This window comes from Pan paniscus, chromosome 6 (genome assembly GCF_029289425.2).
Source record: "Pan paniscus chromosome 6, NHGRI_mPanPan1-v2.0_pri, whole genome shotgun sequence".
Lineage (NCBI taxonomy): Eukaryota > Metazoa > Chordata > Mammalia > Primates > Hominidae > Pan > Pan paniscus.
In genome coordinates, this window is record NC_073255.2 from 97,814,662 (window position 1) to 97,886,750 (window position 72,089).

Below are 72,089 nucleotides of genomic sequence, written 5' to 3' on the forward strand. Positions count from 1 at the left end.
TTAATATTCAATGTGATTAATCTTCTAGGAACTTCAGATCCCAGATTTGGTTGTCTGGTTTCCAAAGGAAATTTGCATGTCTAGCTGTGTGTGTAAGCTATTGGCATTTTTCTTTAACTCAGAATTATCATCTTCAGGTAGAGAAGTATAGCATCCCTGTTTGTGAAATAAGGGGTAGGACTCATCTGCTCTTCATACCCCTCCAGCATCTACCCCCAGTTTTCTGGGTAACTCCTTGTTTTTAAGGATTTCATTGGGGGAACGTCATCTCTGTGGAACTGGAAATCAAGGGAATACCCAAATGGCACAAAATAGGTCCATCAAAATCTCGGTCATAAAAATTTAAATCTTGAGTGAGTGGCACAAGATCAGAAAATGATAAAACTGAATATTAAGATTAATCTTCCTGGAAGGGCCTATCTATAAGTCAGACTGCACTCTTCCTGTCTTTCCATCAGCTTTTTCTTCAGTCGGGTCAGTTTCTGTTTCAACTGAAGAACCCCAACCAAAACACCTACGAAGAAACTGTTCGGAAGAGTTACAGATGCTTTGATTGCAGGCCGGGCACTGTGGCTCACGCCTGTAATCCCAGCACTTTAGGAGGTCGAGGTGGGTGGATCACTTCAGGCCAGGAGTTTGAGACCAGCCTGGTCAACATGGCAAAACTGTATCTCTACCAAAAATACAAAAATTAGCTGGGCATGGTGGCAAATGCTTGTAATCCCAGCTACTTGGGAGGCTGAGGCATGAGAATCACTTAAACCTAGGAGGTGGAGGTTGCAGTGAGCTGATTATGCAATCGCACTTCAGCCTGGGCGACAGAGCGAGAGTCTGCCTCTAAATAAATAAATAAATATAAAACCAACAGGGTGACTATAGTCAAAATTATTTATTTGTACAATTAAAAACAACTAAAAGAGTCTAATTGTGATTGTAAGATGAAAGATAAATGCTTGAGGGGATTGATATCCCATATTCCATGGTGTGAGTATTATGCTTATATCAAAGTTTCTCATGTACCCCATAAATATATACAACTACTGTGTATCCACAAAAATTTGAAAAACAATAAAATAAAGCACTTGGTTGTTCCATGGCTGTAAAAAAAGTATAAAAATTCTCTGCCCTAAAAAGAATAAAATCTGATTGGAAAGATATGGCATATTCATGTACAAAAACAAAAACAATGCAATTCATAATTTTTTTTTGAGACAGAGTCTCGCTATGGGTCCAGGCTGGAGTGCAGTGGCATGATCTCGGCTCACTGCAACCTCCACCTCCCAGGTTTAAGCGATTCTCCTGCCTCAGCCTCCAGAGTAGGTAGGTCTAAAGGTGCAGCCAACATGCCCAATTAATTTTTGTATTTTTAGTAGAGATGGGGTTTCACTATGTTGGCTAGGCTGGTCTCGAACTCCTCACCTCAAGTGATCCACCACCGGCCTCAGCCTCCCAAAGTGCTGGGATTACAGATGTGAGCCAGCACGCCCAGCCTACAATTCATAATTGAAGATAGTTTACACTAAATATCAAATATTTGGATTTTTAAATACAGAAGATTTTTCCGTTGTTCAGAAGACAAGTCACTTGCTGCAAAGATCATAAGGCAGGTTTCATTTTCTAGATGGACTTCAGCTGGACACTTAATTTTTAATAGGGAAATGGTATGGGGAAAGTTCTAGCAGCTTAAATGCATTAATCTTGGCCTGGATTGTATTTAGAGAACTCGTTTAGAAAAAAAGAGGGAAAGATAGTAAAATGCAATTATACTAGAAAAGTCATGTGTTGATCGGGTATATACCTGGATGTGTAGTGACTGTGGCTTAGCGACCTGGCTTACTTTCATGAGTCAACCATTTATTCCACATACTAGGTGGGGACGCTTGGAAGAGGGAACAATTGTAATAGCCAATTATTTGATGTCCTACTGTCTAACATGGGGGTTTAATGTGAAGCTGCCTGGCATCTGGAACCTAGTTAAGCCAATTAAATAAATACGATAAAGGAAAGGTGCACTGTCACACCATAATAATTTACAAATCTTAAGACTGCTTTCTACCTCCTAAATGTAACTGGGACTGCTCAGCGTTGGTGAGGGTTTTTTTGAAATGCTTTCTCTCAGTCACGACTAGAATCAGAACCTCATAGACATCAAGATAGATAGAATAATAGATTAATAGATAGACATCTTACTTGAACTTCAGAGACCACCCTTTAGGAGTTAATAAATTTAAGCTCTCGAGTGTTTAATTTTGGACAATAATAAAAATATGAAATTCTCCTTGGCTCTACATAATTAACATTATTCAAATTTGCCTTAGACTGAGTACTAGAAGTTTCAGATAGCGGTCACTAGTTATGTTCTGTGTCAGCCTATGAACAATTTATAGTTGATTTCTGGGTGGTTGTTTTTTGTTTTTTTTAATTACGCAAGCTGTTCTAATAGTAAAAATAGCTTATGGTAACTCAGGGGTTAACAATCAGTCTATAACTAGTCACAGGCACTATATTAGCACTGTACCTTTTGATCTTTTTGATAACATTTCATGATATTTGTTACTATCCCTATTTTTCAAACGAGGAGTCTTTTCAGATGTTATTTTTTGGTTGATAAGAGGGGTTAAATTCAAATTTGTCTAAGTCTAAAGTTATTTTTCACCACACATCATTTCTAAACCAGACTTACTATCCCTTCATTCTATCCACCCTCTCTTTCCCTCACCCTTTCCTGTTAATTTGAAGAATCTGGTGCTTAAGAGCACAGACTCTGGAATCAGACTGACCCCAGGCTCAAGTCCTGGCTCCAACATTTACCACAGTTGGAACCATGAGAAAATTAACTCAGTTTCTCTAGGGTTCAGTTTTCTCATCTTCAAGACGGGTGGAACTAGTAATTATGCCCATCCTGTGTTGTAAGGAGTAAATTCTGAAGGATTTGACACAGTCCCTAGAACATGATTATTTAATGAATGTCATTAAATAATCTTGATCTTCATGTTTTCATTAGCAATTAGATTGTTCTTTTTGTCATAAACCCTGAAGTCATTCATTCTCAACTTTTTCCTTTTTCTTACCCACTACATCTAATTACTTACAAATTCTTATTTCTGAAATGATTCTTGCCCATATTTTACACCTTACAGTTTCTCAATCACAGATAGAAATCTGGTTCTCACACCTCTGTCCTAGTTATTTCCCAAATCATGCCATTGATTTTCCTAGCTCCTGTATGGAGATTTCCAAAGCAAAATTCATACATTCTAAGGAATGCTCACGATAAGCCAGTAGAGCATGAGAGACAAATATTAAAACTTCTACACACAATAGTAGAAATTAAAATAGATGAAATAAAACACCTAATTTTTACTTTTGCATGTGTTTTAAAATGTACCAAATGTTATTACTGTAGTTATGGGGGTTCTGGAGATATTGGTTAAAGGATACAAAATTTCAGTTAGATAAGAGAAATATGTTCCAGAGATCTATTGTACAACATGGTGACCATAGTTAATAACAATTTTTTTTATTCTTAAAACTTGCTAAGAGAGTAGATTTTAGGTGTTCTCATCACAAAAAAAATGTTAAATATGTATGGTAATTCATATGTTAATTAGCTTGCTTTAGCCATTCCACATGTATACATATTTCAAAACATCACATTGTATGAATATATACAAATTTATTTGTCAATTATAAAATAATGTTATTATTGTAGTATATGTATATGCTTGATGAGTAAATATGCATATATTCCAAATGCCTCAATAACTACTGTTTTATAATGGATGACCAAAAAGACCCTATTGATATTAATACAATCTCTGTACAGTAGCACACTTAATTATGCAAATTTTGTATTACAATGCCATACAAAAAAGTTTTAAAGTATCTTCTTGTCTACCATTGCTTTCAAAGTGCTGCATATTCTGGATGCAGTTTAATTTCTATTTTTATATTTGACTCATTTTAATATATCCTATTATGAATTTGCATAACATATCTTACTTTAATATGTTATGCAAATTCCTATTTCTACACCTATTCCCAGCAATTACTAATTAACATTCTTTTTTCTTTTTCTTTTACCTTTTCTTTATGTTTTTCTTCTTATATTCTTTCTAAATAGATTTTTATTACTAAAAATGAACCAGGCACTGTGCTAGATTTTGGAACCCAAACATGAAAGCAGAAGCCTTTTTTTAATAATATAATATCCTAGTACAATACTTCACTCATAGTCATGTAATACTTTCCTGTCCCATAAGTTTCTGTCAAAAATCTTCCTATTTCCCTTTATTCCGTTCATACACTATGATGACCTTGGATGATTCCCATGGACCTCCAAGGATTTTGTTTGTATCTGTAATTTGGAATCTATATTCTGCCTGTTCCACAGTTATATGTCTTTTTATCTTCCCTTTACTATATCCCATCTTCATTCATCCATTCATTTATTTATTCAAAAGATAATCATTGAGCTCTTACTCTGTACTGTGTACAATCATGAATTACTTAATAATCAGAGCAGACTCAAGTTTGGAATGCCTGCAAACCTAGGGCAGGGAAAACACACTCAGAAGAGAGAAAAAAAATCTTTTTTGCAAAAAGTTGACATTTGATGTTTTTCAAAAAAGCAGGAGTCAGAATGTAAAAAGTCACAACCTAATTGAATTTTCTTACATCCATTTTACAGCTTGGAGATATTTTTATTTTGAATCACATAAGGGAAGAGGACTATAGCTCTTTCACTACTTTGAGTCTCCAATACCTTGATATGTCCTTGACCTTCATTACTTGAGACCAGTGATTGAATCACTGTACGTAGTAGATGCTTGGCAAGTATCATTGTTGTGCAACATTCGGTAGACAGACATGTGCAAGTTGCTGTCCCAAAAAAGCTGGCTTGGAATAAGGTTGCCATACTAGAAAATAAAAATATGGAATGTCTACTTGAATTTGAATTTTAAATAACAAATATTCCACAGTGTATACTTATACTAAAAATGTATTTGCAGCTACTTGGATGGCTGAGGTTGGACAATCCATTGAGGCTGGGAGTTTGAGGTTGTGTGACCTATGGTCATGCACATCAGCCTAGATGACTGAGCAAGATCCAGTCTCAGAAAAATATATATATATATTTGTTGTTTATCTGAAATTTGAATTTAACTGAGTGTCCTATATTTTATCTAGCAATCCCATCTGCATAGAATCTTGATTAAATACCATCAACATTAAATAAAGCTTTTTTTAAAGAGCAAATTTACCATCTAGGCAATAGAAATGGTTCTTTTTGAGAATTTCAGGTTTTGTGTTCTCTCTCAACAACCATGTAGATATGTACTTAAAGCATTCTGAAGCGGAGAAGTGGTACCGTGGAATTGCCATGCAGCTATGTCCCATGGATTGTCCTGTGAGGAAACCTAGACCACATGTGCAACAGGTGAATCAATTACATTTTATTCATGAAGAAAAGTTAAACGCTATTGATTATCCAACATAAAAGTAACAATTTTACTATAGACACCTTAACAATTACATAGTTCCTGAATTCTGTTTCTTGGTAGCTCAAATTCTTTCATAAGTTCCACAATTTTTTGCCGTTGTTTTTTGTCGTTTGCCCCATTTCACTTTCTAATCTCTACTTTATACTGCTCCTCAGCCTATCTATGGATCCCATTGTTTATACCACCTATTAAATATTATAATCATCTCTCATATTTTAATAGTGCTTTATGGTAACAATACTTTTTATGTATTCTATTATTTGAGTTATATAAAAGTTAGTTACTAAAGTTACAGACTACGAAATAACGATAATAATTCATAATTGCAGAGTTTAGCCCCTGGCACTTTGCACTTACATATTAATGCAATCTTCCCAACACCCTGGAAGTCAGCTACTACTAGCTAACCTCTTTTCACATATGAGGTCATTAAGCAAGAGAAGGCTAAGTCTGGGGTTTGAACCTAAGCTGTCTGGCTTCAGCCTAATTCTGCAACACTGTGCTAATGCCTAGCAACATATGCTTAAAGAGGATGGGGGCTTAAGCTAATCTAAAAGCTGATCAGAGCAGAGTCCCAGACTCTAACTCAAATCTTCACCAAACTCAGAATCAACACCAAACTACTTGATTTTTCTGCTTGCTTTAGCTGTTTTCTGCTTTATATCCCACAAAATGTATTCCAAGGAAGAAAGAAAAAGTATTCTCACTAGAATATTCCACATTGAGAACTAAAATTAGGTAGAATAGACACTAGTATAGTTGTACACTCCTTTGTTTATCTCAATTTTCTTCTTAGACCAACATCTCTTCCAGAAATAGCATTTGCAGCTTTGGTGAATGAACAATGAGAATGCTATTGTATAATCAAGAATCACAAAAGAAAAACAGGTCAAGCTCCCAATCTAGAAAGTTATTTCAATTCTAAATACTCCTGAAAGAACCAATCCTACGTCTCAAAGAGTCACGTGTTACAAGACATAACGTAAGTCTAGGAGGTTTGCTTTTTCCATTCTACGCAAGAATTCCTAAAAAGCTATCATGGATCATGAGCAACATAACGATCCTTAGTATTTTTTTATGTTTCCAATTTAAAGTGCAATATTTAATGACACTAATATCTTTCTTGGCCCATGACCCTCAGGTGTGCTGAGGTAGGAAACAGTAGGTGATAATACAGTAACTGCATCTACTCTCTTACAAAAAAGGCAGAAATAAAAGAAACTTATATTCTAAATTTTGAATATCAATTATTCTTGTTTTTAAGATTAATAAAATTTTAAACACAAATTTTCTTATCAAAAACTTCATTGGGGAAGAAACCAAGTTAGCTTGAATGTTTAAGCTTCCATGGCTCATAAAGGTACAGAACATTCATCTTTTCCTTTTTCACGATAAACATTATGTAAGTTTTACCAAACCATGATGAGTATAAGAACAGGGAATATAATGCTGAAGTATCCAGAGCCTACAGCTGCTTTCAAATTCATCCAAGGCTCTTATTTGAACTATGTTTTGATGTTGAGCCAAGGAAGGGTTCAGTCAAGCAATTTGGTTATGAGGGCCAGTAATTTGAACCATAAATTACTGAATATGAAATAGACTACATGTGTAAAATGTCACAAGTCCTCCATTAAGTAAGACTTTGAAATCAATAACAACCTAAAGGAAGAGTTTTAATGAAACTGGGCCCTGAAATACCAGAATATACCATACCCAAAACAGTAAAATGAATGTTACACTCTGTGCTTCCTTCTGTGACCCTGTAATATCACAATATGACTTTTATGATGATTGTTCACTACCAAAATGTGGTGATTGTTAATATTTTCTCTTTTATTTTGGAAATGTCTATTTATTTGAGTATGTAAAAGTGCTGCTGAGTGATCCTAGAAGAAGTTAATTATCTTTTCTTCTTTCTGTGATTGAGTACATTTATCAGGTGAAATTAGAAAGTTTAAAATCTAAAAGGAAGAGGTTTTAATTTAAACCTGTCACTTCTAAACTTCTACACAGTGCGGGTTAACAATGATCTTAATGCACTTTCATCTGTAAACTCCTTGGTGTGTGAAGTGAGTAGATGTTCTCAATTACATTCCTAATGAAAAAGTATCTTCTCTAAAAAATACCTCCATTGTGTAAATGAATCTAAGAAGATTACAATTACAAACTATAATTGCCTTTACATTTTCAAGTTTTACTGTATTGCTACAAAGTGTGAACAAAAAGGTAGTTGTGTACATTCAATGCCACATGCTTTTGGCTATTATTTATAAGTGCTGAATTAACTAAATCTTATTTCCAAAGACTGGACAATTATTTCAAAAATTATTTCAAACACAATCAATTTAGCCTTGTGGTAGCTGGCCTCCAAGCTAACCTGCAATAATCTCTGCTTCCTGGAGTGCACACCCTTGTGTAGTCCCCTCACCTACTGCATGAGGGTTGGTCGATGTCACCACTAGAATACATCACAATTGCCAATATGCTATTTCAGAGGCTTCTTCCTTGCTCTCAGTCATTCATTTCAAGGAAAGCCTGCTTCTACATCACAGGATGCTCAGGCAGTGCAGGAGAGAGGCCCACAAGACAAGAGCCAAGGCATTCTGTCAAGAGCCATTGGAGTGTGCCATTTTGGAAGTGTAACTTCCTGCCAGTCAATCCTTCAAATGTCTGCAGCCCCAGCAAGTACCTTACTATAGCACATGAGAGACTCTGAGCCAGACCACAGCTGAGCCGCAGCCAGATTCCTGGCTTTAAGAAACAGTGAGAGATAATCTATGTTTCTTTAAACTGCTAAAGTTCAGAGTAATTTGCTTCACAGCAATGCATAACTAATACAGTCCTATTCTCATGTGAGGCACATAGAGAATCTGCATAAGAATTTTCCTTTGGCCTTTATAAAGGCTTAACACATAGCATTTCAGAAACTCCTTCAACCAGTGGGTGAACTAAAAGCAATAGAAAGAGAATTACATCATCACACATTCATCTACTAGTAGGTCCTTTTAGTCGTTTTGTGCAACTAGAAAATTTAAATATGTTAAGAACACATAAAATAGAAGAGTAAATAGTATTTATTATTATTATTGCTATTATTATTTATCAGAAAAGTAACTTGACTTTGGGTTTTACAAAGACAACAGAACTTAAAATTTTTTTTAAGTCAACCTCCATGAATAACATAATTTTACCTGCAAAATTTCAAAATGACTCTTGTTTTCCTCCCTGAATTGACAGCCTTTTTATAATTCATTAATTTTACAATTGATATGGTTAGGCTTTGTGTACCCATCCAGATCTCATCTTGAATTGTAATCCCCATAAATCCCATAATCCCCATGTGTCAAGGGAGAGGCCTTGTTGAGGCAATTGAATCATCAGGATGGCTTCCCCCCTGCGTTCTCATGATAGTGAGTGAGTTCTCATGAGATCTGATTAGCGTCTGGCAGTTCTCCTGCTTGGACACACTCTCTCTCTCCTGCCACCTTGTGAAGCAGGTGCCTGCTTCTGCTTCCACCATGATTTTAAGTTTTCTGAGGCCTCTTCAGCCATGCAGAACTGTGAGTCAATTAAATCTCTTTTCTTTATAAATTACCATTCTCACGTATTTCTTTATAGCAGCGTGAGAACAGACTAATACAACAATCTTGAGTAATCTAAAGTATCATTAAGAATTTAATCTTCCCTTAGTTGTTTTTTTTTTCTTAGCCCTATTTGTAGATGTTTCTGCAAGTCTCTGGAGTATAAGACAGTCAAATCACATGTTTCTCCTTCATTAGAAAACTGGTGCTAGTTAAATATATGAGATAATCTTTTATCAATTGTTTCCTTCAATATCGAATCTTTTTGTTTTTTTTTTTTTCTTTTTTTTTAAGACAGGTTCTGGCTCTGTTACCCAGGAGTGTGGTGGCACGATCTTGGCTCACTGGAACCTCCACCTCCTGGACTCAAGTGATCCTCCCACCTCAGCCTCTTGAGTAGCTGGGATTACAGGCGTGAGCCACCATACCCAGCCCTAACAGTGAATCTTCACCTTGAAAACTCAATGACAAATCTCCAAAGAGGAAATACGTTCTTTAATAATCTTCATCTCAGAAATGTACACAATCCAATGTCTTGGAAATTGATACAAAGAAAATGAATTTCTGTTCTTATTGTATTTGGTTCAAAATTAGAGTTGTTTTTTATAATTATTATCTCCTCTTTTTCATTTCTTTCTGTAGTTTTATTCTCTGTATATGTCTAGTATTCTTGCATTGCAATTAGAATCATGTTTTATTTATTGTCTTAGATGAATAAAATGAATTTAATGCTAAATTTGGAATAGGACACACATTTTCAGAAATAGTGTAGCACTAAATTTAAAGTTAAATCTAGGACTTATTTATATTCTTCATGTAAATAGCAAAATAGTTGCCACAGGTCAAGAAGAAATCAAATGACAAATTGATTTTGATTAATTATCAAGAAAATAGAGAATATGATATTACTTTAATTTCTGATACAAGACCTAACTCATGAGCCTGAGCGTAGCGTGGTCTGGGACCTCTGCTGCATACTTTTTGGTGGCAATTATATATTTGCTTCTCTCTCTCTCATTGACACACTCTCCTGTCACCTTGCTCTCCTATCAACATGTCATTTTTTAGAAGGGGCAGCAGGAGATAGGAAGGACATAGATCTCAACCTGAGATCTATGGTGTCTAAATATTAACAGTTATTGTCTATTGTACATCTACAATTGTATTGGACCACCTTCAAGATTTTGACATACCTGTATTTCTTCTCTGTTACTATTTACTTAATATTTTTCTCCAAATTCATTCACTTTAATAGTTACATTTCTGAAAACACATTAAAATTAAAACATAACTAATGAAAGGAAAATTATTTTGCATTTCACCTAAAATCAAGTAAATGCTCCTAGTGGTATAGGTCTCACAGCATGGGAAATACTGCTCTATACTATCCTATTTATCAATGAATAGGAATACTACATGATGTTTCTCTTACCCATTGAGCAGTTAAAATATTTTTTAGCACTTCCTCATTTGCACCTTTTCTTACCACCAGAGATCACAAATTTCCTGCAAGTGCAGATTATGATAACAACCATAAGAGCCATCATTTTTAAGTCCTGAAAGCATGAAGCAGGAATCGTGTTCCTAGTATGTACTGAATTAGATATTTGGTTCTCACCTGCAAATTTTATATGGATCCTCAACCTACTTCACTTGCCTTATCTCCCTTATATGTGTTTCCTTATCAATATTTCACTCCTTTCCCTTTTTTTTTTTTTTGCATCACTCATTTTTTCATACCCTTACTTTTGCTACTTTCTCTGTTTAGAATAAACTTTCCCTTTCTCCACTGGATAATGCCGTGCTCATGTTTCAGATGAGTGAAGGCATCTACAACTCTCCCTGGCAGATTTAGCCATGTGCTCTCCTGTGTCTCTCGCATATTCATATTTCATAGTTCATATTTTTATTATATCCCTTACCACCTTCATAATGGAGTCTCTTCTCATAGCCTGAGTTCCTTGAGGGCAGGGATCTCCAGTGTCTAGTAACATTTCTAGCACACTATAAGTGCTTAATGCAATTTTAATACAATTTGAGTTGGTTTAAAGTGAATTCAATTGAAATTAAGTAAAATCTAATTGAAAATTCAGAGCAGACATCTTCCAATTGTTGCATATTACATGTTCTCAAGAACACTAAAATGAAGTTTAAAGAGAAACCAGAGTCCGGTAAAATAATTAATTTTACTGCTATAATAGCAACAGAGACAATGTTTTTCTCTTACCAAAGCCCTGAGTACACAGTTAGACTGCATTTCTCAGTGTCCTTGAAGCCAGGTAAAGCCATGGGACGAAGTTCTGGTCAGTAAAATCTGAGCAAAATTGGTGATCAGCATAGGTATCTAAAAATACTTCTATGGGATCCTCCATGCTTGCAGTTTCTTTTCTCTTGAATTCTGTCAAGGTGTGGAGGATCCGACGGAGTATTAAAAGGTCCTAGGGTAAAAGAACCTTGGGTTCTTCGATAAATAGGTGAGCAGAGCTTCTTGACCCACCAACATTTGACCCTTGATCTGAACAAAAATAAATGTCTTATGTGATTTCAGTCACTGAGATTTTTAGTTTTATTGTTTGTATGTGTATGTCTGTTTGCTAGAGAAAAGTTATTCTACCTTAATACACATTGGAAGTTATTTTCTTAAACCTTAGGTTTTAATTGTTCTGCTTCATCTTTCCAGTGTATATGTCATGAGCAGTGATGGAGGAACAGTTTTTAAGGGTAGTAGGAAAGAAAGTAATTAAATACTTCTTTTAGGTATATATGTCTTTAACATAATGCAATGCTTATAAGATACTAGAAATATTAGGAAGTAGATATCCAATGTTTTATCACTGTTATTCCAAATTTTATTATTAAACATCTTTTCTTGAAAATTCTAATCATTCACTTGGAATTATCTGTATAGAAGATGTATTGCCACTGTACATATCTGAGACCTGCTTCCAACATATTAAATTTAATTTGAAATTTAAATGCATATTATAACCTAAATTCTACTTTCTAGTTAAATCTAAGAGTCTATGGCCTTAGGAATATATTAGTATATAATTAAGTTGTAAAACCTCAGCCTAAAATTCTTTTAATGTATACTTTGAACCAAGATATTCAAGTAAATGTTTGTGAATTATATTATCAATTAGTTTTAGAAGGCCTGATCTAGTAGTTCTTTAAACATTTATATTAATTGCAATTCACTCTAATAATTTTACCGTGAATAGCAAAAGGCTCATCTTCAGAATTAAATAATTCAGAAATTAATCTGGTCTCAGCTTTTTTTCACCACACTTTCTTTGTTTTCTTAGTTTATCTCCAGTAACATCAATCATTCTGCTGGACTTGACAGAGGATGTCATGAGGGTCAGCATATAGCTAAGTACCTGCCTCGAAAGCAAATATCGAACATTCATATGCTCGCAGGTTTCCTTCCACAACCCCTAAAAAGGGAAGCTATCTTGATAATTCAAATAAGAACCATTCCTGCCTGATGCTTCTTCCTCTTGCAAGAATTAGCTCCAGAGAATCTTCTAGCAAAAGATCTGAAGGGGAATGCTGAATATACATCTTTGAATTGGTTTTAGAAACTACAAAGTTCTGGTACTTTAGTCTCTGTCACTCTTCTGTCATGTTGGCCTCGGGGGCATTTAAATGAAGCAAGCCTAGGATATTCCAAAATTTAGAATGGACAGTAATAGGTTTCTCTCAAGTAGCTAAGAAGTTGCAGTGGGCAGCAATGAAACAGGGTCACACATTTCAGAAGAAATCACCAGTTTCATTTCATTAACTAAGAGAAAATGTTAAGTTATAAAAGCATTAAGGTGTTATAGTTCTGCTTTAACTAAACTTGGGACTAATTTTTTAAATGAATAGACTTTATTTTTTAGCGCAGTTTTAGGTTTACAGAAAAATTTAGCAGAAACTGCAGTTTCCATATACCGCAACCCCTTAAAACACAAGTACATACACAGTTTTCTCCATCATTAACCTCTTGCATTAGTGTGATATATTTATCAACAATTGAGGATCCAATATTTATCCATTTGTAAAAACTTAAGCCCATAGTTTATATAGTGGTTCACTTTTTTGTGTTGTAAATTCTATAGGTTTAAGAAATACATAATGATAAATATTCTCCACTGCAATACCATACAGAATAGTTACACTATTCTAAAAATTCTATGTTCCACTTATTCATCCCTGTATCTTCTCCTCCAAGCCTTAAGCAACTACTGATCTTTTTACTATCTTCATAATTTTGCCTTTTCTAAAATCTCATATAGTTGGAATCATACAGTAAATACCTTTTTCAGATTGACCTTTCTTATGTATCAATGTGCATTTAAGTTTCCTCCATATCTTTTTGTCTCTTGATAGCTTATTTCCTTTTATTGCCAAATAATATTCCATTGTCTGGATATACCATAGTTTATTTATTTATTCACCTACTGAGGAACATTTTGCTTGCTTTCAAGTTTTTGCAGTTATGAATAAAGCTGCTATAAACATCTGTGCTCAGGCCTTGGTGTGGGCATGCTTTCCATTCCTTTAGGTAATTACCACAGAATGTGATTGCTGGATCATATGTTAAGTGCATGTTTAGTTTTGTAAGAAACTGCCAAACTGTCTTCCCACACGGCAGTAGCATTTTTCATTCCCACGAGCAAAGAATGACAGTTCCTGTTGTTCCACATCCTTGTCAGCATTTGGCTTTGTCAGTGTTCTGGATTTGGGCCATTCTAGTAGGTGTATAGCAGTACCTCATTGTTTTAATTTGCACTTCCTGATGACATATGATGTTAACCATGGGTTTCCATATGTTTATATGCCATCTGCATATCCTATGTGATGAGATATGTTTTGATCTTTTGGTTATATTTTTATTGGGTGGTTTATTTTCTTATTATTGAGTTTTAACTGTTCTTTGTGTACTTTGGATGCCAGTTCTTCATCAGATAGGCATTTTGCAAAGATTTTCTCTTAGTGTTTGGCTTAAAGGACTAATTTTTAAACAGTTTTTAAACTTTTTATGCTGTAATTTTTTTTAAAATATAAAATATATATTTTAAGAGAATATTTTTAAGTATTGAGTTTATAAAATTAAAGATAATGACTCATCAAATTTATCTGATAAATTAGATAATTATTTAAAACACAGGGCCTGGCATATAGCAAGTTTTACATAAAAGTCAAGTACTTTTTTATTGATTCCATGCAACTATTGTAATGTTTATATTGTGTCAAAATCCTTTTCATAATATAATTTTCATTATAATTAACACAAATAATAAAATTTGATAAACTCCTGTGACATAAAATATGTTTGTTTTGATGAGATTATTATGAAAAAGCACCAAGAAAATGTCTATCTATGACATTTTTGTTCAAACTTTACAAAGAAGCTCATCTTGTAATGCTAATATACCAAACATAATGTTTCACTTCAATTTAATTGGTAGTTAAGTCTTCTGCAGTTTCATAAAGATTGAGCAGTGATCATACTGTATCGGCAAGACACAGTATAAACATCAAATCAATATATGGCTTAGAAAAAGCCAATTTCACATTTTTCATCCATAAATTGTCCACGAAGGATTCTATTTACCTTTTTATAAAAGCACTTTTACTTTAGAAAAAAAAACTCAATTATTTGTCATCTAAATGTTTATCTTTTAGTTCCCAATGACCTCAATTTCTTTCCAACTGTTCCTATTAATACAGATGTTGAATAGAAAACATCAAGAAATAAAATTCTTTTCACTGGAGAAAATTATAGTAGCACAGTTTAGGAAAAAGATCAGTTTCTTCCAAATACTATCAGTACTCCCTCTGCAGAAAACCTGACATCTCCTCTTTGCTTGAAATACTGCAATAATAGATTTCCCTAATTTACAATGTATTCCTTTCCAACTTTAAATACATCCAATTCTTTAATAGTCTTTCTTTTTTGTTGTTGTTTTTTTTTTTTTGAGACGAAGTCTCGCTCTTGTCCCCCAGTCTGGAGTGCGATGACGTGATCTCGGCTCATTGCAACCTCCGTCTCCTGAGTTCAAGTGATTCTCCTGCCTTAGCCTCCCGAGTAGCTGGGATTACAAGTGCCTGACACCACGCTCAGCTAATTTTTTGTATTTTTAGTAGAGACGAGGTTTCACCATGTTGGCCAGGATGGTCTCGAACTCCTGACCTCAGGTGATCCGCACGCCTCGGCCTCCTAAAGTGCTGGGATTACAGGTGTGAGCCACTGCGCCTGGCCTATTTAATAGTCTTTCTACATATTTTGAGACAATTATTCTTTCCTCTCATTTTCTCTGGTTTATAGAGTCAACATAATTGATCAAGCCATTTAACACATTATATGCCAGGCACTGTTGTAGGGGCTGAAAATATTACAGTGAGTACAAAAGAAAAAAATCCCATAATAGAGCTTCTAAGAGATGTTCAAAAAAATTTTTTAATATGTAAAAATATGTTACATTGTTATAAGTACAGACATGAATAACAGGCATGGTAAAAATGATAAGAAATGGGAGGTGGGGAAGAGGAGATGCAATTTTAAACAGGTAGGTCAAGAATTCCTCAGATAGGGTTCACCTTTGAATAAAGATCTGAAGGTTGTTGTGAACTATTTGGATGAGAAAAGAGCTACCGCAAAGGATCAAAACCAGAGCTGTAACTGCCCAGTGCTGTCTTTGCTGCCTAATCAGAGCCGATTTATTAAGACAGGGGAATTGCAATACAGAGTTTAATTCACACAGAGCCCGCTGTACGGGAGACTAGAGTTTTATTATTACTCAAATCAGTCTCCCTGGTAATTTGGTGGGTAGGGGGTTTGAAAGTGGGGAGTGCCAATTGGTCTGGTGGGAGATGAAATCATAAGGAGTTGAAGCTGTCCTCTTGTGCTGAGTAGGTTCCTAGGTGGGGGCCACAGGACCAGCTGAGCCAGTTTATTCATCTGAGCGGTGCTAGCTGATTCGTCAGGTGCGAGGTCTGCAAAATATCTCAAGCACTGATCTTAAGTTTTATAATAGTGGTGCTGTGTCCAGAATTGGTGGGTTCTTGGTCTCACTGACTTCAAGAATGAAGCCGCGGACCCTCGCAGTGAGTGTTACAGCTCCTAAGGTGGCGTCTGGAGTTTGTTCCTTCTGATGTTCAGATGTGTTTGTTGTTTTTTCCTTCTGATGGGTTCGTGGTCTCGCTGGCTCAGGAGTGAAGCTGCAGACCTTCGCGGTGAGTGTTACAGCTCTTAAGGTAGCGCGTCTGGAGTTTGTTTCTTCTGATGTTCGGATGTGTTCGGAGTTTCTTCCTTCTGGTGGGTTCGTGGTCTCGCTGGCTCAGGAGTGAAGCTGCAGACCTTCGCGGTGAGTGTTACAGCTCTTAAGGCAGAGCATCTGGAGTTGTTTGTTCTTCCCGGTGGGCTCGTGGTCTCGCTGGGCTCAGGAGTGAAGCTGCAGATCTTCACGGGGAGTGTTACAGCTCATAAAAGCAACGTGGACCCAAAGAGTGAGCAGTAGCAAGATTTATTGCAAAGAACAAAGCTTCCACAGTGTGAAAGGGGACCCAAGCGGGTTGCCACTGCTGGCTCCAGCAGCCTGCTTTTATTCTCTTATCTGGCCCCACCCACATCCTGCTGATTGGTAGAGCCGAGTGGCTTGTGGCAGCCTGCTTTTATTCTCTTATCTGGCCCCACCCACATCCTGCTGATTGCTAGAGCCAAGTGGCCTGTTTTGACAGGGCACTGATTGGTGCGTTTACAATCCCTGAGCTAGATACAAAGGTTCTCCAAGTCCCCATCAGATTAGTTAGATACAGAGTTTCAACACACAGGTTCTCCAAGGCCCCACCAGAGCAGCTAGATACAGAGTGTCGATTGCTGCATTCACAAACCTTGAGCTAAACACAGGGCGCTGATTGGTGTGTTTACAAACCTTGAGCTAGATACAGAGTGCCGATTGGTGTATTTACAATCTCTGAGCTAGACATAAAGGTTCTCCAAGGCCCCACCAGAGCAGCTAGATACAGAGTGTCGATTGGTGCACTCACAAACCTTGAGCTAAACACAGGGTGCTGATTGGTGTGTTTACAAACCTTGAGCTAGATACAGAGTGCCGATTGGTGTATTTACAATCCCTGAGCTAGACATAAAGGTTCTCCAAGGCCCCACCAGAGCAGCTAGATACAGAGTGTCGATTGGTGCACTCACAAACCTTGAGCTAAACACAGGGTGCTGATTGGTGTGTTTACAATCCCTGAGCTAGATATAAAGACTCTCCACCTCCCCACCAGACTCAGCCCAGCTGGCTTCACCCAGTGGATCCTGCACTGGGGCTGCAGGTGGAGCTGCCTGCCAGTCCCGTGCCATGCGCTTGCACTCCTCAGCCCTTGGGCGGTTGATGGGACTGGGCGCCATGGAGCAGGGGGCGGCATTCGTTGGGGAGGCTCGGGCTGCACAGGAACCCACAGAGGCGGGGGAAGGCTCAGGCATGGTGGGCTGCAGTCCTGAGGCCTGCCCCACGGGAAGGCAGCTAAGGCCCGGTGAGAAATCGAGCGCAGAGCCGGTGGGCCGGCACTGCTGGAGGACCCAGTACACCCTCCGCAGCCGCTGGCCCGGGTGCTAAGCCCCTCACTGCCCAGGGCCAGCAGGGCCGGCCGGCAGCTCCGAGTGCGGGGCCCGCCAAGCCCAAGCCCAGGCCCACCCGGAACTCCAGCTGGCCCGCAAGCGCTGCACGCAGCCCCGGTTCCTGCTCGCGCCTCTCCCTCCACACCTCCCTGCAAGCTGAGGGAGCCGGCTCTGGCCTTGGCCAGCCCAGAAAGGGGCTCCCACAGTGCAGTGGCGAGCCAAAGGACTCCTCAAGTGCCGCCAAAGTGGGAACCCAGGCAGAGGAGGCACCGAGAACAAGCAAGGGCTCTGAGGGCTGCCAGCACGCTGTCACCTCTCAGTGTTATCCCCAGGAGCAATTTGGGGAGGTTCAGAATCTTGCAGCCTCCAGCTGCCTGGCTCCTAAACCATGATTTCTAATCTTGTGGCTAATTCGTTAGTCCTGCAAAGTCCAGGCAGGAAGGGGGTTTGTTTTAGGAAAGGGCTCTTAGTGTCTTAGTTTCAAAGTTAAACTATCAACTAAGTTCCTCTGAAAGTGAATTCCGCCTATACCCAGGAATGAACAAGGACAGCTTGGAGGTTAGAAGCAAGATGGAGTCGTTTAGGTCAGAACTCTTTCACTGTAATAATTTTCCCAGTTATACTTTTTCCAAAGGCAGTTTCAGAACAAGCTTGATATGCTTGAGGAATTGAATGAAGTCAGGTTTAGCTGGAGTATGGAAGTGAGGGGAAAGTCAGAACAGGATGAGATGACTTAGGCAATGCACATCAACTTATGTCAGGCGCCAGAGAAAATAAGGTGTATTCATTTCCTATTGATGCTGTAACAAATTATCACCAACTTAGTGGTTTAAACAATTTTAATATTTTATAGTTCTGGAGATCAGAAATCTAAAAATGTATCTACTAAGGCTAAAATCAAGATATTAATAGGGCTGAAGAAGGAAGAAACAAAAATATTTGCTGATGCTTTTCCTAAAACAAATTTCTTGGTATTTTATAATATTTCTCATCCTCAGGTCTTATACAGGAATTGCTTTGATTTGTATCATTAGTTTGATAATTTTAAATTGATCACCATGGTAGAATTCAGGATAAAACACTAATCACAATTTTCTCTGTAAAGGAATATTTCATTAAAATAAACTGAAATTTTCTTGGCAAATATGTGATATAAAAGATAAGCCTGACTAGAAGAAATTAAACCTGAGAGACAGTGATTTTTTTTTTTTGGAAAAGCTAGTTTTTCAAACTTACTTTTCCCTCTATATTGTGGAATATATAACCTATCCTACTCTGAAATATATGATTTATAGAATTGTTATGAAAGATAAATGAAAACTAATAAAATGATGATAAAAGTTATTTTCTTATCTGTGAGATGGGAACAGTTAGATTCTTTTAGGTGTGTTTTGTAGATTTGGTTACACCCAATTAATTCATCTAAATAAAGATAGATTGGCATTTGAATATTAAACATTGCTAAAAAAAAAAAGGAACAGCAGGCAATCTAGTTAGCTAACCTTGTGGCTGAGGAATAGGCAAAAAAGTTTTGGTGGTCTTGTTTGTTAAAATGAAATCTTTTTGCAACCCTTGTTTTTCACTTCTGTTACATTTTGTTGTCCCCTATGCTACTTCATTGTATGTGTTCTCTCCCTCCTTTAATATAGGGGTTTTTTTTATAGCTTCTTTTTTTCTGTAAAGGAGAAAAAAGTAAATATTTTAAGCATTGCAAACCATATGATCTCTGTTGCAACTACTTAACCCTGCTTTGTAGCAGGAAACAGCCTTAGATCATATATAAACAAATGGGTATGACTGTGCTCCAACACAGCTTTATTTACAAAATCAGGGAGGGGGATGTGCCATTTGCTTCATATGTCACAGTTTGCTGTCTCTTTCCTTAGAATATCACTTTTAGCTCCAGTACTTATCTTACTAATATATTTTTTACGATGGAACATTAGTCATGTAATTAGAGAAACTTCAGGTTAATCTCAGGGTTCAATAATTTTCTAAAAGTATGACTTTACCGAACCTTCAATGAGCTTCTATATATATTATGTAAATCTCCCAAAAGTGAACATGGTATGCAGGATTTCCAAATGTATTGGGGTATGAAAATATTCTTAAGAGCATCCAAAGACTATTATATCACAGAAAACATTTTGGAAAATTTAGAAATACCAAGCAAATATCCATGTTGTATAATTTACAAAAAATTCAGGCATTGGCTATAAAAAGATTACAAATATAGTAGACCAATTTTGGAAAACAGTATTCATAGAAGGTGGAGCCCACTTGATGAGACTGAAGGGTATAGTGAAAAAAACTAAAAACTAAATAAAGAAGATGCTATGAGAAAGAAAAACAGGGAAGTATAAGTGTAGACTGGGGAAATAAGAAGGCCTTTTGATAGAGAACGAAACAGATACATCAGATACATTAAGAATCTAGGAGGGATGTGTGTACTTTTTGTGGGATAGAGTTGTAAAATACTGGAATTATATGCCAAGGGTAGTTGTGAAAAGACTTATGCCATACTAAGAAGTTTGGGCATTATCTTGAATGAAAATAAGAACCAGTAAATGTTTTTTTGATCAGAAAAGCAACATCTCCAGTTCTTTGTTTTAAAAAGACATCTTGGACATCAATTTAAAGAATGTGCTAGAAGGTGTCCAGAATAAATACTGAGATGCCAATTAAAAGAGTCCAGTTATCTAGCCAAGGGCATCGAGGCCTTTATCTACCAAAGTACTGGCAGTGGAACTTAGAGGAGGTGAAAGGTCAAAGAGATATGAAATATGTGGAATGAGGTGAATCTGGCAACTACTTGACTATGAGGGAATGAAGAGAGAGGAAATGAAATTTAAGATAACTCTGAGTTTTCTCATACAAACTCCTGAATGACCAATGATGCCATTAACAAACATTAATAATAAAACTAATACAAATAATATAGGAAGTACAGGTTTGAAGGTAATACATTGTAAATCCTAAAAAATGTTGGAATGTATTTGGAATATAAACTACTAGTTATTTTCCCTTTTCATTTTGTAAAGTTTGTGGAAAATTACTATTTAGAATGTTGGAAATGTTCTGTTTTGTAGAATAGGAATTGTTGAATTAAGGTGAGCCTAATGAAAATATTTATCAACAGACACATATATAAAATAAAGTGTGGCAGATCAAAGTCTGCTTTGTTAAAGATATTTCTGATAATTTTTCATGATCAAGTATTATTCTTAAATCTAAGAATTTAGGGCTTGGAAGAAAGCCCACTGTACTCTCACTGGATCCAATGTGAATCAAGTATAGCCTTCCCACCTACCCCATACTTGGTCCAAAACATTAGATGCATCCAGCATTTATTTCATAGAAACCATGATAAAACATTATTACTTGTCAAACCCTCATATGCGGAGAGACAGCAAAAAGTTCACACAGACTGTAATATAAATTTTGAAAATCAACTATGTCTTTTTAATTTTTACCCTCAAAATGCCCTTTCTTATTACCCTGTATCAGTGGTTTATGCCTTTGTATGTATTAAAACCACATGAGGCATTTGGTAAAACATGTAATTCTTGGTTCCACTTTCTGATTCTATAAATTTTATAGGAATCCTAGGATACTGTATTTTTATTAAGTGCCTCAAAGATTTCTGAGGTATATATTCCCTGTACAAGGGAGCAACATCCGTATACAAAGAACCACGCCAGAGTGCTTTATGCCTTCTGCTTCAGTTTTCTTGTTTTGAAGTTGTAATTTAGCAAGTGTTTCCATTTATTTTTGGTATGTTTTCAATCTTGCAAATATTTCCTTGTACTCCTTCTATAACGTGTCTTTCTGTTACTGCCTGGTCCTTAATGTACATACTGAGGAAGGGATATCTGGGGCCCAAAGGCAACTAATGTAATATCATATTTGCTGTCAGAAATATTTCCCCAAGGTAGCAAAATCACTCTCACATCTTGTGAAGAGTACATCAAACTGAATGAAATAGGTGTGAAGAATCAGAGAGACTGCAGTCATTATTTTGAGCTTATGTAGCTTTTAAATCTTAGTATTTCCCTGAATTTTTTTTAGTAAAATAAAAAATGTGAGCGTATTTTTTTACATCCAGCAATGACATATTTAGGAGACAAGTAACAGTAATGTCCATCCACTTAAGTCTTTCTGAATGAGTAGAGATGCATTGTGAAAAAAGTAATTTGCAGAAGCATTGACAAAATCCCTTCTGATTACCTTAATTGATTCTTTCTGAAAATCTCCATACTTTCCTCATTCTTTCCAAGAAACTCATGCTACGAAAATGTAAAGGGAGTGAACTCAACACCTAATCACTCAAGACTTCAAACTTAAACACATTCTCTAGGTCTATGATTCTCTGCACATTCTCTGAACAGATGCTGGTTTGCTCTAACTCATCAGACCAGCAGTAAGAAAGCTTCAGCTGACAAACACCAAAACCTTCTCTTGTCATTAGCAGTGGCTGCTGGAATAATAAAACATCTGGCATCTTCCTTTACTGATTAAAGGGGTCATTTCAAAGACCTGTCATCCAGCCCTTAGGCATAAAGACTTGAGCCTCCACATTTCTCCCCTTTAATTCATGTTTTGCAGATGCAGGGACACTCTACATACGAATTTATTAAAATAGGATAAGGCTAAATGATTACACATATATTATGAGGGAGTGCTATGGAGGACCCTTAATCACAAGATCTTTATTTCTCTTGTAAAAAAAAAATCACGAATAGATTTAACAATTTGAAAAGATAATGAAACTCAATGTAAATAATACCATATGATTCATTCAGGAAAAAAGTCTAAACCTTAAGTCCAATGTAATAGAATATGAGTTGTCTGTTACTACCCAGGAAATGAATCAGACATTGACTGATAATATGATGTAAAATTTTCAATAAAGCATTGCTGCTAGGAAATAGTTTGGACTTTGGAAAAAAATTTAAAAATATATTTTGCCACCCGCATACAAACATATGCATCTGCACATGAAAAATCTATGTGGAGTTCTGATCATCACTCCTTGCAGAAGAGAAAATGGAATTGTTAAAAAAAAAAAAAAAGAAGGAAAGAAAAGAAGAAAGAAAAAAAGCAGAAATGAAGGATGGTGGAGAAAAAAGATTAACAGAAGGACAGTTTTATTAATAGACTAGAAAGCTAAATGTTTTCGTACATGCAAAGGCAGTGACTGAGAGCTAAAGTTATTTAGAATAACCATGAAGAAATAGCCAGGATAAATCCTTTCTCTTTGATGCTAAAATTTGGGGAAATAAACTATTTCATGCTTATATTTACTATATATAATAGAAACATTATAAATTCATAGATAAAATACATATAATAGATTATTATCAAAAGTCTTGAGAGGCCAGGCATGGTGGCTCACACCTGTAATCACAGCACTTTGGGAGAACGAGGCATGTGGATCACGAGGTCAGGAGATTGAGACCATCCTGGCTAACATGGTGAAACCCCGTCTCTACTAAAAATATAAAAAATTAGCCAGGCATGGTGGCAGACGCCTGTAGTCCCAGCTACTCAGGAGGCTGAGGCAAGAGAACGGCATGGACCCAGGAGGCGGAGTTTGCAGTAAGCCGAGATGGAGCCACTGCACTCCAGCCTGGGCTACAGAGAGAGACTCCGTCTCAAAAAAAAAAAAAAAAGGTTTGAGACATGTCCCAACTTTTGGATGAATCCTCAGAAATTCCTGATAGAGGAGCATGCTGAATCGAAACAGTGTGACAATTATTATGTACCCAATATCTGACTTCGAAACAGGTGACAAGTCTTCAATAACAGAACTCAATTAAAAAGTGGATAAACCTCTCCTTACACATCAGAGCTTCCCAAAATTTATTCTATAGAAACTAGTTTTATTGGGTGTTAATATCTATTATTGGGACATAAAAGGGTCCTTTGGATAAATAAATTCAAGAAATTTTAGAAAATTCTCTATTGGAGAGCTTCTTGGCACTCTTAATATTCTAAAATGTATTTTAAACGTCCTGTAGAGTCTCTTTTATACTGTCATTTTCAAACTTATTGATCACAAAAAAAACACTTTTTCTCATATATCCTTCAGAACTAGTTATCCTTAGCACAAATTTTGGGAAATATCACCATCAGACATTGTAAGCAGAAGTTATCTATTCCAGAAATATTTGAAAATTCAGAAAGGTTGCTAACATCAACAATGATTTTCTTGCTTTCTTCATAACTAAATATTTACCATATGTTTTAAGAGAAAAAATAGTTCCACCACTTCCATTATAGATACATGATAATAATGTGTTGATAATTATGACAATTTCTAGAAATTTAGATAAATTTCCTATGAAATAAATTATACTTTGGGGAGATACTTTCTACTTGCTGACTAACGAAGGGAAAATGAGCTTCCTACTATTTTACCTAAATATGACTGGTAATGGAAAAAATTGTAACCAGCTGTTACTCATTCTCATTTTTAAAATTCCAAAACCTGTTTCAAAAAAGTCTCAAAAAAGGTATAAACACATAAACCATACCCTAAAAATAATGCAACATCCCTAAGTGATTCAGAGGATTGGAGAACGTTAGAGTTCAAGAGTGTGTTCATTATCTGCATTCTTCTTCACTATTTTTTCCCATCATCTTACACATTCAAAAAACAAACAAAACAAAAATTCATATGCAGATTCATTATTTTTGAACTTTCTGTTAATGAGATTTTCAAACTCAGAGAATGGAATGATGTACCCATCACCAACTTCTACAGTTACCAACATTAGCCAATCTTGTCAGCAGTATCTTTGGAACTACTGGAGTTTTAATTGGAAACAGCACATCTGAAAAATATTATTGATAACTCCTTAGCAACCATACTAGTTACACACTAAGATGATTAAAGGCTTAAAATCCTAGGAGTTTACTGATAAAAACTCAACAAATTATAAACCCTTAAAGTTTTAAAAGTCACAACAGTATGATGCTTTCCCCAACATAATAAAAAATGACTTCTACTCGTGTGCTGGCAGACATAGAAACCAATTACTTAGCATAATTCCTCTGTGCCTGTTTGAAAATTATGAGGATTGAATCTTTTAAAAAGCCTTTCTTTTTTTAGAATAACATTATCATTAAAGCACTTAAATAGACTTGTGTACCATATATCATATCTGTAAGCAATCTTGTACCATATTGATTTTTACATAGACCCTAAAACTCTTAGTTTACTATGAAAAATCATCTTTAAGTTTTTTATTTACCACAACTCTTTAGGCTGACAAAATATTTTGAAGTACATCCCTACGATATATAATCACAAGGAAGAATGACATTTGAACACTTTGTACAAAAAAATCTGAAAATTTTAATAAGTGTTATTTTTTACTCTGCAAAAAAATGCTAATAAAATTCATTCCTATGGCACCCAAAACATCTAATTAGCTTTGACTAGAGACACATATTACTATGATATCATCTTGAAAAAATTAATTTCATTTTATTAATTTTTAAATGTTTATTTCCATAAAACCTGAGTTAGGAACTATCTTTATGATTCTTCAACTAGAAGATAGTGACTTCCATTATCCTATATGTGTGCTTATGTATTTCAGCATATACTATGTAGACCAATAGTATTTCCTTAGGAGATTTAGGATTTTATGCTCTATGTTCATCCAAAAAAATTTCTGGAAACAACTGACTAAATATCTTAGAAATTTAGTAACGAGTGTGAAATAATATTAATAGCTTATATTTTTGAGAATCTACTTGATTCAACAACTGCATTCAGTTGGGCATTATTAATGTACTCCCCACTATCCTCAGGAAATTGAAAATATAAAGTGATTTGCACAAAGTCATAAGTAGCAAGAAACAGACTCCATATACTCTGAGGTTGGAATTCAAACTCTTACTTATTATACTGCCTCTGCTGTTCCTAGTTCTGACATAAATCAGGATAGCATATCTGCTGCAACAATACCCATATTTCAGTTTAACACAATTAAAGTTTATTATCCACTGTTATGGTTGCCTGGGTCAGGGGAGAGCTCGTTCCATGAAGTTATTCAGGCACAAAGAATTCTTCCATGTAATGTCACCACCAACATCAACATGAAAGTTGATGTTTGTCATGAAAGGAGAACAGAGACTCTTTATGAGACATTTTTGTTGCCAGGTCTAGAACTCATACATGATTTCATGCCTACCAGCATTTGCCAGATCTTAGTGACATGTTTCCTAACTTGAAAGATTTGGGAATGTAATTTAGCTGTATATAGAGGAGAAAAATAAAATGTGTTTCTTAACCTTATCAGCTATTCTCTGTCACAAATTCGTAAGAAGTTTACAGATAAGTCAAATTTATCTATGTTCATTAATGAGTTTACTTAATACCACCTAATAAAATAAGCATAATCTAATTTATCTCAAATTATTTTCACTATATTTTATATTATTAAGTTCATTTTTAATTAATTGTACTTTTTAATAAATTTGTATACAACTCCAGTCCAAATTTGTATGAAGTTCTGAATGTATATAATTAGGTTCAAATATATTAGATGTCAGTAAAGTCATTTCTAAAAATAGAAAAAGTAACAATAAAAGCACAAGAAAGGTCTCATTATATTAGAATAGAAAGTAATGGTGCCAAATGAATAGACATAACAATGACGGAGTAAATGTATGTTACATTAACTATTAAAATAAATGAGAATCAACAGCATATTTGTATTCAGAAAATGTCTTGCTATTCAGAATCTCTTCAGAACAGTAAAATAGCTCTTCCAGTATTCCCGAAATTGGTGAAATTTCTTTTCAAAGTTTTGTCCAAATTGATCCACAAATTTTACTTTTCTAGTTAAAAGAGACTAGTTTTGGGAAAGATATAGAGAAACTGAAGGAAAAAGCAACAGAATTTTATTCCAAATGCTTATCAAAATTTGGAATTCTTTTCTGAGGAAAAAAGAATTAAAAGTTATAAAAATATAGTTATATAACTAGATGTTCTCATACTTCCTAAGAATAAAAAAGAAAAATTTAAAAATAGAGCATACTATACCCTTAAAATTTTGTTAATATTTTAATATTGAAAGAAAGTCATCACTCAGCAAAAAATAAGCTTAACCTATAGCAAAATGTTTAAAGCGTAACAGTCAAAGGGCATGAACAGGCAATTACAAAAGAGTGAGTGCAAGTGAGTGAATCCATTCAGCCATTCATACAATAAAATGGTTTGAGAAAAATGAGCAACTAGTATACACCTAACATTATAGTTGCCACTGGAGATTCAAAGAGAGACTAAAAGACATAGTACCTGCTCTAAAAGAAGGTGTACTGCCCTGAAGGACGTGGGCAGTTAAATAAATAATTACCACAATGTACTATAACTGCTGTTTCAGAAGAAACATATTTGAACTCTTTACACATAAAGGATTGCTCATAGCAGTTCAAGAAGGCCACCTGAGATGAAAAGTCTATTACTTAGCTCAGGATTTAAATCTGGAGCCAATTCATTGAAATGAATTTTTTAAATAGGACTAATTACAAAGAAAAAACAGTGCATTTTTGTGACATTTTAACTCAAATAAGCTTTAAAATCACTTTAAAAACTATAATTCTTACAAATCTAATATCTCAGTATTTTAATTATTTCTATATCTGAAGTTTCTAAATGCATTGGAAATTAAGAAGATAGATGCTTGATTACTGTGCTAGTTGTGAATAGAACAGGTAAATTAATATTTCGGCACCAAATAATGATCTGAACCATAATTATGGGACATGTGATTTCAATCTGAACTACTTTTCACTGTGAGAAGACCAGTTAACAATGATATATTAAATGTAGTTAACTTTGAATCACTGAACCCAGTGTGATGAAACCTGCTGAATGACACAAACTCTTTTCCTCATTTTATGTTTAAGAAATACATGGTTTCTATTTCAAATCTTACACTAAATTATTTTGATCATTTTATAGCTTTTCTAGGATACTATACTATTTTTAGTATGTGTGATGGTTAATGTGGAGTATAAACTTGATTGGATTGAAGAATGCAAAGTATTGTTCCTGGGTGTGTCTCTGAGAGTGTTGCCTATAAGATTAACATTTGAGTCAGTGGACTGGAAGAGGCTGGCCCACCCTCAATCCAGGTGGGCACCATCTAATCAGTTGCCAGTGTGGCTAGGATAAAAGCAGGCAGAAGAATGTGGAAAGACTACACCGGCCCGAGTCTTCTGGCCTCCATCTTTCTCCCATGCTAGATGCTTCCTGCCTTTGAACATCACACTCCAGGTTCTTCAGCTTTTGGACTCTTGAACTTACACCAGTGATTTGCCAGGGGCTGTCAGGCCTTGGGCCACAGATTGAAGGCTGAACTATCGGCTTTTGTGGTTTTGGGACTCAGACTGGCTTCATGGCTCCTCAGCTTGCACACGGCCTATTGTGGGACTTCACTTTGTGATCGTGTGAGTCAGTTCTCCTAGTAAACTCCCCTTCAGATATTCACCTACCCTATTAGCTCCGTACCTTTAGAGAACCCTAATACCATATGCTTTTTAATACCAGGTCATACTTTAACTTTTTTGGCTGTGGTACGTATGCATTTTCTCCTAGAAAACAGAACAGTGAGAAGTATGGAAGCCGAATATTGCAGTTACATGTCACTTAATGACAAGGATACATTCAGAAAAATGCATTGTTAGGCAATTTTGTGGTTCTACAAATATCATAGAGTTTACTTCCACAAATCTAGATGGTATAGGCTACTATACACCTAGACCACAGGGTATAGCCTATTGTTCTTAGGCTGCAAACCTGTTCAGTATGCTACTGTACTAAATGCTGTGGGCAGTTGTAATCTAACAACAAGTATTTGTGTATCCAAACATAGAAAAGGTACAGTAAAAGTATGACATAAAAGATTAAAAATGGTACATTTGTATAGGGCACTTACCATGAATGGCGCTTGCAGGACTGGAAATTGCCCTGGGTGAGTCAGTGAGTGAGTAGTGAGGGAATGTGAAGTACTTAAGACCTTACAGTACAATACTGTAGACTATAAACACTACTGGTCTAAATTTAGATTTTAAAAATTGCTCTACAATGTTACAACAGCTACAATGCCACTAGGCTATAGCAATTTTTCAGCTCCATTATGATCTTATGAGACCAGCATCATAAATTCAGTCTGTTATTGACCAAAATGTCATTATGCAGTGCATGACTGTATATTCTGTATACAGTAATTCAACTACTCTACCTGTAAATATGAAAAGCTGCAATAAATAACAAGGATAGAACATTATAAACTTGGATCTAAACCGTATTTATTTCAATCCCCCCCAAAAAAAATCACCTATTTTTCAAATAAGTAATCTTGTCTTGTAAATATCCTAACAGTTCACTTTAAACTAGCTTTTAGATATTTAAAATATAACTGTGTGACTTTATCTACTTTTTAAAAATTGGCTTTTATTTTTGAGGTATCCCAAGGCAATTAAGAAAATAATATGTTGGAAATAGCAGGACAGTACACTGACATAATTGCTGTAGATACAGCAATTTTGAGGGCAAATGCCTTCATAACAATACAGATACCATATCTTTTTTTTTTTTTACAGATACCCTTTTAATCTTCAACCTCTCACCTCTGGAAAAACCAAATATTGTGTATTATTTGAAAATTAAGATAGCACATTGAAATAAAACCTGAGATTACAACACTGACATTCTTGTATAGAATAAAAAGCATTGGATAATGATATTATCTGAATTTTCAAATTCAGTAGTATGTTTGCAGGGTAGAAGATGTACTGTATCTGCTCATTGTGGTTATGACAGAGATGTATTTTGTAGGGGAAAAAAGCTATTAACTTACCTGAAATTTGTGCAAAACATCCTGTTATATTCATAACACAAACTGAATAGACTGGTGACTTGTGTTTTCATTTTTGAGGTTTGCATTTTATTTCTCTGCTTTGTCACACGAAAGTCATATCCCACATTAATAAGCATAGTTCTTTGTGTATGCCTTTAAAAATTTACTGAAAATGCAAAATACAAAAGTACTATTAAAACTGGGTAAAATACTGAAGAGAACCAAACTTACATCAGGGTAATATACTAAGTAATTTGTTGTTATAATGATAGCGGCTGAACTTTAGTGATAAGCATTTCGTCATATATTTTATTTGATTTAATCCAATGACAACCCTCCAAAGTAGGTAATATTATATATTAATGCCATCTCCACTTAACAGATACAGCGATTAAGGCTCACATAGTTTAACTCTAGTTTAAAAGTGGCACATTTTTCTTTTATTTTTACTTTACTTATTTATTTATTTTTGAGACAGAGTCTTGCTCTGTCGCCAGGCTGGAGTCCAGTGGCGCAATCTCGGCACACTGCAACCTCTGCCTCCCGGGTTCAAGCGATTTCCCTGCCTCAGCCTCCTGAGTATCTGGGACTACAGGCGCCAGCCACCACGCCCAGCTAAATTTTTGTATTTTAGTAGAGACGGGGTTTCACCATGCTGGGCAGGATGGTCTCCATCTCCTGACCTGGTGATCCGCCCTCCTCAGCCTCCCAAAGTGCCGGTTTTACAGGCGTGAGCCACGGCACCCGTCCACAGTTGCACAATTTTTAAAGTTGTAAAAGATTATGTCTATAATTTAGAATTTTTGAGAATATTCTAACTGAGGCAGAAAACATTGATTCCGTAAAAAATCTTAAAATTTTTGAATTGCAGAAGATATACATATAAATTTAAAAAGATAGATTGGTAAAATATTTGCATAGTACATGACTCATAGAAGATTCATGTCTAAAATAGATAGATAGGTAAACAGATATGAAGTTTATAAATTGAACAAAAAATTGTAAAATGACAAAAGTTATGAATAGGCAATTTAAAACAAGCAAATTCAAATATCCAATGAACATGTCTTTAAAAGACAACCTGACTAATATTTAGGTAAATACAAAGTGAAAAATAAAACTACTGAGCTATTATTTCTCATCTTTTAAAATAGTGGTACCCCAAAATATGAGGAAAATGTAATCTCAAATATTGTGAATACAAAGATAAATTGTTACAAACTTTTGAGATTTAAACCGGTAACATCTATTAAAATTAAGATTGTACAGATCCCTTGGCCCTGAAATCTCAATAGAAGATAAGGATATATGTATAGGGACTTTTGTTGCCCACAAAAGTTGAGACAAAAATAATGTTCTCATTCATGTAAAATTTTATGTTTGTCTATATATACCTATATGCTAATATAGTTTGGATATTTGTTCCTTCCAAATCTCATGTTGAAATTTCATCCCCAGTATTGGAGGTGGGGCCTAGTGAGAGGTGTTTGGGTTACAGGAACAGAACCTTCATGAATGGCTTGGTACTGTCCTGGTAGCAATGAGTGAGTTCTCGCCCTGTTAGTTCCCCCAGAAATTTATTATTGAAAAGAGCCTTACACCTCCTCCTGTTTCTTGCCTCTTTTCTCTTGCTGTATGATCTGCACACTCATGCTCCCTGTTTGGGTTCCACTATAAGTGTATGCAGCCTGAGTACCTTGAAGAAGATGCTAGTGCCATGCTTCTTGTACAGCCTGCAGAACAATGAGTTTTAAAAATGTCTTTTCTTTATAAAAGGTATTTATTTATAGCAATACAAACAGATGAAGACATACGCATAATGAAATGTTTGCAAGGCTGGTCACCATAATATTGGGAGCATGGATGTAATTTTCTGAATTGTTTGATAATTTATAATTACATTACCTTAGTTACATAGAAATAAAAATTGTTTTTATCCTAGAAAACAAATCCAATTACTTCCTGACTCACTTTTTAGGCATCTATAATAGATAATCTACATATCTGAAAGGAGGAATCAATAACTCAGGATCCAGGAGTGGGTTTTATTTTCTAGAAATCCTAAACTGAGGTAGAATTCTAATCCCTAAATGGCCTCTTGATTAAGATATCAAATTTAAATACCTTGGTCTGGAGTATTTAATTACACTTTAATTTACATATATAGCAGAAACAGATAGTTCTAATTTCACATTATCTTTTCAGTCCTTGTCATCAAATCATTTTATTGCTTTCATAAAACATCTTATTAGAATTTGTTATTTAAAATTAATCACACTGGATCAATCCTATCCAATTAGGATCTGGTGCTCAATGGGCACGTATGGTAAGCAAGCCTTACAGAATTGTTTGACGAGACCTATTTGTATCTGGAATTATGATACTCCAGGATTTATACGTTGAAAATTAAATGTCATGAGGCTTGGGGGAGGAAAAAAACTAAGTTCCTTTGACTCCTCTGCCAAGACGAAAGTTCTCCTGTAGATGAGCTTTGCAGCATCCGGCATCTGTTTCATTAAGTACTGCTAAATGATCAGATGTTCTCATCACTCATTCTTTATGTTCCTGTCAGCTCAAGTAATCACACTCAGTATTAATTTACTGAGAGTAATTTTTCAAAACTTTTTTGGCTGAATGTCTATATCTATACTGTATTTTAATGAGAAAACAGCATTACTCTCTGTTTAAAAGGGAGCTCCTAATAAAAGAAATGTATTTCTACCTGTTCTTAGGAAATTAATTACTTCTTAATATGAACTTTGATGCATAAAAACTAGAAAACTCGATCATGTTGTATCTTTCCCCAAAAATAAAATCATGATTTTTGCATATACAATTCTTCCAGATATTTAAACTCTTTTGATAGTCAACAGTTTCTATCAAAACATTTCAAAAGCACACATTTTTAAAAGTTATCCACAGGTCTGCATTGGCTACTTTATGTTTCTTTCTTCATTAGTCTTTGGGTTCTTTATTAATTCCAAGCCTGACAGCATCAGCACAGATATCCTCCTGTCAGTAGGTGTGGAGGTAGATGGTGCATGTACTTACTGCCCAAGATTGAACACTTGTTTCCTGAGGCAAGTAGGCAGAGTCATGTATTAAAGCTTTAGATCTATCATCTTTATTCTTTTTCCAGTAACACCAAGAACAATACAAAGGCATTTTAATATTGTAAAAGCATGAGCAGATCTTTAACCACCCTTTACCCCAAAAGGCTGCCCAAAAGGATAATTTTATTTTGAACAATAAGGGCCCTGGACCAGCCACACATTGTTCAGGAGATGCTTAGATAGCTAGTTGAGACAGGTTATAGTCTAACTACAATACAGTTAGGTATATGCAAGGTGATAGAGGTTGGAGATAAAGTGTAATACTCTGAACCAGAAACCCCCATTAGACCAGAATTGATCTCTGAAAATTCTCTAGTCTGTAAATATGGAACTAGGAAGTTCAGTTTACGAGTTTAATAACAATATTCTCACCCACTTCTAAATTACAGATATAATGTTTTACCTTTAATAAGATTCTAAAATATTATTTTTGTACATTTATATATTAAATCCATCTGTAATTTGTTTTTGCGTGTTATGTAAATATTCAACTCTTTTTTTTCCAGATGCCTGTTAGTCAATTGTGCCAGCATTAGTTTATTAAATAAAATATTCTTTCCCATACAATTTAAATATACTGATTATCTGTAAATATTGTGAGCTTTTTCTACTCCACTGAATAATTGGTATATTACATTACATAATTACAGTAACTTTGAAATAAGTTTTAATATCTAGTAAGACTAAATCCCCCACATTAAAAAAAAATAGTGAATAGCATTGTTGTGAGACTGAAAGCAAAAGAAGTTTCCAGTCTTGTTAAAGGCCAGGAGAATGTAAAACCCTTCTCAGCTAGTCCTGTCTAGCTTACGTTTCAAAAGGCAATAGGAGGCCAGGCGAGGTGGCTCAAGCCTGTAATCCCAGCACTTTGGGAGGCCAAGGCGGGCGGATCACGAGGTCAGGAGATGGAGACCATCCTGGCTAACACGGTGAAGCCCCGTCTCTACTAAAAATACAGAAAAATTAGCCGGGCGTGGTGGCAGGCGCCTGTAGTCCCAGCTACTCGGGAGGCTGAGGCAGGAGAATGGCGTGAACGGGAGGTGGAGAGCAAGACTCCATCTCAAAAAAAAAAAGGCAATAGGAGTAAAACATGTTAAAATTGCTGGTGAGGCATGTTCTGCAGCTCAGAAGCCTGTGAAATAATTTTTTAAATACAGAAAAGGGGTTATAAGGAAAACAGGTTTTTGATGCTGATGAGACTGGAATCTTTAATAAGAATGTTAACAAATGAGCCTGTATAACACAAATGGCCTCCAATGCTTCTGACTTGAAATCATTGTAATATCATGCAGTTAGTCATTTGTAAGAAATATTTACATTAAACAGTGTGGCTTTAAACAGAACACATAGAAAATAAGATTATATATTGATCAATTGGTGAAAATATTGTGACCCAAAACTTACAAGAACCTAACATTGTATTTCCCCTAGGAAAAATGGTTTCCTATTTGTTAATTCAGTGTTCACGGTAACTTTACAGAATATAACTATTGTAAATAACAAAGATAACTGTAATTTATCTTTATCTCTTAGTTTACTGGTTTTCTCTTTCTTGTTCTGTAGATTCACTAGATATGTATAGGCATAGAATTTTATTTATTCAATTTGAGACTCATCGTATTCCTGAATCTAAGGATTCTCATCTTTCATTAATTCTGGCAAATACTCAGGCAAGATCTTTCCATGTATTCCCTTTCTTTTACTTAATATTCTCCACATCTAAGATTCCGATTAGCTGTATCTTGGATCTTCTAATTCTATCTTCCTTATCTTGTAATTTTTTCAGATTTTTCTTTTTCTCCTCCTTCTATGCAGTCTTTTAATTCACCCTTCCCTCTTTGGCTGTGTCTAATCTGTTGTTTTTCAAAGTTACTGGGTTTTAAGTTTGATTAATATATTTGTAGTATATTTTTTGTTTGTTTTGGAAAAAAGATTTCACTATGTGGCTCAGGATGGTCTTGAGCACCTAGGCTCAAACAATCCTCCTGCCTCCACTTCTGGAGTAGCTGGGATTACAGGTTTGTGTCACTGTGCCTGGCTCTATTTGTAATGCCTTAAAGTTCTACGCTTCTATTTGTTTTTTGTCTTCTTTTTCATATTTTATTTCATGTTTTGCATATTTAATAATTTTAACAACACTTGTAGTGTATATCTGCTCTGTTTAGTATGGTAGCCACTGGTCACATTCAAGCTTGTCAGCCCTTAAAATGTGACTAGTCTGAATTGAAATGTACTGAAAATGTCAAAGACTTAGTATGAGAAAGAAGAATAAGCTATCTACTTAACATTTTTATGGATTATATGTTAAAATAACATTCTTCATATTTGAGATAAATTGTATTACTAAATTAATCTTTTTTTATTTTACTCTCTTAATACAGCTACTAACTAGATGTAAAGTTAAATATGTGTTTTACATCATATTTTTACTGGGCAGTAGGTCTCTAGACTGAAACTCTTAATTGCTTGAAATCTTAGGGTTCTTATCCTGCTCTTTATTGTTTTTGCTAACACTTGCTTATGGTGGCTTACATCCTGAGATGTTTTGTAATTTTCTGTTTTGTGTTCTTAGCTTGTTTTCCTGTAGATGCACCCAAATGTGTTACATGTGACCACTTAATATTAATTTCTCAGCTTGTGGTACCTCAGCCAATGTAAATAATGTAAATTTTTATCTTTTTTTAAATTATTATACTTTAAGTTTTAGGGTACATGTGCACAACATGCAGGTTAGTTACATATGTAGACATGTGCCGTGTTGGTGTACTGCACCTATTTAACTCATCATTTAACATTAGGTATATCTCCTAATGCTATCCCTTCCCTCTCCCCCTACCACACAACAGGGCCCAGTGTGTGATGTTCCCCTTCCTGTGTCCATGTGTTCTCATTGTTCAATTCCCACCTATGAGTGAGAACATGCACTGTTTCATTTTTTGTCTTTGCGATAGTTTGCTGAGAATGATGTTCTCCAGCTTCATCCATGTCCCTACAAAGGACATGAACTCGTCATTTTTTATGACTGCATAGTATTCCATGGTGTATATGTGCCACATTTTCTTAATCCAGTCTATCATTGTTGGACATTTGGGTTGGTTCCAAGTCTTTGCTATTGTGAATAGTGCTGCAATAAACATAAATGTGCATGTGTCTTTATAGCAGCATGATTTAAAATCCTTTGGGTATATACCCAGTAATGGGATGGCTTGGTCAAATGGTATTTCTAGTTCTAGATCCCTGAGGAATCTCCACACTGACTTCCCCAATGGTTGAACTAGTTTACAGTCCCACCAACAGTGTAAAAGTGTTCCTATTTCTCCACATCCTCTCCAGCACCTGTTGTTTGCTGACTTTTTAATGATCGCCATTCTAACTGGTGTGAGATGGTATCTCATTGTGGTTTTGATTTGCATTTCTCTGATGGCCAGTGATGATGAGCAATTTTCATGTGTCTGTTGGCTGCATAAATATCTTCTTTAGAGAAGTGTCTGTTCATATCCTTTGCCCACTCGTTGATGGGGTTGTTTGTTTTTTTCTCATAAATTTGTTGGAGTTCTTTGTAGATTCTGGATATTAGCCCTTTGTCAGATGAGTAGATAGCAAAAATTTTCTCCCATTCTGTAGGTTGCCTGTTCACTCTGATGGTGCTTTCTTTTGCTGTGCAGAAGCTCTTTAGTTTAATTAGATCCCATTTGTCAATTTTGGCTTTGGTTGCCATTGCTTTTGGTGTTTTAGACATGAAGTCCTTGCCCATGCCTATGTCCTGAATGGTATTGCCTAGGTTTTCTTCTAGGGTTTTTATGGTTTTAGGTCTAACATTTAAGTCTTTAATCCATCTTGAATTAATTTTTGTATAAGGTATAAGGAAGGGATCCAGTTTCAGCTTTCTACATATGGCTAGCCAGTTTTCCCAGCACCATTTATTAAATAGGGAATCCTTTCTCCACTTCTTGTTTTTGTCAGGTTTGACAAAGATCAGATGTGAGAACAGGAAGGTGTCCACAAACTCTCAAAAACATTTATCCCCATTCCATGGTTCAGGTTGAGGCAAATCAGTTTTCTCTTAGACTCCCATTTTTGGTGGTCACTTTTTCTTAACAGAACTTTTCATTGTGGCCCTTTGTGGGCCTCGATTTTATCCACGGTTTTCAGTCCAAACACCAATCTATCCTAAACCTAATGCTTTATTTCCTGGCTCCACATGGACTCAAAACACAAGCCGCTTTTAACTCAAGATGAGTGAATGCCTCCGGAGCAGGGAGATCACTAGCCTAGTCTTCAGGTTTCCCTTTGTTTTTGGATCCTAAGGATTTCTTTCTTTCATGCTCCTATTCATTTACAACAATGTTTTCCAAGTTATACAGCATTTAAGTGTTTTCTACTGGAAATATTTTCATAGAGTAGTGCCCCCCTAATCCACGGGGATATGTTCCAGGACCCCCCGTGAATGCCTGAAACCATGGATAGTACCACACCCTATACAGATACTCCTCAACTTATGATGTGATTGTCCTGATGAAGCCATCATAAATTAAAAATATAATCGATCAAAATGCATCAGGCTACATCCTGATAAACCAATCAAAAAGTCAAAAATTATTAAATCAAACCATCATAAGTTAGGGACCATCTGTATATACTATATTTTTCAATCAGATAACCACCAAGATGACTATTCAATGACCAATGTGTGGATAATATATAGAATATGGATATGCAAGACAAAGGCATGATTTCACAGCCCAGGTGAGATAGAGCAGGATGACAGGAGATTTCATCCTGCTACTTAGAATGTGCAATTTAAAATTACAAATTATTTATTTCTGAATTTTTCATTTAATATTTTCAGACTGTGGCTGACCATGAGTAACTGAAGCCACAGAAAAAGAAGCTGTGGATAAGAGGGAACAACTTTGTAACATAATCTATCATGTTACTAAAAATGGAAGACCTTGTCATTATTTATTTGTCTATTATGTATTTATTTAACTTGCTTCATTAGATCTAATTTTGATAGGGATATATATCTCTACATATTTCAATATGGAAATATCAATGTAGAATATTCTGAATCTTATTTAAACATGAAGACAGGTATGTCAAATACAAAAATCCATTACATCCAAGCTAGTTTTGTGTTGAAACACTAAGATTTTTCTTAGGATTAATGGGAAGCAAAATTGTGAGAGAAGAATGACATTAAAATTCAGCACCACTCACCTGAATGTCATGACACTCCTGGTCATACCATCTCCCTAGAAATTTTGGTTGACATGCATGTTATTCATGTAAATATTAGCAGGGTTGGTTTTTTATTTTAGTGAATTAAAATTTATCAAATTTTCTTGTTTCTACATTAAAAATATTTTTATGTCAGTCTCTCAGAGTTATAAGCAGTTTTTAAACATAGAAATTAATGTGCCTCATTCATTAATAATCCCCCAAATGTCAAGCACAATGCCTGAAATATGAGAATTCAATAAATTTTTTTAATTAGTGGAGATGTGAATATTTTTATGTTTCTCTTTTATCACCAAAGGGAAATGGTTTCTAGGACAGCTGGTCTGCATAGCAGTAAAGTTTGTGATAAAAGAAGATAGTTCTCTGAGTAACAATAACTTCCCTATGTAGATATTTATATATATATTGTGGACTAAAGATAATGACTTCTAGATTAAGAATTATGTTCTGTCCAATAAAGTAGTATATTCTGTTCAGCTTTTTTAATCCCCCAGCCAAACACTATTCCTGGCAAAAATGTCAGGAATGTTGTTCAAAAAATGGAAAAATTACTGGACCTTGGATCAGAAATCTTAGAGATATGCTATGTAATCTTTATTAACTTGACTTAGGTTTCATCGTATGTTAAATATAAACATTTGCCTAAATTGTCTAAAGGATAAAATACTAGAATTCTATATATAGTACTATTGGGACACAGCCAATTTTGTATGAGAGTGTAAATGTGTGAAATGTATAGTAAGTTCTTTACTGTAAAGCATTAATATTTTCTTCTCTGTGTCTCTTAAAAGGTTTTTAGGTATCTGAGAGTATGCTCATACTCTGTAGGAATTGTCTCTGTGCCATTTCTGTAACAGATCAAGAGATTCTTTATTAAACATAGAAGAAAAATCAGGAAAGAGATTCCTTATTAAACCTGAATGATGAAAACACAGAAGGGATGTAAGGAAGTATTTTTTCCCCAACACTGGCCCAATATGCTTACAAATAACCATCCCTTACACATCTCACTCCCTTACCCTGGGTGGAGGACTGACTAAGGAAGCTTGCGGTCATAGAAACCGAAAGCTGGAGAGCTGCGATTACCAAATTAGAAGGATCTTTAATGGAATGGGAAAGTCTTCGCACAGGTAAATACTCTGACCCTTCAAAAGCGTGAAGACTTTCCCATTCCATATTTCCCACTTACACTAGTTTACAGCATCAGTGTAACATGCACATTCTGTATAGAACAGGGAAAATATTAACTTACGAACCTGAAGAACGTTAGGTTAGAATTGAATTCAACCAAATTTTATAGAAAATGGTATGAAATAAAATAAAATGTACTGTCCTTTATATTCTAAACACTGTTTTGAATATATAGTTTCATTGAATTAGTTTTTTCTTTCTTCTTTTCTGCACATAGAATCTTAATAGTTGGATAGATATGATTTCACAGTCCCATACTAGTGGTACGTAATTATCCAACTATGGCATTATTAATTTTTGTCTTATTTATCTCTGTTCTGTGCCCTAGTCCCTTTCCCAACCCATGGACATACTATCTTGTATTTGATGTGTCCTTCCAACACACATTTCATACTTCTCCTTTAAATATAGCATTTTTTGTGTGCATGTTTTTTAAAGTACACACAAGACTATACACTCTATAAAACACTTTTTATCAATCCAGCATTATGTTTTTGTGAGAAATACATGTGAGAAATGGAATATTATTTATGTTTTCCATTTGCCATTATGTAACAGCTTGTACATCCATTTCTTTTCCAATATGTATGAAGATTGTTTGAAATTATTTGATTTTATGACTAATTCTTCAATTAATATTGTGAAATTTTCATGGTGGTTCATGCCTGTAATCCCAGCACTTTGGGAGGCCGAAGCTGGTGGATCAACTGAGGTCAGAAGCTCGAGACCAGCCTGGCCAACAGGATGAAACTCTGTCTCTGCTAAAAATGCAAAAATTAGCCAGGTGTGGTAGCACATGCCTGTAATCCCAGCAACTTGGGATGCTGAGGCAGGAGAATTGCTTGAACCCCGGAGGCGGAGGTTGCGGTGAGCCGAGATCATGTCATTGCACTCCAATCTGGGCAACAGAGTGAGATTCCATCTCAAAAAAGAAAAAATCATAACACATATATAGAAGAAACTAATTAGTTCATAAAGTATAAACTATTTTAATATTTTACTGCCAAAATCTCTCTAAAATAGTTGAACTAATTATTATCTCAAAACTATTTCTAGAAAATATATATTTACTCACATTCTTTCCAAACTGTAATGATACCAGACTTTTTAATGTTAACTTTAAGTAATTAACATAATGCTAATAAACATTAATATGAATTAATCAACCCAATTAATGTCAATATAGTGATTAGAGCATTTTATTTCATTGTATTTTTATTTTTCTAAGTTTGTGCATTCCCCTACATATTTATTGGCCTTACGAGTTTCTTTTTCCATTAAATTCCTTTTTATATCATTCACTTTTATATTTAAAAATGTCTTTTTAAAAATGTATTTGTGGAATTTTTAAAATATATTTTTTATGACATTACTTTGTCTTCTACATATGCCAGTAAACTTTTTCTAATGGATTGCTTGACTTTTAACCTAGTATTATATTTCATTATCTAATTTAATCTAATCTAATCTGGACTTATTTTTCTTTTATGATTGGTGTAGTTCTTCATTTTGTTTTCATTAAACCTCTACCAACTCTAAGACCATAAAGATATTCATCCATATTTTCTTCTAGTTGTTTTGTAGTTTCTTTGCGTAAAGGCATAATTTTAACTATGAACACTACACCCTGAGATGCATACTATTTTTATGCCCACTATATAGATAAGTGAAATGGAAGACAACATTGAACTGTGTGTTAGTTCATTCTTACAATGCTGATGAAGGCATACATGAGACTGGGTAATTTATGAAGAAAAAGAGGTTTAATGGACTCACAGTTCCACGTGGCTGGGGAGGCCTCACCACCATGGTGGAAAGCAGAGATAATGAGAACCAGGCCAAAGGGGAAACCCCTTATAAAAGCATCAGATCTAGTGAAACTTATTCACTGCTACGAGAACAGTATGGGCAAACCTCCTCCATGATTCAGTTATCTCCCACTGGGTCCTACCCATAAGACATGGGAATTTTGGGAGCTACAGTTCAAGATGAGATTTGGTGGGGACACAGCCAAACCATATCAAAGTGATAATCACACCTTGTTCTTGTTAGGTGTGTGCATTTCAAAATTCTAACTAATATACAAGCCAGTAATACTCACAGGACTGCGTTTAGAGACTCCAATAATAGAACTACGTGTCAGATGTATTCCCTGCACTGCATTTTCCCCAAACCCCCATATATTTACATGCAAATAAAAATAGCTAAAGCTTCTGCAGGCAATTAAACATATCAAAATTATAAAATTTTATTTTATGCCCTTATGATTAGCTTATCTAATCTATTCTCAAAACTATTAAATCAACACAAGTAAAAACAAAGAAGCTTGTTCTTTGGAACAATTTAGAACTTTTCCAACCAGGAATAAATGGCAAACAAGTCTTTATAATTAGTACACATATTTGACTAGTTTATTTTAAAATATACATACTTTTCCCAGTAATTATGTTCAGGTAAACACTCATAAAATTGATGAAAGCATAAAATTTTGTCCAAACTAAAGTTTAAATACATTGAAGATGATTTTTTAATTTAACAAAATGAATTCACTCCTTATTTAGCAAAATGAATTCATGCTAATCATTTGTTATTAGTATTTGATTGGATTTTACAATTTATAAAATATTTTTATATTATTTAATTTAATTCTCTGCAAACACATGATAAAGTATTTTTCTTAAATTAAAATGAGAAAACTAATTTTCTGAGAAATATTATAATTCGCTCAAAATCAAGAAGCTAGTAAATGATGGAGACACTGAAACACAACTGGCAACTATCACTTGTTTCTTCCTGTTTCATCATGTTAAACGTTCTAAGCACAAAATAGAAAAAATGGTGCAATTTTAAATGTTAAGATAAAGAAAATGAATGTGTGCTAATCTTAGAATTCAGAGAGTATGATTAGAAAATATCAAAAGAAGCAAGAGAATTCAGTTCTACTTAGAATACAGCCACTACACAAGGAAGATTAGGGAAAAAATATTAGATACCATTTAATAATAAGCTGACAAGCAGGAAAATGACATTTTTGTCTTGGATATTATAAATATATTTTTGTGATTAGACTTTATAAATAGGGATGTTGGATTTAGGATAACAAAATTTTTCTTTTTAGTGTTGTTTCCTGTTCAGTCTATATAAAGTGAGGGGTGTTCAGAGTACATATTTAACTTTTAAGAAGAGAAGAATGCTAATTACTCCAGTATTCCTGTACCAGCCAGTTCCAAATAATAGACTAGAATGGTAAAACTGAGCCAACATGGTATGTCTTAGGGTGCAGCACTCTCTAATGCTTAGCTTGTTTGTTATTTCCACTCTATTCATTCATTAGGTGCCAGATACTACACCGTCTCCTCTTAGAGAGTGGACATGAGCTAGTGTCCTATTTTCTTTAAGTAAACTAACATCATTCTGTAACCAAATAATATTCAGGTATCAGTTGATGATCTAATCCAAAAACAAGAATTTTGTCCAAATTTCACTCATTTTAGTTATCACTTTCTCAATATTTGCTGAGTACTATTTCTACTATTATTTACTTATCATTTTCTTATATTCATTACAATAAAGACGGTAGTTCATGTTTAATGTGTCCGTCCATGTACTACCCTAAATCATTTTACTTGGTATCAGAGGAATACAAATCACATTTGGGGAAAGACTAGAGTTATGAGAAAAGAAAAAAAAAAACACAGCAGGTTCTGGTGGAAGCAGGAGTTTAAACATTACACATTCCTTTTAGATCCAGCCATTACTCACAGACAAATTACTGCCCGGCAGCAGCAAGACTTTGACAGAGTTGTTATATCTAGTCTTTCAATATTCAGGACCAGTATTTAATAATGAAAACAAGATGGATTATTCCTTGTTACATGTGACAGGCATGATGAAATAAGAATTGTCATAGCTATTTACTACTTTTGAAAGAAGAAATGTGATCAGAAATGAAAATGCTCACTGTGATACTTTTGAAACTTTGATCAACAGCATGTATCTCATAAAAGTGTCCATTGGAAATGCCTGAAATAAGTCTTCCCAAATGCATTTACTTTAATGTTTCTTGTAAAATAAAAGACTTTTATCCCCTCACTGTGTGCAAAATTTCACAGTATTTTATTAAAAGTGATCTTATGATCTATCTGGCTTTGGCATGGAAATCATTTTATTCTTGCTTTTTCTGAAGTTGGCTCACATGATCAATCTAAGAGTTGAGGAAAGAAAAGTGTTAGTCCATGACCTGATTTGCGATGTCTCATTGCATAAGAAGGTATCATAATCCAACTTTCACAGGAAACACAAAGTTACCCTACTGAAAGCATAGTGGATAATAAAAGTGATATTCAGCTAATTTGTATATCTTGAAAAAGAAAGCCAAAAGCAATGAACAGATTTAAAATATATAAGAGAATGTAGTTTTTAAAAACATATGTCTACCAGCCTAGTGACTATAAAGTTTTAAAGCATTAATTTCTATGCATTTATTTATTCAGCAAATATTAACTGAACACCTATACTAAATGTTAGGCAACGTTCTAGATTCTGGGAATAGAGCAGTGAACAGCAAATCAGAAAGAAAATATCTTAATCTTGTGAAGATTACATTATAGTGTGAAAACAGACAATAAACTAAGTATAGTTGATCCTTGAACAACATGGAATTGGCTGTGTGGGTCCACTTAAGGGTGGATTTTTTTTCAATAAATATAACTGACCCTCCAGATCAAGGTTCCACATCCGCAACCAAACGTGGATGGAAAATACAATATTGGAGGACTGGAAGATCACATATATGGAGAACCAACTCTTCCTGTCTGCAGGTTCCACAGGCCAGCTGCAGGATTTGAGTGTGCATGGATTTTGTTATACATGGGGTCCTGGAACCAATCCCCCACAGCTACCAAGGGATGACTGTAAAAATATATATAAAATTGGAAAAAAGATAGGGGTGCATGGATGAGGTAAGCATTGCTTTGTTTTGTTTTGTTTTGTATTTTTAGTAGAGACAGGGTTTCACTGTGTTAGCCAGGATGGTCTCGATCTCCTGACCTCGTGATCCTCCTGCCTCGGCCTCCCAAAGTGCTGGGATTAAAGGAGGGAGCCACCACACCTGGCTAGCATTGCATTTTTTAAAAGGATGGTCGGGGAAAGCTTCCTTAAGACTATGTTAAAAAAAAAAAAAGATTTGTAAGTAAGTGAACCTTGAATATCTGCAGAAATAACATTCCTGGAAGTGGGAATAACATGGGCACATTTCCTGAGGTAGGTATCTACCAGGCATCTATATAAGGAACAACAAAAAATCCAGAACAGCTGGAGCAAAATGAGCAGTGGTGGAAGTAGTGAAAGATGGAGTCAGAACATTAAGGGAGAAAGATCACATAGACCTCATAGAACATCATAAGGAATTTGCTTTTACTCTGAATAAGATGAGAAACCTGGAGAGTTTTGAGCAGAGAAGAGAAATAATCTGACCTTGCTTTATTAATATCACTCTGGCTTCTGTGTTGAGATGAATATTGGATAATGGTAGTAGCAGAAAAGCCAGTGAGCAGGCTATTTCAATAAGCTTGATGACAGCCAAGCAGTGGCAAATGCCTATAGTCCTGGCTACTGGGAAGGCTGAGGCAGGACTGAGTGGCTGAGGCAGGAGGATCACTTGAGCCCAAGAGTTCCAGTCCCATCTGGGCAACATATAATAACCTTGATGCGAGACCCTTTGATTTGGACCAGGAAGGTTGCAATGAAGTGGCAAGACTGTGATATGTTTTGAAGATAAAATCAAAAGTATTTTGCTAACTAATTCACTGTAAATTCGAAAAATGAGGAAAGTTAAGTATGACCCCAAGGTTTTTGGCCTTAAGAAATTAATGTTGCAGTTAACTGTAATTGCAAAGTTTGTGAGAGAAACATGTTTGGTTGGGGAAGATGAGGAGTTTAGCCTTGGACATTGATAAGGTTTGGATCTGTGTCACTGCCCACATCTCAAACTCATGTCAAATTGTAATCCCCAGTGCTGGAGGTGGAGCCTGGTGGGAGATGATTCGATCATGGGGAAAATTTCCCACTTGGTGCAGTTCTTGTGATAGTGAGTGAATGAGTGCTCATGAAACCTACTAGTTTAAAGGTGTGTGGTACCACCCTGCTCTCTCTCTTCCTCCTGCTCCAGCCATGTAAGATGTGCCTGCTTCCCTGTTGGCCTTCCTTCATGACTGTAGGTTTCTTGAGGCCTCCCCAGAAGTTGAACAGATGCTGCCATGCTTCCTGCACAGTCTGCATAATCATGAGCCAATTAAACCTCTTTTCTTTATACATTACCCAGTCCTAGGTGTTTCTTTATAGCAGTGCAAGAATGAACTAATACAGACATGCTAAATTTAAGATGCCTGTTGGACATCCAAATGAGGATGCTTAGTCAGCAATTGGATGTAGGAATCTGGAGCCCAGAGGAAGGTGCTAGTTAAAGATATAAATTTGGTGCTTACCAATTTTTAGATAATATTTTAATCCATGAACCTGGACAAGAACATCAAAGATTCAGATATTCAAGAATATGAAAAAAAAAGTTGGAAAAGAAGACAAAAAAACAACCAGTAAGAAAAGAAAGAAACCAGAATGACGTGTTGCCTTGAAGGAAAAACTCAAAATTGCCCTGAAGGAGGAGGGAGGGGATAATTGGTCAAATGCTGCTGATAGATAAGATGAAGGCTAAAAATCAATCATTGGATTTAGCGACATGAAGAAGTTTTAAAGAGTGTGGAATTTGAAAAGCACAATGCTTTTAATGAGCTAACCTCAAAAAAAGCAGCAGAGAAATGAAGTGGTACCTGGAGGAGTTGGGAGGTTTGTTTCTTTGCTTGGTTTCTAATGGGAGACATAATAGCATGTTGGTATACTGATGTGAATTAATGAATAGAAGTGATGGTGGGATGATGCAATTCAACTTTAATAATAGGAGGAAAGGAAAGATTTTGATAAAAATGCTGATAGGTGAGAAAATATGGTATGAAAGCTTAAGGGATTTCCCTTCTGGTTACTTCAAATTTGTCAGTGAAATAAAAGTCATCAGTTGAGAAGGGATGCTCCAGGTCTGAAGATAAGAAGGTGGGAAAGAGGACTGTAGGACAGTGAATGAATTGAGGCAATGGCGAGTGTATGCTAGAGAGCAGTAAGGGGTCACTTAAAGATTTTAATGAGAAATTTAAAATGAGACTGCTCCACATGAATGTTCCTCTCCAGCCATGTTCAGGTGCAAGGTCGTAGGCACTGATAAGGGAAGAGTTAGATTTGGCAGGTGTTGTTTTTCCAAGTGTTATGACGTAAGACAGAGGCTAGGATGTTGAGGGTATATACAAGGAAGAGATTATAATTGAACATGGAACTAAAGCTGGGTATGAAAAGAAATAAAGACAAGAGGTGGTGAATGATAATGAAATCTGATCATCATAAGTAGATTTAAGTTTTCCATGTAATTATAGAATTAATGTGGAATTGGGTGGAAGAAGAGAGCTCGAATAGGGTCAGACTGCTTGAAATTGATATTACAGATGAACTGTGTTAAACTCCTGAAAATATCACCAGCAATCTATTAATAAGGCAAAACCAGGCTTATTAGAATTCACTGCAGTAAGGATGAACACCACCATGACTCTTAGCCATGTTTCAAAAGGAGAAAATCAGGAAAGGCTATCTATAGTGGCAGGACTCTGGCAACAAATTTCGAAGTTTTTGTTTTGTTTTGTTTAGGTGTGGGAACTAGGAACCGGGTAAAATTTGTGACATAGCAAGATTTAATGTGTAATTGTGTCAGAGAGCTTTTTTGCCCAGGGGAACTGACTTAGGTAAAAGCCCTCAGTAAACTGATTTGCAGGAATTTTCTGAAGCAAATAATAAATGCATTTATTGGCTCATAGTTTTTATCTTATCTTTCCTTGGAAAAGTTTTTCTGAAAAAAACAGCTCAGTCATGCTAACACAGGTAGCTTCAGATCCAAGCCATAAAAGCTGTCATCTTAACTGAAGTGATTGCAGATCTAATTTAGTTACTATAAATTTCAAGGACAAGGTTTTATGACAAAGTATCTAAGTACTTGACGAAGAATTGAGGATTTGATCATTGGAGAAGTGGATTCAAGGAAACAAATGAATATTGAGGTGACAAAGAACTAAGTCAGGAATAGTATTGAAGTCATAGTGAGCCAGTAGTCATAATTATCAAGAAATGAAGAAATGACTAGAGAATGGTAGACAATACAACAATAAGAGATACAGAGGAGTATGGCATGCCAACATGAGATTCAAAATTAGGAAGTTTAGAAAGGAGGGAGGATAAATATCCTGAAAAAGACACATAAGAGCAAGGAGTCCTTCTAGAGCAACTTCTAGGCTGCATGGTACTAGAATTATAGGAAAGCATAGTTTCTTAGCCATTTATGAAAAAGATAGCCAAGCAAAGCCCTAAAGGCAGCTGAGCAAGGCCGAGCCCTATACCAAGCAACTGAAATAGGGATCAGTTAGAACTGGCAACAGTGGGAGTATGAAGTGAGGAAGATGATGGAGAAGCCCAAGTGTCAGGAATGAGAACAAAGGATAAAGATGATCTAAATCAGGAAGAAAATAATAATTAGCTGAAGATACAGTGAAAGTTTGGAAATATTTTATTTCAATTCCTTTTTCCCAGTATGGGCTTTTAAAAATTTATTGTTTTTAATAGACTTTAGAAGGTATTTTAAAAGAAAGGTTAAAAATTCTTGAATTTATATCTTAATAATCAGAGCCAACTCTGACTATGAAGTAAAAAGCTCAAGCATCTTAGAAATAATTCTAGATGTCATTGAACAAGTTGCCTATAGCTGAAACTCTTTTTATTTGATGTTTCATGTGACTAAGTAGAGGATGTGCTATCCATTTCCACTGAGATCTACTAAGCTATTATTTGCCAAATGGAAAAGCACTCAGAGCAAATGATTAATAGTTGTGATGAGTGGTGCACAATGGGGGATTCTCATAGCCATTATTATCTTCATGAATGTGTAATACAAATGAAACATCTAAAGGTTTTCCTTTTGCATTCATAACTAGGTTTCCCTACTCTGATTTTTAAAACAAAGAATGTGATCTCAAAAGAGAATCTTTTCTTTTCTCAAATGGTTGTGAGCAAAACTACTTATCTCTCATCAAGAAAAGAAATTGCATTTACATCCATTTTAATAGTAAACATCTGATGGTCTTATCATTGTAAAGAGTACTAAAAGCATTGCTTGATAATTTACAGTGTAAAAATACATAGTAAACCCATACTCATTCATGATAAAAATAGCAAAGTAGAATAAAAGGGTAACTTCCTCAACTTAACAAAAAAACTACAGCTAACATCATTCTTAAAAGTGAAAAACTAGAAGTTTTTCCACTAAAAAAGGAACAAGGCAAGGATGCTCTCAACAGTCATTTTCATCATCATACTGGAAGTGCTAGTTAATAAAATAAGAGATGAAAATAAAATGTGTACAAAATGAAAAAGAATAAATGAAATTGTCTTTGTCTGCAGATGGTATTTTTGTCCATAATGAAATAGAAAATCCGAAAGAATCAGTGAAAAAACTCCTGGAACTACTAAGTGATTATAGCAAGTTTGCAGAAAATAACAGTAATATACAACACTCCATTGTTTCTCTATATGCCAGCAAGGAACAATTGTAATTTGAAATTAAAAACACAATAACATTTAAATTATCAAAAATATAAATATTTAAGCATAAATCTAACAAAAAAATAAAATATCTATAGAAGTAAAACTACAAAACCCTGACACAAATCAAAGAAATACTAAATGAATAGAGAGATATTTTAGATTCATGAAAAAGGAAAGACTCAACGTTGTTAAGAAGTACTTCCAAACTTAATCTGTAGATTCAATGTGATCCCAATAAAAATTCCAGAAACTTATTTTATGGATATTGACAAACTAATTCTAAAGTTTATGTGGGCAGTCAAGAGATGTAGAATAGACAACACAATACTGAAGAAGAACAAAGACAGAGGACTGACACTGGCCAACTTCAAGACTTACAATTACCTTACAGTAATCAAGTATGGTAATCATAAAAGAAAGGCCAAATAGATCAAGGGAACACAATAGAGAGCTCATTATTACATTTGTGAGACATATATATACACATATATGTTGGTAGAGGTACAGGTCATTTATTTTCATAGCTGTCAAATAATATTCTAGTTTATAAAGATATCATATTTTTCCTCTGTTTTACTGTAAAATGGATATTTGGGCTGTTTCCAGTTTTAGAAATTTTTTTCTGTATACTGATTTTTTTACTCCATGTATTAGTCAACAAAGGTGTGTTAAAATTGTGCATAAAGTTTATAATTATAAATGTATCAATTTTCCCATGATTAAAAAAAAGAAGACACAAAATACAATCACTATCAGGAAGCCAAAAAGAAATAAAAGAGAAAATACATGGGAGAAAATATTTGCCATTTTGAGAACGTCTGTTCAGCTCCTTTGCCCATTTTTAAATCATGTTATTTGTTTTCTTGTCATTGAGTTCTTTGAGTTTCTTATAAATTTCGGATTTTAGCCCCTTATCAGATGTACAGTTTGCAAATATTTTCTCCAAGTCATGGCCTCTCGGCACCCTGTTACTTTTTTCTTTTGCAGTGGAGAAGCTTTTTACTTTGATGCAATCCCATTTGCCTAATTTTGCTTTTGTTGCCTGTGTTTTTGAAGTCCTTACCAAAAAAATTATTTCATAGACCAATATTATGGAGCTGTTCCTCTGTTTTCTTCTAGTAGCTTTACAGGTTTAGTCATTTAAGTCTTCTATCCATTTTGAGATGACTTTTGTATATGGTGTGAGATAAACATCCAAATTGATTCTTCAGCATGTAGATATCATTATTCCAGTACAATTTATTGAAGTGCCTATTCTTTCCCCATTCTGTGTTCTTGCCACCTTTGTCAAAAATAAACTGACTGTAAATTTTGGGGTTTATTTCTGGGCTGTCTATATTGCTGTGTTGGTCTATATGTCTCTTTTTATTTTGGTATCATGCTGTTTTGATTACAATAGTTCAATAGATCAAAATATTATATCGAAATAAAATCAGATAATGTGATGCCTCCAACTTTGTCCTTTTGCTCAAGATTGTTTTGGCTAGTTCAGGTCTTTTCTGGTTTCATATACATTTTAGGATTTTTCTATTTCTGTGTAAAATGACATGAGAATTTTGATAGGAATTGCATTGAATCTCTAGATTGCTTGGGGAAGTATGGACATTTTCACAATATGAACTCTTCCATCCATAAACATGGGTTACCTTCCCATTTATCTTTGCCTTCAATTTATTTTATCAATGTTTTATGGTTTTCAGTTTATAGATCTTTTACCTACTTTTTCTAAATTTTCTCTAAGTATTTGTTAATGCTATTGTAAATTTGGTTGTTTTCTTAATTTCCTTTTCAGATAGTTTATTGTTAGTGTCCAGAAACACTACTGATTTTTGTATATTGATTTTGTAACGTGCAACTTTATTGAGTTTGTTTACCAGGTGTAATATATTTTTTGGTGAAGTCGTTAGGGTTTTCTGTATATAAGACCATGTCATCAGCAAACAGAGACAATTTCACTTTTTCCTTTCCTATGTAGATACCTTGTATCTTTCACTTGCCTAATTGGTTTGACTAGAACTTCTAGTGCTATGCTGAATAGAAGAAGTAGCCAGGCTGGGCATCTTTGTCAGAATCCTGGTCTTAGAGGAAAATCTTTCAAATTTTCACCATTGAGAATCATGTTAGCATGGGAACACATAGACACGTGGAAAGGGTGGAGAGTGGGAGTGGGGAGAGGATCAGGAAAAATAGCTAGTGCTGGGCTTAATACCTGGGTGATGGGATGATCTGTGCGGCAGACCACCATAGCACACATTTACCTATGTAACAAAGCTGCACATTCTGCACATATACCCCATATGTTAGCTGTGAACTTGTCATATATGGCCTTTGTTGTTTTGGGGTAGGTTCCTTTTATACCTAGTTTGTTGAGAGTTTTCACTACAAAAATTGTCTAATTTTGTCCAGTGTTTTTTCTGCATCCATTGAAATGGTTGTGTGATTTTTGTCCTTCATTTTGTTTATATGGTAGATAACAATGACTGATTTAGGTATGTTTAACCATCCTTGCACCTGAGGATGAATTCTGTTTGGTCACAGTGAATGATCTTTTTATTGTGCAATTGAATTTTGTTTGCTAGTATTTTGTTGAGGACTTCTGCATTTATGTACATCAGGAATATTGGCCTGTCATTTTCTTTTTTTGTTATAGTTTCCTTGTCAGGGTAATTCTAGCTTTATAAAATGAGTTTGAAAGTAGGCCCCCTTTTTCAATCTTTTGGAAGAGGTTAGGAAGGAGATTGGTATTTGTTCTTCTTTAAATGCTTGGTAGAATTCATGAGAGATTATTTATTAGTAAATCTTCTTACTCATTTTTGATCTGTTCAGACATTCTATTTCTTCTGATTTAGCATTGAAATGTTGCATGTTTCTAGCAATTAATTAATTTATTTATTTTAAGTTATCCAATTTGTTGGTGTTTACAGGTGGTCCCTGACTAACTATGATTTGATTTACAATTTTTCAACTTTACAATGGTGCAAAAGTGATACTCATTCAGTAGAAATTGTACTTCAAATTTTAAATCTTTTCCTGGACTAGTAACAACTGGTATGATACTCTCTCACAATGCTGGACAGTGTCAGAAAGCTGAAGTTCCCAGTCAGCCACACCATTCTGATGGTAAACCATAGATACTTTATAGTGTACTGTGTTACCAGATAATTTTGCCCAATTGTAAGCTAATGTAAGTGTTCTGAGCATGTTTACAGTAGGCTGGGCTGAGCTAGGATATTTGAAGGGTTAGGTGTGTTAAATGCATTTTCAACTTATGATAATTCTAACTTATAATGAATTTATTGAGACATGACTCTCTTATAAGTCAAGGAGCATCTGCAGTTGTTCATAGTGGTCTCATGACCCTTTGTATTTCTGTGGCATCAGTTGTAATGTCTCCTCTTACATTTCTAATTTTGAGTCTTCTCTCCTTTTTTCTTTGTTAGTCTAGCTAAAGTTTTGTTGATTTATCTTTTCAAAAAATCAAATTTTAGTTTTGTTGTTTTTTTCTGTTGTTTTTCTAGTCTCTATTTTGTTTATTTTTCCTCTGATCTTTAGTTCCTTTCTTCTGCTAATTCTGACTTTACTTTTTCTTTCTTAGTTCCTTGAGGTATAACGTTTGGGTGTTTATTTAAAATCTTTAATCTTTTCTGGTATAGATATTTATTGCTATAAACTTCTCTTAGAACTGTTTTGGCTGGGCACAGTGGCTCATGCCTGCAATCCCAGCACTTTGGGAGGCCGAAATGGGCAGATCACTTGAGGTCAAGTGTTCAAGACCATCCTGACCAACATGGTGAAACCCTGTCTCCACTAAAACTACAAAAAATTAGCTGGGCATGGTGACGGGTGCCTGTAATCCCAGCTACTCAGGAGGCTGAGGCAGGAGAATCGCTTGAACCTGGGAGACAGAGGTGACAGTGAGCCAAGATCACACCATGCATTCCAGCCTGGGTAACAGAGCAAGACTCTAGCTCCAAAAAAAAAAAAAAAAAAACTGTTTACTGCACACCATAGATTTTGGTATGTTGCATTCCAATTTTTGTTTGACTCAGTATATGTTTTAATTTCCTTTTTATTTTTTTTTAAACCCATTGGATGTTTAGGAGCATGTTGTTTAATTTTCATGTATTTATGAGTTTTTCATGATTTTTCTATTACTGATTTCTAGTTTCATGTTATTGTGGTCAGAAAAGATATTCAATATGGTTTCAGTAATCCTCAATTTGGTAAGGCTTGTTTTGTGGCCTAACAGTCTATTTTGGAGAATGTGCTGTGTGTACTCAAGAAAAACATGTACTCTGTTGCTGTTTGATAAAGTGTTCTGTAAATATCTGTTAGGTCCATTTGGTATAAAATGTAGTTCAAATCCAATGTTTTTTAATTGATCCTTTTTCTGGATGATCTGTTCATTTTTGAGAGTGGGCTAGTAAAGTATCCTCCTAGTATTATGTTGCAGTCTATCCTTATACTTAGCTCTATCAATTTTTACTTAATGTATTTTGGTGCTCCAATGTTGAGTGCATATATATTTACATTGTTATAACTTTTTGATAAATTGACCCCTCTATCATTATAAAATAACATTCTTTGCCTCTTTTTACAATTTTTAAAGTCTATTTTGTCTAAGTATAGATACTTTTGCTTCTTTTGTTTTCCATTTGTATAGAATATCTGTCCATTCTTTCAATTTCAGTTTGTGTCCTTAGAGGTGAACTGAGTTCCCTGTAGGCAGCATATAGTTGGGTCTTTCTATTTTTATCAGTTCAGCCACTTGATGTCTTTTGATTACAAAATTTAATCAATTTACATTCAGATGAATTATTTAGGTAAAGACTTATTGTTTCCATTGTGTTAACTGTTTTCTAATTAATTTGTAGATTATTTGTTCTTCTCTTCTTCTTTTGCTGTCTTTCTTTCTGGTTTGATGATTTTCCATAGTGGTGTGCCTTGAATCCTCTCTTTTTATCTTCTATGTACCTACTAAGAGTTTTTACTTTGTGCTTACATGAAACACATAAAATATATTACGCTATTAACAGACTATTTTAAGCTGATAACAACTTTACTTTTATTATTTGCACAAACTCTACACCTTTACTTCCCCCAACATACAATTTGTTTTTGTATCTTTTAAAGTCTGTGTTTCTTAACAAATTATTTGTTTGATTATATGGTTACTTTTACCAGTGAGTTTTATATTTTCGTATTGCTACTAAGTGGCATTTTCCTTCAGTTTCCAGAACTCTTTTTAGCATTTTTTGTAAGGCAAGTCTAGCAGTGATAAATTTCCTCAGCTTTTGTTTGTCTGAGGAAGTGTTTATTCTTCACTTTTGAAGAGCAAGATTGCTGAGTGTAGTGTTCTTGGTTAACAGGTTTCTTTTTCTTTCTTTCAGCTTTTGAAACATATCATTGAATTCCTTCTGGCCTACTAGGTTTCTGTTGAAAAATGTTGATAGTCTCATGGAGAGTTCTCCATGTACATAACAATACACTTTTCCCTTGCAGGTTTCAATATTCTCTATTTTTCCTTAATTTTTGAAAATTTGATTTCTGGTGAGATCCATCCACTTGATCAAAACATGGTGGAGAAAGCTAAAGGAGAAGCAGACATGTGCAAAGCGGCAAAACCTAATGGGCATCCTGCTTTGTAACAACTCGCTTTTGCAGTAACAAATCCATTTCTGCGGAAGCTCATCTAGTCTTATGAGAGCAACAACTCACTCACTGCCAGGGAAAATGAAACTAAAGCTTTTATAAGGGATCAGCCCACAAGACTCAAAGACCTCCCACTAGGTACCACCTCCTAATGCTCTCACATTGAGGATCAAATTTCAACATGAGTTTTAGTGAGAACAAAGTATATCCAAATCACAGCATGCTATAAATATTTTTAAATATTTTATCTCATTGGAGTTTTTAGGGAAAAACCAGAAGGAAATAAACATTACCAAAATGTACTTTACTCATACTATTTCGTTTGTTTCATATTTACTTTCAAATTTCAGTAGTTAAAAACTTTTTACTGGCAAAAGTACCACATAACAAAAAGCAAAGTTATTACACTGCACTAGTTGTTATTTACGTTTAGTAAGAGATAGCTCAGGTGAATAAGGTTCTGCTAAAATAGTGAGGAGACTTTAAGGTAATTCAAAATTATTCATGTTATTGGTTGTGCTCTCTAAGCACAGCAAATAAATCTCAGTCTAAAATTAGAAAAGCAATATTACAATTCCCTTTATCTTTTTGCCTTTTCCCTATCAAATTTCAGCATTACAGTTCTCATAAATACTTCTGAAGTCTTTGTTTTATTTACTGTGCTTAACACGGGAAAAGAGAATTTAAAATCACTAATAAGCTTTTCTGTGTGTTCCTAAGTAATTTTTAATCTCTTTGGTATTTTCTTTCATTTGATGATTTAAACTAACCTATTGATAAAGGCTACCATTTGTAGTATGTGTTTATGTGTATAAGAATATTATGAACCTTTAAAATTTTTCTATTTCTAATCATCAAACATATAATAACTCTTTTTTTTCTTTTTTGAGACGGAGTCTTGCTCTGTCACCCAGGCTGGAGTGCACTGGCGCGACCTATGCTTACTGTAACCTCTACCTTCTGGGTTCAAGCAATTCTCCCTGCCTCAGCCTCCTGAGTAGCTGAGATTTCAAGCACCCGCCACCATCCTCAGCTAAGTTTTGTGTTTTTAGTAGAGATGGGGTTTCGCCATGTTGGCCAGGCTGGTCTCAAACTCTTGGCCTTAGGTGATTTGCCACCTTGGCCTCCCGAAGTGCTGGAATAACAGGTGTGAGCCACCATGCCTGGCCATAATAAGTTTTGCCCAGGGTTTAACTTCAATATAAAACCCGTTTCCTTACCAAATTGTTTTCAGAAATAGATTCAAGATAATAATACACCTTCATGAGCAACGTTTAATTTAAGACTAAGACTGATTTGGGGGGCAGCATTGAATTGTTGATAAGGGAAAGTGGTGATGGAATTGGAAGAGCAGCATGGGAGATTTGTTGGGAAGGGCCTTTTTTTGGCTTACCCAGAATATGCCAGAATGACAGTTTCTACGACCATTGAAAAGAGAATATTGAAACCAACCAAGAAACTCTGAAGATCTCAATGCTTATATTACAATGTCAGCCCTGACACTCACTGACATACTGTTAGCATCCAGGATATCTAGCAAAGATGTACTAACTTTTCATCCCAGTCTATTCTAAGGATCCGTAAGTAGCTAGTAAATATAATGCTTTAAGAGCATTTTTCCCAAGGAATATCCCACAGTATCTTCATAAATATTCACTTGGTATTCCTTCAAAATTAGTTTCTCAGCAAGATTTCTGCTTCCTTTTTAGCAAATATATTTTTTATGAATGTTTTTAAGAGGAGAGTTATAGTGTCACTGATTCAGAAGTTGCCTATTATAAAGGAAGGAGAGAGAAAAAGTCAGCCTCAGAAAACTTTTGTCTTTTGCTTACAGTAAGTGATATTCATACTCCTTCAATTTTGAAAAAATAATCTAACAATGATTGTCTATCCTAGGCTGCTTTTGGATACACTGTTAGTTTCTAAAGCATCTCTGTTTTTTGTTTGTTTGTTTGTTTTTTGTTCTTTGAGACGGAGTCTCGCTCTTTCGCCCAGGCTGGAGTGCAGTGGCGCGATCTCAGCTCACTGCAAGCTCCGCCTCCCGGGTTCACGCCATTCTCCTGCCTCAGCCTCCCGAGTAGCTGGGACTATAGGCGCCCACCACGGCGCCCGGCTAATTTTTTGTATTTTTAGTAGAGACGGGGTTTCACCATGTTAGCCAGGATGGTCTCGATCTCCTGACCTCCTGATCCACCCGCCTCGGCTCCCCAAAGTGCTGGGATTACAGGCATGAGCCACCGCGTCCGGCCGCATCTTTGGTTTTTAAAAATCATTTTTTCTGCGTTTATATCCAAGAGTAACGTTCCTTCTTCTTCTACGTATCTCATTACTGAATGAGGTCTAGCTTAGGAGTATAGAAAACCCAGAGGAAAAACTGGCAATTAAAAATCCCAACAAGAGAATGCTGGATAACAACACTTTTTTTCTCTATAAACCACTTTATTTTAAATTTGTGAATAGTACTGACCTACACTAAGCTTCGTAGAGTTTTTTAAATACTTGTCTTTTTAAAAATAGAAAGTCACCAATGCTTCAATTAATTGTAAAATTCCGAGGTGCTTGAAATTTTCTAGTGAAAGTTAAAAGTGTAAACATATTTTCAAAATTTACCTGTTTTTTCCCTGTAAAATAAGTGATGCCTTGGCAGAGAATGTGCATTCTTGCCCAAAGTGCCTACAGTTTGCCTGACTCACTCCGCCTGGGATAGTTCCATCCTGAAGTTCAGTGAGCTCTGAATTTTCACTCTGCAAAGTAAATGAAAAATTTTGGTGTAACAGGCAGAGATTTTGCCACCAACCATCTATTTGTATTAATTGGATTTGTGAAATGAAATTCCTGCATGGTTTAATGAGAATAATATGCTAAAAACCTCGTTGAACTCCATCTCATGCAGACAGACTTCACCAGACAAAGGATGTAAAACCCCTGCTATTCCTCAGCACTCTGGGCCTTATAATTAGTGACATGCATGGCAACAACACACCCAGCATGCCTGTGCTTTTCACTTTGGGTTGTATAGTTGCAAATGAAAAATAGGACCCATATTTTGTCAATAAAATTTATATTTGGGGAAATATAAATTATTATAACTTATAAATATTAACCATTCCAGGGCATAAGACTCTGCAAAATGACCTAATTCACAAACATTTTCAGTCTTTAATAAATTTATGATGGATAATTTTAAGTAGTTTACCATATTAGAAATTTATAATGTCAGGCAATATATTTTTAATAGTAAAAATGTGTTATTTCTGAGATAATGGGACATATTGTTCCTTAGCATAAAGGCCTAGATCCAGTAGTTATCATCACAAAAATAATAATCACAATAATCACATGTATTATATGACTTTCATGCTACGGAGTTTTATGATCAATATATAACAGATAATCTGTTTTCTATGGAATTCTCTAATTATAGATTTTAAGAACATTTTAGTAAAATTTAAAGCATCCATTTCTGCAATATTAGTAAACTTGAAGGATAAGTGAATTTGTGCCTGTCTGTTGGAAGCTTAGTGGCCATACTTAATGACTCATTGAAATTATCCATTAATGAGTCCTGAACCAACTTTCTGAAAACAATTACTTTGACATTACTATGCTAAGTGAGGAGGATGCAAACGTGAATAATGTCTAGTAGTCACTGCCCTAAGTCTGTTAAGAGAAACACAGGTATAGAGCAGACATTCACAATTCAATACAGTGTGCACAAAGTGATGTTGACATAGGGAATCAGAAACTGTTTTCCTGTAGATTCTATGAGGATTGTATCATATGGAGAGAACAGTTCAACCACAAAGGAAAAAAAGGGTGTGTCACGAAGATAATGAAGATATTTCATCATTGAATAACATGCATGGACCATATCAGTATGTCATATGATATGACATACTCTTTCCTGGTAATAATAATATTTCCAGGTGATTGAAGCCAGGAGAAAAATTGTGAAATTTGAAGATAAAATTATAAGATCAATAACTTTCTTTTTTGGCACAGAGTAAAAGGCAGATATTGGCAATCTATAAGTATTTGTTGAATAAATGAATACACGTTACACATTTTTGTATAAAATGGATCATTTAATATTTGCAATGAGCCTACAAAAGACATAAAGAGATACAAAAAAGAGATAAAGAACCTACAAAAGAGATAAAGCATTATGACCTCCATTTGAGATAATATAGTTTAAGATAACAGACTTTAAAAGAATCAACCAAGATCACCCATATAGTAAGTGACTGAGTAGGGACTCAAACATATCTTGATTTCAAAGGCAGCCACTTTCTATCACATAATACCCCTTCTACCTACACTTTGTTTATATATTCAAATTTCAAGATGTCTGGAGAGCAGGAAAATGTGTTTAGGACAAAGATAAGCGAGAAGTAGAAACCCTACTTTACTTTGAAATTTATCGCCAAATCCCCTATCAAAATCAGGGATAGCTTCATGAACACACGTAGTATGCAAGAATATATGTAATGTAATTCAACATCGGAGTCACTTTCCTCTAAGCAAAGAACTCTTGAGTCAGAAAACAATGACTGTAACACTGAGAAAGTAAGTCCTTGAACATTTTCTTAGTCTTCCTCCAGTATGCAAATTCACTTATCAGATTAGTCCTGTTAACACTGTCTAAACAACCTCAGAACGCTTGGGAGAGACAGAATCACATTCACAGGGGGTTCATTGTAGTGAGGGTCTCAGTGATAGTGGAGTGTGTATAGATGAGCGTTGAGAGCGCCACCTTGTGGCCAACATGGAGGAAGACAATCTGGCAGGAGAGCACCATAGGTGGCCAGGAAGTCAGGAAAAAGCACAGATGATGGAAGTTTGAAGGTAGGTTGGGGGACGGGGAGGAAAGGCAAAAATGGAAAAACTCATTATTTTACTTATGCCTCGTCATACTTAAAGCCTGGGCTTTAAAAGAGAAGTGTAGGCATGGGACTATTATATTTTCCAATATTTTCCCCAGACTGTTTTAGAGTTTTAAAGAAGCCATAATCCACTGTGCTTCATAGGAAGAATATGACATAGTGATGTAATATCTGAGATCATGCAGTTACTTGTAAAATTTCCTGTGTCTTGGCCACAGTTTCCCAAGTTAGACCAGAACCAAAGTTACCAAGAGTAAAGCAGTGGATTGCTTTGCTAGTAAGTTCTCTAGTAAAATAAACAAGAAAAACTGTATTTTAAAAATAAGATAGTAGGACTCACAGGTAATATGGCTGAATAGGAACAGCTCCAGTCTGCAGCTCCCAGCAAGACCAATGCAGAAGGCAGGTGATTTCTGCATATCCAACTGAGGTACCCAGCTCATCTCACTGGGACTGGTTAGACAGTGGGTGCAGCCCACAGAGGGTGAGCCAAAGCAGGGCGGAACGTTGCCTCACCTGGGAAGCACAAGGGGTAGGGGAACTCCCTCCCCTAGCCAGGGGAAGCCGTGAGGGACTGTGCCGTGAGGGATGGAGCTATCCGGCCCAGATACTACACTTTTCCCATGGTCTTCACAACCCACAGACCAGGAGATTCCCTTGGGTGCTGACACCACCAGGGCCCTGGGTTTCAAGCACAAAACTGGGCAGCCATTTGGGCAGACACCGAGCTAGCTGCAGGAATTTCTTTTGTACCCCAGTGGAACCCGGAACGCCAGAAAGACAGAACTCTCCACTCCCCTGGAAAGGGGGCTGAAGCCAGGGAGCCAAGTGGTCTTCCTCAGTGGATCCCACCCCCACAGAGCCCAACAAGCTAAGACCCACTGGCTTGAAATTCTCGCTGCTAGCACAGCAGTCTGAAGTCCAGCTGGGACACTCAAGCCTGGGGGGAGGGGCGTCCACCATTACTGAGGCTTGAGTAGGCGGTTTTCCCCTCACAGTGTAAACAAAGCCTCTGGGAAGTTCAGACAGGGCAGAGCCAACCACAGCACCGCAAACCCACTGTAGCCAGACAGCCTCTCTAGATTCCTCCTCTCTGGGCAGGGCATCTCTGAAAAAAAGGCAGCAGCCCCACTCAGGAGCTTCTAGATAAAACTGCCATCTCCCTGGGACAGAGGACCTGGGGGAAGGGGTGGCTGTGGGCACAGCTTCAGCTGACTTAAACATTCCTGCCTGCCAGCTCTGAAGAGAGCAGAGGATCTCTCAGCACAGCACTCAAGCTCTGCTAAGGGACAGACTGCCTCCTCAAGTGTGTCCCTGACCCCTGTGCTTCCTGACGGGGAGACATCTCCCAGCAGGGGTCAACAGACACCTCCTATAGGAGAACTCCAGCTGGCATCTGGAGAGTGCCTCTCTGGGACAAAGCTTCCAGAGGAAGGAGCAGGCAGCAATCTTTGCTGTTCTGCAGCCTCCGCTGGTGATACCCAGGCAAACACGGTCTGGATTGGACCTCCAGGAAACTCCAGCAGACCTGAAGAAGAGATGCCTGACTGTTAGAAGGAAAACTAACAAACAGAAACAATAGCATCAACATTGACAGAAAGGACAACCACTCAAAAACCCCATCTGAAGGTCACCAACATCAAAGACCAAAGGCAGACAAATCCACAAAGATGAGGAAAAAACAGTGCAAAAAGGCTAAAAATTCCAACGACCAGGATGCCTCTTCTCCTCCAAAGGATCACACCTCCTCACCAGCAAGGGAACAAAACTGGACAGAGAAGGAGTTTGACAAATTGACAGAAGTAGGCTTCAGAACGTGGGTAATAACAAACTCATCTGAGCTAAAGGAGCATGTTCTAACCCAATGCAAGCAAGCTAAGAAACTTGCTAAAAGGTTACAGGAAGTGCTAAACAGAATAACCAGTTTAGAGAAGAACATAAATAACCTGATGGAGCTGAAAAACACAGCATGAGAACCTAGTGAATCATGCATAATTATCAGTAGCCGAATCAATCAAGCATAAGAAAGGATATCAGAGATTGAAGACCAACTTAATGAAATAAGGCTTGAAGACAAGATTAGAGACAAAAGAATGAAAAGGAACAAAGCCTACAAGGAATATAGGACTATGTGAAAATACCAAACCTATGTTTCACTGGTGTACCTGAAGGTGACAGAGAGAATGGGACGAAGTTGGAAAACACACTTCAGGATATTATCCAGGAGAACTTCTCCAACCTAGCAAGACAGGCCAACATTCAAATTCAGGAAATACACCACAAAGATATTCCTTGAGAAGAGCAACCCCAAGACACATAACCGACAGATTCACCAAGGTCGAAATGAAGGAAAAAATGTTAAGGGCAGCCAGAAAGAAAGGTCAGGTTACCCACAAAGGGAAGCCCATCAGACTAACAGCAGATCTCTCTGCAGAAACTCTACAAGCCAAAAGAGAGTGGAGGCCAAAATTCAATATTCTTAAAGAAAAGAATTTTCAACCCAGAATTTCATATCCAGCCAAACTAAGCTTCATATGTGAAGGAGAAATAAAATCCTTTACATAAAAGCAAATGCTGAGGGATTTTGTCACCACCAGGCCTGCCTTACAAGAGCTCCTGAAGGAAGCACTAGATATGGAAAAGAAAAACTAGTACCAGCCACTGCAAAAACATAACAAAATGCAAAGACCATCGACACTACGAAGAAACTGCATCAACTAGTGGGCAAAATAACCAGCTAGGATCATAATGACAGGATCAAATTCACACATAGCAATATTAACCTTAAATGTAAATGGAATGAATGCCCCAATTAAAAGACACAGACTGGCAAATTGAACAAAGAGTCAAGACTCATCATTGTGCTGTATTCAGCAGACCCATCTCACATGCGAAAACACACATAGGCTCAAAATAAAAGGATGGAGGAATATTTACCAAGCAAATGGAAAGGAAAAAAAAAACAGGAGTTGTAATCTTAGTCTCTGAAAAAACAGACGTTAAACCAACAAAGATCAAAAAAGACAAAGAAGGGCATTATATAATGGTAAAGGGATCAATGCAACAAGAAGAGCTAATTATCCTAAACATGGATGCACCCAATACAGAAACACCCAGATTTATAAAGCAAGTTCTAAGAAACCTGCAAAGAGACTTAGACTCCCACATAATAATAGTGGGAGACTTTAATACCCCACTGTTAATATTAGGCAGATCAACGAGACAAAAAATTAACAAGGATATTCAGGAGTTGAACTCAGCTCTGGACCAAGCGGACCTAATAGACATCTACAGAACTCTCCACCTCAAATCAACACAATATACATTTTTCTCAGCACCACATTGCACTTATTCTAAAGTTGACCACAAAATCGGAAGTAAAACACTCCTCAGCAAATGCAAAATAACGGAACGGTCTCTCAGACCACAGTGCAGTCAAATTAGAACTCAGGATTAAGAAACTCACTCAAAACCACACAACAACAGGGAAACTGAATGACCTGCTCCTGAATGACTACTGGGTAAATGACATAATTAAGGGAGAAATAAATAAGTTATTTGAAATCAGTGAGAACAAAGACACAATGTTCCAAAATCTCTGGGACACAGCTAAAGCAGTGTTTAGAGGGAAATTTATAGCACTAAATGCCCACAGAAGAAAGCAGGAAAGATCTAAAATCGACACTTTAAATCACAATTAAAAGAACTAGAGCAAGAGCTAACAAATTCAAAAGCTAGCAGAAGACAAGAAATAACTAAGATCAGAGCAGAACTGAAGGAGATAGAGACACAAAAAAGCCTTCAAGGGATCAATGAATCTGGGAGCTGGTTTTTTGAAAAGATTAACAAAATAGACCACTAGCCAGACTAATAAAGAAGAAAAGAGAGAAGAATCAAATAGACACAATAAAAAATGATAAAGGGGATATCACCACTGATCCCACAGAAATACAAACTACCATCAGAAAATACTATAAACACCTCTACACAAATAAACTAGAAAATCTAGAAGAAATGGATACATTCCTGGACACATACACCCTCCCAAGACTAAACCAGAAAGAAGTTGAATCACTGAATAGACCAATAACAAGTTCTGAAATTGAGGCAATAATTAATAGCCTTCCACTAAAAAAAAGCTCAGGACCAGAGAGATTCACAGCCGAATTCTACCAGAGGTACAAAGATGAGCTGGTACCATTCCTTCTAAACTCTTTTTATGAAGCCAGAATCATCCTGATGACAAAACCTAGGAAACATAACACACACACAAAAAAAAGAAAATTTCAGGCCAATATCCCTAATGAATATTGATGTGAAAATCCTCAATAAAATACTGGCAAACTGAATCCAGCAGCACATTAATAAGCTTATCCACCATGATCAAGTGGGCTTCATCCCTGGGATACAAGGCTGGTTCAACATGTGCAAATCAATAAACGTAATCCATCACATAAATAGAACCAATGACAAAAACCACTTGATTCTCTCAATAGATGCAGAAAAGTCCTTTGATAAAATTCAACACCCCTTCATGCTAAAAACACTCAATAAACTAGGTAGTGAAGGAACGTATCTCAAAATAATAAGAGCTATTTATGACAAATCCACAGCCAATATCATGCTGAATGGGCAAAAGCTGGAAGAATTCCCTTTGAAAACCAGCACAAGACAAGGAAGCCCTCTCTCACCACTACTATTCAACATAGTATTGGAAGTTCTGGCCAGGGCAATCATGCAAGAGAAAGAAATAAAGGGTATTCAAATAGGAAGATAGGAAGTCAAATTGTCTCTATTTGCAGATGACATAATTGTATGTTTAGGAAACCCCATCATCTCCTTCCAAAAACTCCTTAAGCTGCTAAGCAACTTCAGCAAAGTCTCAGGATACAAAATCAATGTGCAAAAATCACAAACATTCCTATATGCCAATAATAGGCAAACAGAGAGCCAAATCATGAGAACTCCCATTCACAATTGCTACAAAGAGAATAAAATACCTAGGAATACAACTTACAAGGGATGTTAAGGACCTCTTCCAGGAGAATTACAAACCACTGCTCAAGGAAACAAGAGAGGACACAAACAAATAGAAAAACATTCCATGCTCATGTATAGGAAGAATCAACAATGTGAAAATGGCCATACTGCTCAAATTTATAGATTCAAGCTACCATTGACTTTCTTCACAGATTTAGAAAAAAACTACTTTAAATTTCATGTGGAACCAAAAAAGAGCCTGTATAGCCAAGACAATCCTAAGCCAAGAGAACAAAGCTGGAAGCATCATGCTACCTAACGTCAAACTATACTACAAGGCCACAGTAAACAAAACAGCATGGTACTGGTACCAAAACAGACATATAGACCAATGGAACAGAGCAGAGGCCCCAGAAATAACACCACACATCTACAACCATCTGATCTTCGACAAACCTGACAAAAACAATCAATGGGGAAAGGAGTCCCTATTTAATAAATGGTGCTGGGAAAACTGGCTAGCCATATGTGGAAAACTAAAAGTGGATCCCTTCCCTACACCTTATACAAAAATTAATTCAAGATTGATTAAAGATTTAAAAGTAAGATCTAAAACCATAAAAACTCTAGAAGAAAACGTAGGCAATACCATTCAGGACATAGGCAAGGGGAAAGACTTCATGACTAAAACACCAAAAGCAATTGCAACAAAAGCCAAAATTGACAAATGGGATCTAATTAAACTAAAGAGCTGCTCCACAGAAAAAGAAACTATCATCAGAGTGAAAGACACCCTACAGAATGGGAGAAAATTGTTGTAATCTATCCATCTGACAAAGGGCTAATATCCAGAATCTACAAGGAACTTAAAATAAATGTACAATAAAAAAACAAACAGTCCCATCAAAAAATGGGGAAAGGATACAGACACTTCTCAAAAGAAGACATTTATAATTTATACGGCTAACAAACATATGAAAAAAACTCATCATCACTGGTCATTAGAGAAATGCAAATCAAAACTACAATGAGATACCATCTCATGCCAATTAGAATTGTAATCATTAAAAAGTCAAGAAACAACAGATGCTGGAGAGGATGTGGAGAAATGGGAATGTTTTTACACTGTTGGTGGGAGTGTAAATTAGTTCAAACATTGTGGAAGATAGTGTGGCGATTCCTCAAGGATCTAGAACCAGAAATACCATTTGACCCAGCAATCCCATTACTGGGTATATATACCCAAAGGATTATAAGTCATGCTACTATAAAGACACATGCACACATATGTTTATTGCAGCACTATTCACAATAGCAAAGACTTGGAACCAACCCAAATGCCCATCAATGATAGACTGGATAAAGAAAATGTGGCACATATACACCGTGGAATACTATGCAGCCTTAAAAAAGAATGAGTTCATGTTCTTTGCAGGGACATGGATGAAGCTGGAAACCATCATTCTCAGCAAACTAACACGGGAACAGTAAACCAAACACTGCATATTCTCACTTATAAGTGGGAGTTGAACAATGAGAACATATGGGCACAGGAAGGGGAACTTCGCACACTGGAGCCTGTCAGGGGGTTGGGGGCAAGGGGAGGGATAGCATTAAGAGAAATACCTAATGTAGATGACGGGTTGATGGGTGCAGCAAACCGCCAAGGCACGTGTATATCTATGTAACAAACCTGCACGTTTTGCACCTGTATCCTAGAATTTAAGTATAATTAAAAAAAAAAAAAGATAGTAACAAACTATAGAAATGATCCCTGAAAGTATGTTTATTGCAACACTATTTACAATAGCAAAGACTTGGAACCAACCCCAGTGCCCATCAATGATAGACTGGTTAAAGCAAATGTGGCACATATACACCATGGAATACTATGCAGCCATAAAAAAGGATGAGTTCATGTCCTTTGCAGGGACATGGATGAAGCTGGAAACCATAATCCTCAGCAAACTAACACAGGAACAGTAAACCAAACACTGCATGTTCTCACTCATAAGTGTGAGTTGAACAATGAGAACACATGGACACAGGGAGGCAAACATCACACACTGGGGACTGTCAGGGGGCAGGGGAAAAGGGGAGGGAAAGCATTAGGACAAATACCTAATGGATGTAGGGCTTAAAACCTAGATGACAGGTTGACAGCTGCAGCAAACCACCATGGTACATGTATACTTATGTAACAAACCTGCACACTCTGCACATGTATCCCAGAACTTAAAGTAAAATAAAATAAATAAATAAAATACAAAAATAAAAATACGAAATACAAAAAAAATACTCACCTGTCATAAACTGCTAAAAGCAGGTTAAGAGTGAGTTGTATTCCGGAGCAACAACTCCTGAGGACTACTTCCAAAACCGATGCATTCCAAAAGCTTTAAATGTTGTGATGAGACTGGAACTGCTCTTTGACAACTCTCAATGTTTGTCACTCTGCTGAGATTTCAAACTGGACAGGGCTTTGACTCACTATGAAAAAATGCAATGTTTTCATTAATGTATTCAAAAATATTTATTGGTTTACTAAGTAACCAACCGCATGCTAGGTATCGAGATTATAAAGAAAAAAAAGTCTTCTCTGCAATAAATTCGCAATCTAGTGAGAAAACAAGCACATAAGCAAACTATGGTAGGTATAGTAATGGAGTTTCAATGAATTTTAAATGCATAGAACATTGAAAAACACAGACAGTAGCACCTAATCCAGCATGATTGATCAGGGCAGGTTTCCTGGAGGACAATATACTGAAACTGAGCCTTGTAAAATGAATAAACTTTTCTCCGACAGAGAGGAGGGAAAAAGAGGCTTCCCTTATACCCCTTATGAAAGGGGTAAATATTTCCAACAGTAGCAGTGTTAATCACCATTGACATTTCCTGCTTGTTAAGTGATCGGTGCCTGAATGCTGAACACAACCCACAATTGCAAATGTTGCTTTGAGAACAAGATGCAAACAAGAAAATGGTAAATATAAGGATCTATACAGAGCTTTTGACAATTATTTTGATTTGAAGTTTACTTAGAATTGACTTCATTGTAGAAATGACTTTGAAGTTATGTGGTTGAAGGTGTGCTCAATTAAATGATCATTGCATTTATTGTTTTGTTTGTTTAAATGCAGTATTATCTGGGACACTCATACTTAAAATAATTTTAATCTTCCAAGGAAGTTTGATAGTTAAAAAGTTGTGAAAGATTATTTGTCTGATAAATACATTCAATCAGTAATTTTTGAGATGTCATACATTTTACAGTGTACAATTTACACTTCCCTTGTTGTGTCTAGCCCTCTGGAATTAATGAGAATAGTGTGGCAGAATGCCCGGAGGCAGAAGCTAACAAGTGCTTTTAAAAATATGTAACACTCCTTATCTCCTGCCACTCCTAATACACAATGCGCATTTGAGCCTGAGTATGTTATTTGCCATACTTACACACTATACATGCCCCATCAACCTGTTCACACCTGTACTCATGTGCTCTTTTTGCTGAGTAGCTACACCTCTTTCCACTCCCTGAGTGACTCATGAACAATTGTCGTGTATCTTAGTTTCTGATCTTATATATGTGGTAGTGCTTCTCACTATCACTAGTTTATACACACGCTTTTGGGCTTCAAGTGTCAAAATCATTGTATTTGTTAATTACTTTTATTAAAGCTACCAATTCAATTGTGTCGAACATAGTCAAATTTTCCCACCTTAAAAAGAACTTGACAATCTTAATCTACCTTTAAAAATTTAACAACTGTCAGAAATTATATTAATTTATGGTTTCTCCTTAGGGTTAGTGAGATCCTGTGAAGTAGTAGGACCCTAATAAGAAGGTATCTCCTTGGTACCTTGTGGGGAAATTGATTTTTCCAAGTTTTAATGAGATTTAAATGCTTTGCTGGCTACACAACAGCAAACATTGGAGTTTACCCAACAATTTATTGGCTAGGAATACGAGAAATCTAATTCTAGAGGGTACTAAAAGCATTGGAGAATATGTGATACTGTAATAAAATGCCTAGGTAGATTAATAACACAATTATTGGAAAGATACAAATTGAATTATTGTGAACAAATACCATAAAACAATGTCCCAACTTCTATTTTTATACTTTTATTTGTCTTTATGGAGCACTCTGAATTTTTGACCATTAGATTATGGCTGGGAAAATCAGGCCCATCAGAAATTCTCAAAAGTCACTGGCCTAAACTCACCAGAAGCCAGAGGTCAAGAGAACCATTGATGCAGCTCATTCATTCAGCCCCAGAAGCGTGGAGCAGAGTGGAAAGGGTGAAGAAAGGAAATGGGGTTCCACAGAGACCATTTCAACTGTCCATTTTCATCAGAAAGACTTAAAATAACACCTAATTAACTTCTCACCTAGTTGTATACAAAAATGTTACAGCTTGTTTCTTTCTTTCCCTCCCTGTCTTTCTTCTTCCTTCCTTCCTTTCTTTGTTTTCTCTTACTTTCTTTCTTCCTTCCTTTCTTTCTTTCTTTTTCTCTTTCTTTCTTTCTTTCTTTCCTTCTTTTTTTCTCTGTTTCTTCTTTTCGTTCTTTTTTCTTTTTTATCTGAAAAACTGAGTTTTTATTAAAGGGATAATTTTTAAAATCTCACTAAAGATTTTTGTAGTAAGAATGGGGTACATCTCAGTTGCTACACATACTAGCAAGAAGTGAGTGTGAAAAGATCTGCCTTTGATTATCTCGTCAGATTCATATACTTTAAAACAGCTCTTAGGTTTGTTTTTCTTCCTCTGAGTAACTATAGGTTGAAACTTTCATTTCAACCTGATATAGTGTGGCTGTATAGAATGAAATGGCATTTTGATATTTTTAGCAGAATATATAAAAGGACTTATAAAAATACTAATCTAAAATAATATTGTTCTGTAGTGGTTTGTAAATACTATCACATTACATCCTCATTTTTCATAGTTCAATATCCTTGTCTATTAGGAAGAGGCATAATATTTCTTTTTGATACATTAGTAAGATAATTACTTGGAAAACATACCAAAAAAGAGCTATCTTATGCAAATTCCATTTAACCACAAATGGCATTTGACAATGATGCAGGTATTCATTTTTGATCAAAAAATTTAGCTACCCAGAACTGTTTACAATAAACATCATAGAAAATGCCATTTGTTCCAGATAGTTGCTCTATTTATTTAATTGATGCTTATGATCAAATTGCAGTGCAAGTTTCCAGATATGCATATTGATGAACTAGATGTAACACAGTAAGTTTCTATATTATTTTTTAAAGTACTCTGTGATCCAGTGGATTTGAAATTTGCAGCTACTGTCTGGTTTTACTAATCTTTGCAAATTTTAAAAAGGAAAAATTAATAAAATATAACTACAGATGACACAAATATGTACATGTTACTCTTTGAACATGAATAATTTATAAAACTTGCTGAATAAAAGTAAACATCAAGATTATTTCTATTTTATATCTTTCTTTGGCTTTCCCATTGTTGTAAATGCTAGCAATCAAGATAAGCAGTAATCCATATTCTATATCAATTATTAATTGCTATTATACATCTATATCATTAATTGACATTACTTTATATACAGCTACAAAGGTTTTTGTGTAGCAATGACCCAGATTGCAGACATCACATTAAGAAATTTGTTTCATTAGTCTATACTTTTGCTCTGTTGTCTCTTCTGGATGAGAAAAGTACTTCATTAATAACATGGGATTTTCTAAGTTGTATTTAGGTTTTAATGTTTTCATGACAGCAATCTGACTGCGTTTATTTAAATTTAAAATATACATACCCTTTACGCAGTTTCATTCTGAGAACTTAGTCAACCAAAAAAGAAACCTACCAATACACAAGATGCAATTAGAAGATATTTATTACCATATTATTTATGTAGACCAAAAATAAAAAATAAAAATAAACTGTCAAAAAGTCTATCAATAAGAGAATGTTTAATAAGTTATGGAGTAGGCATTGGGCTAGTCTGGTTCTTATGAGATGCAGATGGCAACACAATTAAATATGCAAAGATTTATTAGGAAAAATGCATATAGGAGAGAATATTGGGTGGGAGCATCTGAAACTACCCTGCAGTCTGAAGAAAGTTCAGTGAAGCCATCGGGGAGTCTGTGAGCCTAAATAGCAAGAAGGTAAGTATTCCTTCATGCACATGGAATCTTTGATACATACATTGATAAGCCATGAGGCAGGGAAGAGTTAATAATACCCCAAATATCTCCAAGTTTTCTTACCTTTATGACTATTGGTACCAGTCTGTCTACCAGGATTCATTCTGCACCTACAAACACTACCCCAGCTTCAAAGTTCAGCTCAAATATTATCCTCAAGCTTGCTACTCATGTACGTAGAAATTTCATTTCTACGGTATTCTTGAAATAAAGCTATAGAGATGGAGAACAAGGTTAGTGGTTGCGAGGAGTTAGGATTAGGAAGGGTGTGGCTATAAAGGCATAGCGCAAGGGATCTTTATGGTAATGGAATAGTTCTGTATCTGAGACCTGAAGATGTTTATTAGCACATATTAACATTACATGGTGGTAATATTCAACGGCTCAAGGGACAAACTTGCATAAGAGTACACACACAAAAAATATAGAAAATTGATGAAATTTGAGTAAGCTCTGTGGATTGTACTAACGTCAATTTCTTGTCTTTGCTATTGTAGTTATCATTGGAAGAAACTGGGTAAGAGGTACACAGGACTGCCTTGTACATATTTTGCAACTTCTTGTGAATCTGTAATTCTTTAAATATAAAAAAATTATACATGTACAAAAAAATGTGCATGGCCAAATTATTTGTAATTGTCCCAAATTGAAATAAAATCAAATGACCATCAAGAATAGAATGAATACAAGAATTGTAGCATTTTCACACAACAGCCTTAAAGCAATGCTGCACGCAACACAGATGATTTTCACAAATGTAATATGGAACAAAAGAAGCCAGTATACACTGTATTACATACTTTTCTTAAAAGTAACCTATGTGCTGTATATCAGCATAGTGGTTATCCTTGGAAGGGTAGTGCCTGGTAAGAGGCATAAAGATACTAAAAATGTTTCATTTCTTGATTAGGTTGCGTGGTATGTTCACTTGTAAAAATTATCTAAGATGACACTTGCATGTGTTTTACACTTTAATAAAATGTATATTTGAGGAATAATTGCTAAGGAAACCAGCTGTGTATTTTTATCACATTTTGTCTGATTGATAGATGGGTAAGAGTGAGTTAAGACGATCAAAAATAATTAAAAATAAAAAGATTTTTAATTCTATGCTTAAAAAAACTACTTTGGAGAGTATACAAAATTACATAGCTATTTTTAACTCACTTTCTTTCCTAGTTAGGGATAAAAAACACTGGGCAGGTGAAGGATTCTTTATTTTTTTTTTAATGGTGGCCTGAGAATCCAAATAAAATGATGAAACCAATAGAAATATATTCATATATACTTGTATGTCTAGTCTATGACTTACATGTGTCCAGGCTTTGACAAATTATCATCAAAGTGACAATTGTTCCTGGAGAGCCCCAGCTGGGGAAAGTGCAGCTGAAGATGTTTCTTAGCACATATACCATTACATGGGACTCATGTAACTTGAAAAATGCTGCAGCTGTAAACCTTTCTCAGTTGAGGCAAGACAATGGAATTTAAATATTTACTGTATAACAGCAGGTGCTAAGTTCCATATTAGGTAGGAATTGTTTATTTTGTTAAT